Source organism: Nicotiana tabacum, chromosome 1 (genome assembly GCF_000715075.1).
Source record: "Nicotiana tabacum cultivar K326 chromosome 1, ASM71507v2, whole genome shotgun sequence".
Taxonomy (NCBI): domain Eukaryota; kingdom Viridiplantae; phylum Streptophyta; class Magnoliopsida; order Solanales; family Solanaceae; genus Nicotiana; species Nicotiana tabacum.
The window spans coordinates 87,283,420-87,355,508 of record NC_134080.1 but is presented as its reverse complement, the minus strand read 5'-3'; the positions used below and the strand labels follow the sequence as shown (position 1 = coordinate 87,355,508).

The following is a 72,089-nucleotide window of genomic DNA, read 5'->3' as shown; positions in this document are numbered from 1 at the left end:
GAAGAAGAAGGATAATGAGAGAAGAGAGCCCAAAGGGGAGAAGAACCTAGTCCTCAAGATAGACAACAACGACTCAAGTGGTGAGGATGCTGATATGGCCCATCTAACAAAGAGATTTTAGAAAATGGTTCACAGAAATGGGAGTATTCCAAAGAGGGGCAGTTCCAACAAGCCAAGATGGGTATGACATATGTCATAAATGCGGGAAGACAAGACATTTCATCAAGTATTGCCCTCCCCATAAGCAAGACCAGTACAAGCACAACCCAGACAAAGAAGGCAAAAGGAACCAGGTTCCTAACAAAAGATTCAAGAGAAAAGATGTCGCTGACAATGTTCTGAAACAAGATTTAGCTGCACGGGTAGACTCCTCTAAAGAATCCGGAGAAGATGATTATCAAGGTGACAGCTCTATGGTGGCAGTAGAAAATGAAGCAACTGAATATGATTCCATCTTTGCTCTAATGGCCAAATCAGATGAGGATGAGGAAGATGACGATGATGATGAGGTAAACTTTCTGGATGTTAAAAGAAATTTGAAGTCCTATTCTCAAAAGAAGCTTATATCCTTGGCTAATATTTTAATTGATGCATAGCACAGTCTCATTAATGATAAAATTGTGCTAACTGTGGAACTAGGAGAAATAGAACACGAGAGATATGATCTTGTAGTGGTTGTTGTTGATCTAAAAAATACCATTGAGAGTTTAAAAAGGGAAAAACATATCTTGACTAAGAGAGTTGCAAAAATAGAGCATGAGAGAGATGACCTATTGGTAGTAGTTGTAGACATAAAGGAAACAATTGAGGAACTAAGAAGGGAAAGTAGGCATAAAAATACCCAAAAGGAAAAGAAGTTGCAAGTGAGGCACACCTTAGGCTTGAAAATGAGCTAAAATAAGTGAAATATAGTATGTGTCCTGAACTTGAGATAAACAAACAACTTCAGGAAGATCTAGGTAAGGTGAAGAATGACCTAGAAAAATCTCTTAAGTGGACCTAGTCCTCTAATGCAATCACTGCTATGTATAAGAATAATGGGGGGGAACAATGCTATGTTCCAAAAAGAAAAAAACCTACAACCTGCATAGCAAGTACGTTACTGTACCTGATAACTGGCTCTGCACTCACTATGGTAACACTGAACATTTCAAAGAAACATGTAAATCCATATTCCAGTCCCAGTAGAAAAACAAAGTTTTTGCTGAAAAAGTAACTACCGCTAAAGAACCTGGTCCCTCATATAAAAAATGTATGGTGCCTGCTTGGACAAAAAGAACTTTGATTCACCTTTTTCCTCATTACAATGGACCAAAACTTGTTTGGGTTCCTAAGTCTAATCCTTGATTCTCTTGTGCAGGGAGTAGTGAAATGAAGTAGCCAAAGATGGCATATGGATAGTGGTTGCTCAAAGCATATGACTGAAAGCACTAATAACTTCCTTTCACTCAAGGCCCTACAAGGAGGGAGTATGCCCTTTGGCAATGGAAAAAAGGGATACATTCTGGGAGTAGGAAGAATTGGAAAGTCTCTCACTCACTCAATCGAGAATGTGTATTACGTGAATGGCTTGAAGTACAGCTTGCTAAGTGTTTTTCAGATCTGCAACAAAGGCAACAAGGTGAAATTTGTGTCAAAAATCTACACAGCCACAAACCTTGTGACTTGTGAAGTGATCCTGATGGCAAATGTCACTGATTTTAAGTCCCTACACAATGGAGATGTCACATGTTTGAGTGATGTGGATGATGACGAACTGTGGCATAGAAGGTTGGGCCATGCAAGTTTTACATTGCTGAACAAGTTGGTCAAGAAGGACCTGGTTCGTGGACTAGCTAAGTCAAGCTTCAAAGATGACAAGGTATGTGAGGCATGTGTAAAAGGAAAGCAGATCAGGTCCTTCTTCAAAACCAAAAAGGAAGTAAGCACATCAAGGCCACTTGATCTCCTCCATATGGATCTATGTGAACCTATGAGAGTGCCAAGTAAAGGAGGAAAGAAATACATTTTCGTCATTGTGGTTTACTCCAGATTCACATGGACCTTGTTCCTCAGAACCAAATATGAGACTTTTTTAGTGTTTGCTTCTTTTGTGAAGAAGATCCAAGTAAAGATGAGCCATAATGTTGTGAGTACAAGATCTGATCACGGAACAGAATTCGATAATGCAAATTTCGACGAGTTTTGTGCTGAAAATGGTATGTCACAATATTTCAACTCACACCTCAACAAACCGGTGTTGTAGAGAGGAAAGTAGGACTCTCGAAGACATGGCTAGGACAATTCTGATTGATAGTGGTGTTGCAAAAGGTTTCTATGTAGAGGTAGTCAACACTGCATGCTACTTGGTGAACAAGTGCATGATCAGGTCCCTCCTGAACAAAACCCAGTAGGAACTGGTAGTTCAAGGCTACAATCAGGAAGAAGGAATTGACTATAATGAAACTTTTGCTCCAGTTGCTCGAATGGAGGCCATCAGAATCCTCATTGCCTTTGTATATCATATAGAATTAAAATTGTTTCAAATGGATGTCAAAAGTGCATTTCTAAATGGCTTTCTGAAAGAAGAAATTTTCGTCAAGCAACCGCCTGGTTTCGAGCGTCATGAGTATCCTGAGCACGTGTTTTAGCTTGACAAAAATTATATGGATTGAAGTAGGATCCTTGTGTATGGTATAAAAGGCTATCCAAATTTCTTCTAGAAAATGGCTTTACAAGAGTAAAAATTGACAACACCTTATTTCTAAAGAAACAGGGGAGGAACCTACTCATTGTGCAAGTCTATGTTGATGACATCATCCTCGGAGCAACAAATGATTCTTTGTGTGAGGAGTTTGCAAAACTCAAGTGAATTTGAAATGATCATGATGGGGGGGGGGGGAATTGAATCTTCTTGGGTCTACAAGTCAACCAAACTCCTAAGGGCACAATGATAAGTCAGCAGAAGTATATCAAAGAGATTTGAGATGGAGAGCTCAAAAATCATTGATACTCCCATTGCCACTTCCACTCGCCTGGACATGGATGAACCTGGTTCTCTTGTAAACGAGACCATGTATAGAGGTATCATTGGGTCACGTCTGTATCGTACAGCAAGCAGACCAGATATCATTTTCAGTGTGGGACTTTATGCCAGGTTTCAATCTAATTCAAAGGAGTCTCCTTTGAAGGCGGCTAAGAGAATTCTGAGGTATCTCAAAGGAACGCAAAACCTGGTTCTCTACTATCCCTTAGGTGATAATTTTTATTTAATAGGGTATACTAACGCTAACTATGCTGGTTATCTGGTGGATAGGAAAATTACTTCTGGCATGGCACATTTTCTAGGTTCGTGTCTAATTTTATGGGGCACAAGAAAACAAAACTCAGTGGCTCTTTCAACTGCAAAAGATAAATACATGACATCTTGTTGTGCTCAACTGTTGTGGATCACCAGCAGCTAGAAGATTTTGGTGTGTTATCTAATTGTGTGCCCTTACTATATGACAACACCAGTGATCTCAACATGGCAAAGAATCCAGTTCAACATAAGAGAACAAATCATATTGATGTGTGACATCACTTCCTCAGAGACAATGTTGAAAAAGGGCTCATCTGCATGAAGTATTGCAGCACAGAAGATCAAATTGCAGATATCTTCACCAATGCACTGAGTAGAGAGAACTTTGGAAAGAATCGCTTGGCACTAGAGTTGATGAAATCAACATAAGGACCTGGTCCCTCGATGATTGGCTATGAAAGAAATGAACAAGTAAAATAGCTAAAAAGTGTTTGCTGGGAAAGTCTAACTCATATCTATACCATTGCAGGGAGACACGTATGACTATTACAGAGCAAACAAGTAGCTATTGGTATCACATTTTGGTCAAAGGATGAGGCTCACAATTACAAAATCTGTTAGGGAACCTGGTTCCCTTGACACAAGTTAGTAGTTCCTCTATACTCTCATGCACAACTTTTTAACGGCTAATACGATGCCACGTTATTAAAATGTTAGTTTCTATCTTTCCTGCTTCTTGAACCCACGCGTCCTACCCATTATGAAACATCTCATTTACCTAAAAATTGATAGTCCTAACTGGTCCCTCACCCTTTTTAAATAAATCCAAAAACGGTCACTTTCATAACTGCTCATATCACAAGCCAAAAATCCCTTTTTTCTTCAACAACCAAATACCCTATTCTTTCATAAACTCTCACTACATTCCACCATGTCTGAAAATCCCGAAGCCAAAATCGTTCCAAGCATCGTCCCCACTGCGTCCTCACCTGTTAAATCACTAGTGATAGAGTCTACGACCCCTATGTCATCCAGTCCAAACCCTAAGCTAGAGTCACAACCCCCCACTGCCTCGTCTCCAACCCAATCAAGTACTAGTTCTTCTAGGAGTTATAAAACTTCAACTCCCAAGAAGTGTATGGCTATGACCTCTCCTTCTGCCTCACCGAAAAAATGGTCGAAGAAGATACAGTGGAGGGAGAAGAAAATCAGGAAATTTCTAGTCTACTAGTGGAAGAAAGTTCTGAGATACAACAAGGTGTAGGTCTTAATAGTGATGAATAGGCAATGACTACCCAAGGACTTGATTTGAATGCTGTCCGATTCTACAGGTAATGCTCTTCCTATGCCTTTTGAGTTTACTTTAGAGTTACAAGAACAAGAGGCTATAGAAAATATGTTGTCAATAGCTGCATAGGGAAGTATGGTTGGAGGTTATGAGGGTGTGTCTAAAACCAATGGGTCTCAGGGGGAAGATAATGGTACACACATAGAGGGCAGGGAACTGGTGCCTATTGAAACTTTGTCACCTGACAGTACTACTAGGGAACCAACTGAGGGACATGATCCTTCCACCCAAGAGGAGCCCTCTGCTTCTACATGGGATAAAACCTATGGTTCTCCACAATAACCCCAGGTCAGTACAGATCCCGCTCCCTCTCATCATTTCTATGATGAGCCATTGTCAATTGTTGTACCTAAAATGAGATCTCTATCTGAGGAGGAGAATGAGGATAGTGAAGAAGACTATGAAAATGTGGCTCTTGCGAGCTTCATTAGTGCTAGGAGTAGAAAGAAAACTCCCTAGGAGTCAATTCCTAAGAGACCTACTACTAGGTTGTAGAAGAAGGAAGCTCTTGAGTCAAAGGAAAAACAAAGAAGAAAAGAAGAAGAGGAGATTGGTAAAGGATGGAAAGGTTGTAAATGAGAAGGTAGTGCCTCCAACACTAGGTGTTAATATTGATGATGAGGTGAATGAGGAACCTGGTTCCTTAGTTCGTAAGTCCTCAAAGAAACTTCCAGCTCCAAAGTCCAAGAAACAGTCATCTGTGAGTGAGATGGGTTTGAGCAATGTTGAGGGGGAAATCTTGTGAGAAAGTAGTTGAGAAATCTGGTGAGAGAGAGTTGAGGAGTCTGGTGAAAGAGTGGCTGAGGAGTCTACTGAGAAGGTGTCCAAGAAATCTACAAACATAGGGAAGAGTGTGAGAAAATCAATAAAGCGAAAGGCTGGGGCCAATGAGGAACATGGTTCCTCCAAGAAGGCCAAAGTGAATGTGGCCAAGGATGTGGGAAGGGAAAATTTGAGAAACCAGAAGGTTCTATAGGTACGCACATTTGCCCCTAATATTCTTGACATGTCAGGAATGCGCCAACTGGCTGACATCTGTGAATTCCAACAGTGGACACATTTGTTCACAAGTGACAGCCCCAAAGTGTATGAGGCAGAGGTGCGTAGATTCTATGTCGACTTCTTCATAGTTGAGGATGGTAACATCTGCATGAAAGTGAATTGTGTTGATTTTGTGATGGATACTACTGTATTAGGAACCATCTTGGTCATGCCTACTGGCGGAATGTCCTCCATTGAGGGAATTTGATCTTTAAACTTTAGAAATACCATCTTAAAGGATAAGGCAGTATAGCAAAGGGAACGGGTACACAAGAAGGCCCTCATTCCAGTATACCAACTACTGTTTGAAATGGTCAACAAAGTTCTACTCCCATGCGCAAAAAAGACGTTCCATCACGTCATGAGCAAACTTGGTGTTCATGGAAGCACTGGATGTCTACACCACTATAAACATGCCTGGTCTTATGATAGAGCGCATAAAGAAAGTGGGAGAGTTCAAGGATGGTAATCATGGGCTACCTTATGGGTTCCTCCTTACTAAAGTATTTGAATTCTTCAAAGTCCCTTTGGGAAAGGCTAATGTGGGTACTCGCAAGAAATCCTGCTCCAAGACCACCCTAGAAGAGTGTGAGTGCATTGATAGGAGTGGAGGGGTTGGTAGCAATTCTACTATTTCTCAGTTGATCAACGCTCAGAATAGTGCCACTGAAGAGATAAGGAAGCTGAAGGCACGGAATGCCATTCTCGAAGTTCAGCTCAGTTAGGCTCAGGAGGCACCTGGTTCCAATAGTTCCCAAAGCGCATTGGTTGCCCATCTAACAAAGAAAAATGCTGACCTCAGGAAATAGGTTGAGGACCTGAAGGAGAGGCTTCTCAATGAGTAGGTGTCAGCAAATGCTCGAATGGAAATCCTTCTTAGAACCCTTGCCTCTTCATCTGGGTCTTCCCCTTCCAGTGCTCCTTAAAAGTCATTCCCTTCCAAGTATCAAGTTCAAGTGTCTGTTATCTGTTTTGGTTCCCCTATGATAAATATGTTTTTTTAATGGATGGTACCTTTTTATTGTTTTATTTTGCGGATGATTATGTAACATCTGGAACATCTCCCTATTTTATTTCCAAAAATTAATGAATATTCCGTCCTTTTACTATACATGCCTTGCTCTTCTGCTCTATTTTTAGTCATGTTTGTGTGCACACATGTGACATGAGTCAACCAAGCTAGACTTATTTTTGCGTATTGCTTGCTACTAATCTTTTTATGATGCCAAAAGGGGGGAAATTAAGTGAGGGGGAACAAGATAGGGAATAGATTCAGGGGGAATACAGGTAATATGTATACCATTCTGGTTCTTAAGGGGAACTTTAATTATAAGTTTGTCATCATCAAAAGGGGGAAAACTGATAGGTTATATGCATCCTTGTTATGTTTTGATGATCTAATAAACTTAATGTTATGAACCAGATAAGGAACCTGTTACACATCCTCAAGTACTTAAGAACTACAAGTCTCAAGTTGGGGATGTGGTTTAACTCTTAAGAGTCAAAGGAACAACAAAGGGAACAGATGGCCACCAGTTCCCTTGCTGACTATACCAGTCAACCCCCCAACAGCTGTAAAGTTGTTGCCTACACACACAACAATGCAAACAGTACAGCAGTCAACTTTATGGGGAATGTCCTTGTACCAAACATGCTCGCATCATTCAAAATGATGTCATCTATGTAATGTTAACATTGAAGAAGGCAAAATACCAAACTTGCACATTCAAGAATCCATCAAGCATTCTCTCAAGTGTGTGTCAATCGTGCAAGTAATTCTCAAGGGCATCAAGAACAAAGAACAACATAACGAAGGACCAGTTCCATGTATTGAGTCATTATATGTCCTTAGTTGTATTACACCTTTATTAAAGTACTTTACTTTTAATTCCTACTTAGCTTAGTTAGAAGCATTATGTAGGAAACCTTTTTAAAATCATAAACCATGTGTTTGTGTCTTGGCTAGAGTTAGTCGAGTTGTAAGCTTTGTAAAAGAGTTATTACAAAGGGGCTTGTAATAGAGTTGTTACAAGTTAGTGAGGGATTAAGAGGTTAATTCCTAGGTTACATTAGGTTGTAATCTGAAGATTGCTCAGTAGTAAAGTTGAAATCCTACAAGGGTAGGTCGTGGTTTTTAATCTCGTGAGTTGGGATTTTTTCACGTAAAACTTCATTGTGTCATTTACTTACTGCAGTATACGTGTATTCTGTGGGAACTAATATAGAACTTGATTCTCTATATAGTTTGGTGGATCCTTAGTTTATATCAATCTAGAAAGAATATCATACTATACAAGACAATAACTATTGAAAGATACATAGAAGTTGGAACACATTTATGTTAAATATATGCAGTGAATGGATTCAGATACATTAATTCAAAAAATCTTCTTGATCAAGACAAAATGTGGGTCAGCCTTGAAAGCTTCCCCCGGAAAGGACACTAAAATAAAGGAGAAGTCCATGAAAATTAAAGTTATTTTTCGTTTTGAGCGCGAGGTATTTTCAGAAACCACTATTGTTTAGTGGCTATTAATTTTCTATAGCTACTATATATATAATTACTTCCTCTAACTATTATTTAATTGTTACGGTAGTGTATTCGTTGTATTCACGTTGTTGTATTAATACAACAGCAAAAAGTGCTAAAACATCAGGGTAGTCCAGTTGTACGCACATGTATCCGCGCCATGTATTCATGAATAAAGTAGCAAAAAACACCTAAAATCATGGCAGTCCAGCTGTACATGCATGTATTCAAATGTATTTGCGCTGTTGTATTCATGAATACAGCAGTAAAAAGCGCCAAAATCAGAGCAGTCCAGCTGTACGCGTATGTATTCACATATATTCGTGCTGCTGTATTCATGATTACAACAGTAAAAAGCGCCTAAAATCAGGGCAGTCCAATTGTATGCGCATGTATTCATGAATACAGTAATGCCAATCACCTTAAAAATAGGTATGTTCGGCTGTCTAAGAGAGAGGAAAATATAAATAGTGTATTTCATGCCTTATTTCATGCCTAAATGGTAGTATATATCATAAATATTTATTTTGCCATAAAAGATAAAAGGTAGCTATAGAAAATAATATTTTAAAATAATTTTGGTTTATAATAAATAGGGTGTATACCTTTGCTGCAGGAAGTAAAATTTCCAATTATAAACTTACATGGAACCAATACCAATTACAGCAAATTGAGAAGCCATGTACCATTCACTTCTCAAATTCACATAAAAAATAACATTACATTCACTTAGTATTGATCAAAACAACAATCAACATATGAAATGTTGTAAATCAGCAAACGAAATGAAGACGATAGTGCACGAAAATATTAGTGCTTGTGCATTTTTTAAGAATAGAAAGGAATGAGTCGGGTCAGGTATTGGGTCAATTTAGAATTGGGTTGGGTTCTAAATTGGTCCAGATTCTTAATTAGTGTTTTAACTATTTTTATCTTAGAATTAAACTTGTCATGTTATTAAATTTCAATGAAAAATATAAAATTCGGTGAAGATGACAATTAAACCTAATTACCTAAAGCAAAATAACTTTAATAACCAACTATTCCAAGTTGAATGACTATCTGAACAATCAATTTCTAGGAGTTTGTAGCCAGATGTATTTGCCTTGTATCGTTGTACATATAGCTTTTTGCCTCAGAGGACTTCAAGTGCACCGGATTTAAAGTTATGTGAGATAATAACATTAAGTCAACGTACAATAATAATTGGATCAATCAATAAGTATTAATTGATTTTCGATATATATATTTGAATAAATATAAAGAGAAAAAAGAAAAATTAATCTAAATACCGCTTAAATTAAAAATAGATATCAGATTTTAATATGCGTATAATTCATGTATAATAGTTTAATAAGTTAACCAAAAACACTTTAGGGCTACCGGAACAAAAAATGCATTAGATCGATATGTACAAAAATCAAGAATTAAAGGCAAACGACGTACCATATCATTTCTATTAGAGATTGGAGAATGTGAAGTGTGAAGCTGACGAGTCTCAAGTTGAAAGAACAGGAATAACTTACGCACAAGATATAAGGAGCAAGGAAGGGAACTTTTTTATATGTACTAACGAGGGAGACAAATCAACACAGGGCACTACTATCATTAACTGTGCTACTATTAATATGATTTGGCGTAAATATTTAATTGTGAACAAGTTATTACCACGCGTGGATTTGTTTGAGTACTTGCCAATCAAGGTGCCAACGAGACACCCCTTTATATGATGTATCGAGGAAATAATGTAACTTCGAGTACTTTCCTTTTGAGTTATTGTTATTTGTATAATTATAATTATTATAAGTTTCTACTTTAATTAGTCCAATTTGTATAAGATTTTCTTTTATGTGATTTTCATGTCTTTCCCATTTATTTGATCTTGTTTACCCTAAAAAATGAGTAACAATTAAATTTGTACGCGGTTTAAAGTATATGTGATTTAATTCAATACGAATGATCTAAGAACAGCAAGTAATTAAGTTAAAGATAAAATGAACGATCAAATCAATTGTAATGTGATAATCAAGCCTGATGTTAAGTTGAACACTGAAATTCGGCCTCGATTGAACCCTCGATATAAGCTCGGTTGCGATTAAAGAAAAGAATAACTGAAAGACACTTTGAATAATAACCAGAAGACAAAAATAAATTTTTTTGCTTTGATTTGCGTGTCAACAATATGTCAAAATAAAAGAAACTCCCCCCTTTATATAGTAGAGAAATTTCAGTCTTAATACAAGTCTAAACAAGGTAAAAAAAAATTGTAAATGTCGATCCGCACTTGATATCGGACGGGATTCGTGCCGTAATATCTAGTTGAGGGTGAATATTACGGCTTCCTACTTGTCACGCCTAATCGTTCCTCCTTTTCTCGTGGTCTTGAAACTCTACCTGGTCCGGGTCCGTTATTTTGCCGTGCCCGATCTGATACATCGTTCACTCCACTCGGGTTCCGATATGAGGGGTTTTCGGCCTTGCTTGTAGTGGTGTCAAACCGTGCTTCCCCCTTGTTTTCTTATCGGGGAACCAGGAAAAACTTTGTCCCCAATTTTTCTCGTATACAGATAGTCCCTTCACTTTTCGAAGAGCAGATTTATTGAAGCGATGCGTAGCGATTAATTTACCCAGGTTCCTTCTTCTGTATGCTATAACCGAGTTATCGAGTCAATAAAACGTCTCATCAATTGTGTCGTTCTAACTTTGGAGACGTGTCAGCCACCGGCTGAACATCCTCGAATGTGAAACATCATACATTGATTACCCCCTCTCTATAAAAGCTTCGGTCCTTTTTTTCACTTTTTTACTTTCTAACTCTAGAAATCCTTAATTTACCCCCGAACTTTTCGCTTGTTCTTAACCTCTTCAAACCTTCATACATTATTCTTTACACATTCATGTCTTCATTTTCCCTTTTTCAAATCTTCATACTCCATCTTCAAACCTTCAAGTTTGGCCTTCAAACCTTCATCCTCATCTTCAAATCTTCATCTTTCCTAGAATTTGATGGCAAAGACTTTGAAATATGTGCCTCAATAGACCACGTCCCTTCAACTTCCAACCGGGCCACAGATGCTGAGGTGGCCGTACTTGAAGTGGCCTCAAAACCTCCCCTCAAGAACATCATCCCCGGAGGCTGCTCTATTGAAAACGACTTCAAAGTCGAAAAATCCTCCAGTCAACAGGATCGGAGCGATGAGGTATGGAGGTACATATGTTCCATTACCGAGGATATGTTCTCTACCACCTGGGAGGACTGAAAATGGGAAGGCAAAGAGGTGGTCGTCCCCGGTCCTGATGAGGACATTACCAGATATGTGGAGGGATATCTAAGTATTTACACATACCCCTTCACACTTGCGGTTGTGGACCCTATAGTCCTCAACTTCAGCAGAAGGTACGAGGTCTGCCTTGGGCAGATTCATCCGTCCGTTTGGAGGATCTTGATCCTCCTCTACCACTTTGTTAATAATACTGAAGCACCATGGTTTACCCTCGACCATCTGCTTCAGCTCTACTATCCCCGGATCTTCCAAGAGGGATTAATCAAGATCGTTCATCGAGCAAAGAAAGCTCTATTCTTGAGCATCGACGAGGAGAGGAATCAAATATGGCATGGAAGAATCGTTCGAGTGAAAACTGAGGATCTCATTCCCCCCGAGTTCCTAACGTTCCTTGAAAAGTTGAACCTAGCTCGTAAATATTTCTTCTTTTTGAGTACTTAGAATTTCTTTTGGATTGTTTTTGTTTTCCTTCGTGATTGCTTGGATTTATCATCATGCAGTGGTTGCCCGAGTCCCGAACGCAGTTCCTCGCTTCAAAGAGTGGGTCAAATGGTGCAAGCTTTCGAAGGGCAAGTGGGAGGCCCGTTCCCATGGTGAGTGCTCTTCCCGACCAGACTTACTTATATATTCAACTATTTTTTTTCTAAATATCTTTCTTTCTTTCAGATGTTTTCCCAAGACCACTGAGCTCCGGTCATTGGACGAGGACGAGGCTTCGTCCTTATCCGATAAACCCTCTTCTTTGGGATAGCCTGAGGCTGCTGCAAGGAAAGAGGAGAAGAAGAGAAGAAAGAGAAAGCCTTCGGGCTCCCGGGATGCCGAAGCCAAAAAGAAGAGGGTAGCGGTCCGGGCCCTAAAGAGCAATAAGAAAAGTACCCCGGCAAGGGTACCGGACTCCGACTCCCTCTATCGGCTCACGAATTACCCTAAAGATAATGACCTAGAGTTTGTCTCTCATAGGCTGCCATTGATGAAGAAGAGCGGGCATCAACCAGGGGAAGTGATCGAGAGGCCGACCCCTCCTTAGCTCCGGTCAGAAAGAAAACCAGAGGCCACAGATTCTTGAGAAGCTATCCCTGTTCTGAGGTAAGCATTCAGTGTCATTGACATCATGAAATCACCGTCCTATACAGAGTCATTATTCGACGAGGCTTAGGCCATCAAAGATAAGCAAAATGAAATGGCACGGGCTGTAGACGAGGCTCTCAACATGTTCTTTGACGGTGTGGACATGGGCGCGTTGAAGGATTACTTCGGGTTTGGTAACTTGGAGATCCCTAAAAAAGGCGTGTTGTTGGGAGTAGGCGACCCGAGCTCGAGCTTGAAGCTAATGAAGCAGTTCCCTGCTCCGAGCGTGGATCTCCACCATAATAGGATGGTCGTGTTTACTATCACGGAGGACACCTGGATGTTGTCCATGCCGGTGGGCATGGCCAGCTATCATCGTTACTTGGTGACCGAAGAGGACCAAGCAAAAATGAACGAGGTGAGCACACCGAGACTCTTCAACAAGGCACAATAGGCACTGAACTGGGTAAGTTTCCCTTTCATTATGCCCTTCGTGCATCTTATTTAACTTCAGTGTATCCTCATGATCTTATCGGTTTGTTTTTCAGGCTTCGGTACTCCACCATGAAAGCTTTCATCGGTCTCGGATGGAAGTCATCCAGCTCGAGTTCGAGCTCAAGGAGCAAGTCCAATAGAAGGACATGTACAGGGTTCTTAGCGAGCAAAAAGACGAGGCCCTCAAGGATCTCCCTATTCTTCGAGCCGAGCTGGAAAAATCTCAAAGGGAGGCTTCATCCGTAAAACGGGAGCATGCCAAACTAGTCAAGAAGGTAAAGATATATGAGATTAAAAATGAGAGGTTACACATAGTGACTAACGACGCAACCTTGTAGGTATAATAGAAGATAGACCTGATTGACCGGCTCCAGGCCGAGATGAATGAGCTCAAGACTTTGGCCGAGACACTGAGGAGCAGGACCAACCTTCTAGCCTTGGAAAAGGAAGCTACAAAGGAGGAGTTGGCGTCGGTCAAGGACCAGCTCCAGGTGACGAAGTATAAGGCCGACAAATGCTCTCGGCTAAATGACGAGCTTCGGGCACAATTGGATTCAGCCGTCTTGGAACAAGACTACCTCAGCCCGCAATATACTACGCTGAAATTCAAATTAGAGGAAGCTTTGATCGATTCCTTTGAGGTCGAGGAGATGCTGGCCCAGTACAAAACTGACATGGAAATATCCAAGGCCCGCTTAATAACAAAAGTTGAGTATGTAAAGTGGATGTTTCGAAGGGAGATCCTCGAGGAGATTCATGTCCGGGGTTTTGATCTGCCCGCCGAGATTGATGAGGCCAAGAGGCTTGAGGCCGAGGCAAAATAGCTATATGAGCTCGAGGCTCGAGGGTTCTAGTGCTGAGTCGGGCTCTGGTGAAGATTAGGCGGAGATGCCTTAGCTTCTCTTTTTTTTTGTTTTCTTTTGTATATTTCAGTTTTTTTAATTTTGAGGCCATTTTATCGTGCTTTTGTAGATATTTTAGGAATATATAAAAAAATTCCCTTCGGCAACATTATGTCTTTTATTTTTCAGTATCTGTTTGCAACTTTTTATTTTAATATCGTTATTAATGCCTTAGCATAAAATTGGACATAATCTAGAGTACCCATTCTCCGGAAGCCCGAATGAGGCTCGGTTTCGATAATAACTCCGAGTTATTTAGGCTTCAAAATCACGATAAAAAATGAAGACCTTTAAAATATTAAAGGTCTTCATATTATTTAGTCATACCACGATGGTGTTTTGCTGAGGGTAACCTTTTAATAGGTTGTAATCATATGTATGGGCCTTACTTTCTAAGTACAGAATCGGATGTCTCTGAGCAGTTTTAAGTTAGTCGTAGCCTTTCATGTTTGGGCCCTGCCTAGGCTCGATGCCTCCGAGATTTGATAGCCCGAGCTATCCGATCTTTTTATCGGACGACAGTCCCCTAGTCAAGGTGGCACGTAGGCTCTATGATTTAGGATCCATTATTTGTTCTAAGTAACTTAACGAATGTATCGATGGTGCAAAATGCGTAGTGATAAAATATAGAGGAAAAATTTCTTTCATTGTTTTTCATGTAGAGTACATAATTGGAGGCGCATAAGCTTTTTTCCATGGCAAGAATGGGCTATATGGGTACAGTTCGTTTGACCGTTTGACCCTTACAACGAATCCTAATCATCAAGCCTCGACTTTTAATATTAAATAATAACACCTTCTAAGGATCCTAACTTAGGGGGTAATAGCCCCCAGTATTTGAGACTGAACTTGTGAGAGCTCGAATAATGTTGGTCAAGTACAGGTGATCAGCAATTATGGCTTTAGGCCGGCCTTCAAAACTAAGGTAGCACGTTTTACTGTTGCCTTTAAAAACCTTGCCGTAAAACCCACTTCAGGAAATACTGATTCAAGGGAAAGGAGTGCAATACGTGATTTTTTACCTAATTGTCACATTTGCCATCGGTCGAGTACCTGCATAAGTTAGTCCATAGTATAACAAATTTCAAAAGGGAATTGTGTTTTACCTTAACACTAGTACCGCTTTAAGTGTGCCACGTTCCAGTTGTTCGGTAGTTAGACACCGTTTCCCGACTCGAGTTTATATGAACCTTTCCTGGTTATTCTGGAAACTCTATAAGGTGCTTCCTAGTTCGGGCCTAATTTTCTGTCGTTTGGGTTCTTGGTGTGCAGAGTTACTTTCCTTAACACCAAGTCCCCGACTTGAAAATGTCGAAGGTTAGCTTTTTGGTTGTAGCACCTCCCCACTTGCTGCTTTTGGGCAGCCAATCGGACCAAGGCAGTTTCTCGCCTTTCGTCTAATAAGTCCAAACCCATGGTCATGGCCTCGATGTTTGATATTTCAATAGCATACTGGAAATTGAGGCTCGGTTCCCCCGCCTCGATCGGGATAAAGGCTTTCGTGTGGTAGACTAGAGAGAATGGAGTCGCTCCAGTACTTGAATTGGAAGTCAATTGGTATGCCCATAAGATTTCGGGCAAGATTTCTTTCCACTTTCTCTTTGAATCGTTCAGTCTCTTTTTCAGGTTTTGGAGTATAGTTTTGTTCGTTCACTCTGCTTGTCCTTTCCTAGTAGGATGGTAAAGTGTTGATAATATCTTTTTGATTTTCTGGTCTTCAAAAAACTTACTTACCTTGCTGTCGACGAATTTCTTTCTGTTGTCGCAAACGATCTTGGTTGGTGTCCCAAATTGACATATTATGTGATCCTAGATGAAGTCGATGACCTCTTTCTCCCAAACCTTCTTGAACGCCTGAGCTTCGACCCACTTGGAGAAATAATCGGTCATGAGTAGTATGTATTGGGCTTTACCTGGCGCCCATGGAAGGGGACCGATGATCTCCATCCTCCATTCATAAATGGCCATGGCAATAGGACCTGGTGAATCATCTCTCCCGGCTAATAAATCATTGGGGCGTGTCTTTGACACTCATTGCATTTTCGTACGAAGTCTTTCGCATCTTTCTCCATCTTGTTCCAATAGTAACCGGCTCTTATTAACTTCCAAACCAGGGATTGTGCTCCCGAATGGTTCGCATAAGTGCCCTCGTGGACCTCTCTCATAGCGTAGCAATCTCCCCCGAACCCAAAAACCTAGCTAGAGGTCCGAAAAAGGATCTTCTGAATAATTTCCCCTCGATCAAGTTGAAACTGGCGGCTTTGGCGCGCAAGGCTCTCGACTCCTTAAGATCCGATGGCAATTTTCCTGTCTTCAGGTAGTCTATGTATTTGTTTCTCCAATCCCAAGTCAAGCTTGTTGAGTTTACCTCGGTGTGACCTTCTTCTACCACTGAGTTCATCAGTTGTACCATTTCCCCCAAGTCGAATTCATCGAAGTCGACAGACGATCCCAAGTTAGCCAGTGCATCGGCCTCGCTATTTTGATCCTGAGGTATGTGCTGTAGAGTCCATTCCTTGAATTGGTGTAAGATCACCAGCAACTTATCCAGGCACCTCCGCATTTGTTCCTCTTTTACTTCGAACATCTTGTTGACTTGATTTATGACAAGGAGGGAGTCACATTTGGCCTTGATCACTTTGGCCCCCAGGCTATTAACCAGTTCTAGACCTGCAATCATAGCCTCATATTCGGCTTCGTTGTTAGTCAATTTTACAGTTCTAATAGACTGCCTAATTAAGTTACTTGTAGGTGGTTTCAATACAATACGGAGCTCAGACCTATTCATGTTGGAGGCACCATCCGGAATAGGATACAGATCCCTGAGCTAATCCCCAAAGTGAGCAGTAATTCCTTCTCGACCTCGAGTACCAAGGCCAGCATAAAGTTGTCCACAAAGTCCGCCAAAATCTGAGATTTTATGGCGGTCTGGGGTTTGTACTCGATATTGTACCCGCTAGTTTCTATGGCCCATTTGGCTAGCCGGCTCGAGAGCTTGGGTTTATGCATGACATTCCTTAGCGAGTATGAGGTCACGATACATATGAGGTGGCATTAAAAGTACGGTTTCAATTTCCTAGAAGCGCTTACTAAGGTGAGCGCTAATTTTTCTAAGTGTGGATACCTTGTTTCAAAATTTCCTAGGGTTCTACTAACATAATAAATAGGAAATTGCGTACCTTCTTCTTCTCAGACTAGGACACCACTTACCGCCACCTCGAAAACCGCCAAGTAGAGCTATAATTGTTCGTCCTCCTTCAGAGTGTGCAGTAAGGGAGGGTTCGATGGGTATCTCTTGAGTTCTTCTAAAGCTTCATGGCATTCCGGGGTCCAAGAGAAGTTGTTTATCTTTTTCAATAGTGAGAAAAATCGATGGCTCTTATCCGACGATCTTGAAATGAACGGGCTCAACGCAGCTATCTGCATGGTCAACCTTTGTAATGCCTTAACATTGTCAACTATGGTGGGCTTCTATGGCCTTTATTTTGTATGGGTTGTTCTCTATTCCCTGGTTTGATACCATGAACTTGAGAAACTTGCCCGAGCTGACCCTGAATGCTTACCTCTCCAGGTTTAGCTTCATGTTATACTTCCTCAATATGTTGAAGGTTTCCTGCAAATGTTTCAAATGGTCCTTTGCTCGTAGGGAATTAACCAACATATCGTCAATATAAACTTCCATTGATTTCCCTATTTGTTCTTCGAACATCCAGTTAACTAGGCATTGGTAAATAGCACCGGCGTTCTTTAGACTAAACGACACTACATTGTAACAGTAGGTGCCAAATTTGGTTATGAAAGAAGTTTTTTCTTGATCACCCGAGTCCATCCAAATTTGGTTGTATGCGGAATAAGCATAGAGAAAACTTAGTATCTCGAGTTCGACAGTCACATCGATCATTAGATCGATGTTAAGAAAAGGGAAAAGAGTCCTTCTGACATGCCTTATTTAGATCCTTATAATCTAAACACACCCTAAGTTTATTTTCTTTTTAGGTATGACTACTACATTACCTAACCAATCCGGGTATTTGACTTCCCGGATGGAACCTATTTTCAGATGTTTAGATACCTTGTCCTTGAATGTGTGTTTGATCTCGAACTATGGCCTTCTCTTTTGCTTAATCGGATGGAACTTTGGATCCAAGCTCAATTTGTGAGTTGTGACCTCTAGCGGGATTCTTGTCATGTCTAGATAGGACCAAGTGAAACCATTGACATTAGTTTTAAGAAAATCAATAAGTTTTCTCCTGAGCTGGGGAGTTAGTCATGTGCCCAGGTATACCTTTCGATCCGGTAGGTGCTCGATCAATATAACTTGCTCCAACTCCTCGATCTTCAATTTGGTGGCATCGGTGTCATCGGGTGCCATAAAAGATCTTAGGATGTCGTAATCATCCTCATCGTCCGCTCGGTACTCCTTCTATTTTTCCGGCTCGGTTGAGGCCGGTATCATTGATTGCGATTTAGTTTCTTTTTCTTTGGTCGGTTCCTTGCTTTCGGCTCACTTGAACGTTGACACTGAGTTAGGCCATCACGGCTAGAACAATAATGTGATACCTAGCAATTATGTACACCATGTTGATCCCAATGGTGTCCTAGCCGCCGATCCGATTGATGCTAACTCATAGGTTTCCAGCAACATCAATCTACCGACTGATCTTGAAAACAACATTCACAGGGGACCCCGACTAGCGGCTCGAGAGGTGCCCTAAGGTGAAGGTGATGGGATGAGCCTGCGGTTGATTTTCATAATGTTGTAGGCCAGCAAGCGGCGATAGCACAATTACAGAATCAGAGCCACGCGCCTAACGGGGTCTAGCCTAAGCAGTTCCGTGAAAATACTCAAAGGGATGAATAAGTTGTCGCAGAACCGGCTGAATTCGGGCTCGGGGAAACTTCCGATGTGATGAAGATGCTTGAAGCATTGACAAAAAGGGTGGAGTTTGGCAAGAAAAATATGGAGGCCAATGACAATAAGGTGAAAACTTATAACTCTAGGGTGTATCAGATCCCGAGAGCGCTGCCGATATTGAAGGGGTCGGACTCCAAAAAGTTCATTAAGAAACCTTTCCCCCCGAGCGCGGCACTGAAGCTGATCCCGAAGAAGTTTCGAATGCGCGACATTCCTAAGTATACTGGGACCATGGATACAAATAAGCATGTAACCTCCTATACATGTGCAATCAAAGGGAATGACCTGGAAGACGACGAAATCGAGTCGGTGTTGCTGAAAAAATTGGGGAAACCTTGTCCAAGGGAGCAATTATATGGTATCACAACTTACCTCCGAATTCTATTGACTCATTTGCTATGCTTGCAGATGCTCTCGTAAAGGCTCATGTCGGTGCCATCAAGGTCGAGATGAGGAAGTCATACCTTTTCAAGGTCATGTAGAGGGATAACAAGATTCTTAGGGAGTTCCTATCGAGGTTCCAGATGGAATGGATGGATCTACCCCTGGTCGCGGATGATTGGTCCATTTAGGAATTTACTCAAGGGCTCAATCCCCGAAGTTCCGTGGCTTCTCAGCAGCTAAAGCAAAACTTGGTGGAGTAACCAGGGTCACCTGGGCCTACGTCCACAATAGGTATTAATCGAAGATCAGAGTCAAGGACGAACAACTTGAGGCCCCTTCAGGTCTAGTTACAACATCAGAATCGATGACAGGTCTAAGAGTATAATCGATTAGGGGAAGAGGTCGGTCCGAGATCGATACTAGCCATATGGTGTGGATCGGAGGGGAAACGAATACGGGAGCCATCCGACAAGGAACGACAAGAGAAATGATCGAGGACCAAGCAACCGGGGCTTTATGAACAAGAGCGAGTTTGACAGGTCGCTCGGGAGTAGGGAAGCACTGATATTATTGGAGTATAATTTCAACGTAAATGCTGAAAGTATAGTGTCGATGTGACGACCCGACCCGTCGTCTCATGAGTTACTGTCTTGTTCATCCCATTTTCTACTTCCTCATGTTTCATTATCGGTATTGGGTGCATTAGAATTTATTTGGAGCGATTTTGATAAGAAATGAGACATTTAGTCTCTTTTAAGAAGGTTTAATTGGAAAAGTCAACTGGACGTTGACTTATAAGTTAGAGGGATCGGATGTGAATTTCGATGGTTCGGTTAGTTCCGGGAGGTGATTTGTGACTTAGGAGCAGGACCGGAAGTAATTTTGGAGGTCCGGTGTTGAATTAGGCTTGAATTAGCGAAGTTAGTATTTTGGTGAATTTCGGTTGATAGGTGAGATTTTGATCCGAGTGTCGGAATGAAATTCCGAGAGTTGTTGTAGCTTTATTGTGTCATTTGGGATATGTGTGCAAAATTTCAGGTCATTCGGACATCGTTTGGTCGGGTTTTTGATCGAATGTGTGTTTTAGAAGTTTTAAAAGAACTTAGGCTTGAATTCGATATAATTTGATGATTTTGGCGTTAGTTGAGGTGTTTTGACGATTGGAACAAGTTTGGATAATTTTTTAAGACATGTTGGTGCTTTTAGTTGAGGTCTCGGGGGCCTCGGGTGTATTTCGGAAGGTTAACGGATCGATTTAGGCACGAAAAAAATAAAGTTGCTGCATTTCTTTTACAGCACTGTGAACAGTAGTTATGAACAGTGACCATGACCAGTGTCCCGTAACAGTATCCGTGAATAGTGTCGTGAACATTACCCCATAATAGTATCCGTGAATAGTGCTGTGAATAGTACCCCGTAATAGTATTCGTGAATAGTGCCGTGAATATTACCTCGTAACAGTATCCATGAATAGTACCCCGTGAACAGTAACACGGGTGAATAGTAACACGGGGTGAACAGTAATTCCGAAAAATTCTGGGTAGAATGTTTACATTTCATTCGCGAAAAACACCCCATTTCTCCACCATTTTTAGTCATTTTGAGAGCTTTTGGACGGGGATTGAAGGGAGTATCAACTAAGATCGATTTGAGGTACGTTTTATGAGTTAAATACATGATTTTATTGAAGAATCATCCTAGAAATCCATGAAAACATAGCCAAATTATAAGAAATTAGGGCTTGAGATTGAAATTCTAAATTTGGGATTTGAGGGGCCAAATTGACTCCGATTCTTGTGAATTTGGTATGTATAGACTCATGGCGAGATAAGGAACATTTTGATTTAAAAATTTCTGGATTTCAAGACGTGGGCACGGGGCTCGAGTTTTGCAAATTTCGTGATTTTTTGATATTTTTCGAGTCTTTTCGGTTGGGTTATATTCCCTTAGCCTACTGTGATGTATTCGTTGTGGTTTTGGCCAGATTCGACGCGCGAGGAGGTCGATACGAAAGGAAAGGGCATCGCGGAGTAGTATTTGGCCGGCTAGAGGTGAGTAATAGATGTAAATGATGTCCTGAGGGTTTGAAACCCCGGAATTTCACATCGTAATGCTATATTGAGGTGACTTGCACGCCGGATAACGGGCGTGGGGTAGAGCACCGTTGGGGATTGTGACTTGGTCCGTCCCAAGAGATATTTTACTACATTTTTGGTTGAGATGTATACTTTATTATTGTGAATTGGGCTTGTTGCAATGCTTGGGGCCTTGTGCCGACCTGTAGAACCCTTAGGGGATTTTTGACTGGTTTTCCTCACTTATTTTGTTAAATAATTTATATCCTCAGTCATGTTTCCAATTGTAGGCTTCTTGCCAATTATTTGAATCCTTCAGGGATTGATATCACTGCTTTCGCATATTTTGCATATCATTTGACCTCAGTCCAAGGTTTTAAATACTATTTTGCAAACTCAGCCATCTTTCTAAGATTTGAAAACTTAAATGATATTTCTAAATGATATTTCGGGCTGAGAACTACTGTTTTACAAATGCCCAAGGGGCTTATGATGATTTCTGGACTGAGCATGGATCGGGATGCGCGCCGCAGCAGTGTTATATTGATATTGAGGCCGAGAGCCTAGTTGATTACATTGGTATTGAGGCCGAGAGCCTGGTTGACTACATTGATATTGAGACTGAGAGCCTGGGTGATTATACTGAGATTGATATGAGGCCGAGGGCCTAGATTTGATGCCACGAGATGGCTTGTTATTGCGCTTGGGCTGTAGGAGCCCCTCCGGAGTCTGTACACACCCCCAGTGAGCGCCGTCGATGATAAATAAATATGGATGGCTCGGGCTGCACGCCGCAGTGGGTACCAGAGGGTACCGTCATATGCATTGCATTGCACTCATGCATTTATTCTTTATCTGCATTATCTGCCATAATAGTTATGTGCTCTTATTTCATTGACTGGTTTTTTTATACTGTTCTGAGCCTGAGGGGCTGATACTGTTCAGAGATACTGAGCCCGAGGGGCAGATTTCTACTTATTATTTTGATACTGAGCTCGAGGGGTAGATTTCTAGTTATTATTTTGATACTGAGCCTGAGGGGCAGATTTCTAATTATTATTTTGATACTGAGCCCGAGGGGCAGATTTCTACTTGTTATTTTGATACTGAGCCCGAGGGGCAGATTTCTACTTGTTGTTTTGATATTGAGCCCGAGGGGCAGATTTCTACTCGTCATTTTACTGCCAAATTACCTGTTTTACTGGTTTAAAAGAAATTTCACATGATGTTTCACTGAATTGTTATTTTAAATGATTTCACTGCTTCTGTATAGAATGTTGTGTGCCTTAACGTGTTTTCTTACCTTCAGTCATTATTTATATTTATTACTCACTGGGTCGGAGTACTCACATTACTCCCTGCACCATGTGTGCAGGTACAGGTATTCCTGAGGCATAGAGCAATTTTCTGCTGTTCAGTTTTCATCAGAGTTATCGAGGTAGCTGCATGGTGTTCGCAGACCCGTTTTCTCCCTTATCTTCTGTTATTTATGATATCTTCAGACTTTGTTCCTAATTCCATACTTTGTAGAATTTTAGTAAACTCTGTAGTAGCTCATGACTTGTGACACCCCAGTTAGGGCTGAGTTGGGTTGGATTTCTGTATTTTATCTATACTTTCCGCTATTGGATATTATTAAACCATGTTTATACTATAATTGTGTTAATTAATTGTCTTAAAAGGATGAATTAGGTTGAATGGCTGGCCTTGTCTTCATGAGAGGCGCCATCACGACCAGGTTCAGGAATTGGGTCGTGACAGTCGACCATAGGACGCATCAAAGAGACTAAGTGGACAAGAACACTGCAGTCCAATCCCGCCTAGAGAGATCATAGCTTGGTGTGTAAATACCACGGTATTCACCATCATAGGACCAAAGATTGTCGACAAATAAGAGAAGAAGTAGCTCGATTGTTCAACAATGGACACCTTCGGGAATTCGTAAGCGAGCGAGCCAAAAAACCACTTTAGAAACAAGGACGCCAACAAACAGGTCAAACAAGAGGAGCCCCAACACGTGATCAACATGATCATAGGGGCAGTGGATGTCCCCCAAGGTCTAATGATAAAACGCACCAAAGTTTCTATCACGAGGGAAAAACACACTCGGTATTACGTCGCAAAAGGACTCATCTCGTTTTGCAACGAATATGCAAAGGGCATCGTTTAGCCTCACAATGATGCACTGACAATATATGTACTTATCAATAAATCTCGAGTTAAACGTGTTTTGATTGATCCATATAGCTCGGCCAACATCATCCAATTAAGAGTCGTAGAGCAATTAGGGTTGCAGGACCAAATCGTGTCGGCTGTTCAAGTATTAAACAGATTCAACTTGGCATGCGAGACCATGAAGGGTAAGATAACTTTACCGGTAAACACTACCAGGACCACCCAAGAAACAAAGTTCTACGTGATCGAGATCCACCTTTCTTCAAAATAAAGATATAGCAACTAAAAGAAAGCTAAATCGAATCAGAATAGGATAAAGAACGCACGAAGGATCAGAGAGAAAGAGGATTCTAAAAGGGAAAAGCCTAGAAGACTAGATTGTCAGACTCGGAGGGGATATGAGGTACAACACCTTGTTCGGAAGGCCATAGTTCATAGCATGAGAGCGGTGCCTTCGACCTTACATCAGGCATTAAAATTTCCTTCTCCGAGAGGAGTCAAAACAATCTACGGGGAACAACCGACCACAAAGGAAATGTTCACTGTCGAAGAAGTAATCCCAGTGCTTGTGGTTATTGAGAATTTGACATCCTTAAACTAACCTGGAATCAAAACTTCAAAGAACAAGTATAAAACAGGGTGTGTTATGGAGATTCGTATCAAATCACTACTATTATCCTTAGCCCCATGGTGGGGCGCCAAACTGTTTACCCTAAAAAAGAGTAACAATTAAGTTTATATGTGGTTTAAAGGATATGTGATTTAATTCAATACGAATGATCTAAGAACAACAAGTAATTAAATTAAAGATAAAATGAACGATCAAACCAATTGTAATGTGATGATCCAGCCTGATCTTAAGTTGAACACTGAAATTCGTCCTCGATTAGACCCTCGATATAAGCTCGGTTGCGATTAAAGAAGATAAGTGAAGAACACTTTGAATAATAGCTAGAAGACAAAATTAAACTTTTATTGCTTTGATTTGCATGTCAACAATATGTCAAAATAAAAGAAACTTTCCCCTTTATATAGTAGGAAAATTTTAGCCCTAGTACAAGTCTAAATAAGGTAAAAATCTTCTTTTTCAGGTAAATGCCAATCCGCAATGGATATCATATGGGATTCGCGCTGTAATATCCGGTCGAGGGAAAATATTACGGCTCCCTACTTTTCATGCCTAATCGTTCCTCTTTTTCCCGTGCTCTCGAAACTCTACCTGGTATGGGTCTGTTATTTTACCGTGCTCGATCTGATATATCGTGCACTCCTCCCAGGTTCCGATATGAGGGAACCTTCGGCCTCGCTTGTAGTGATGTCGAACCATGCTTCCCTCTTGTTTCTTTATAGGGGAATCGGGAAAAACTTTGTCCCCGATTTTTCACTTACACATGGGCAAAGATGACTTTTAGCCCGCGACAAAAACTATTTGTATTCGATAGCCGCAAAAGTGTATAAAATTATATATATATATATTGAGAACAGCTATACAATGTCATTTTTCCTATATTTATAGCCTATTTGGTCAAGCTTTTTTTGGGCCAAAAGTGCTTTTTCGGGGGCATTTGCATCTATACCCAGTTTGGGGGTCACCATTGAATTTATAATCGCTTTGCACAAAAAATTACAAGTCTACCCACTTTTCCGATAACTTCAAACATATTGGCCTGAAGTAGCAAAAATTTATGTCTGAAGTTTGAACGTCAGAATTTTTTGCCTGAAGTATGGCCTTATCAAAGCAAACTTTTGTATATTTTTGCCTAAAGTTTGGCCTGACTTGCAAAGGCAATAGGCAAACTTCAATTCATAGTGTAAGGCAAACTTCAATTCATAGTGCGAACTTCAGACTAATTAGCAAAGCTCTCACATCAATTCTCAACAAGGCCGAACCATTGGAAGTTTATTCAATACAACAAGTTTGAAGTTTGAACTTTTGAATTTTTTGCTTGAAGTGTGGCTTTATCAAAGTAAAACTTCAAATATTTTCGCCTGAAGTTTGGCCTGACTTGCAAAGACAATCGGAAAAACTTCACTTCATAGTGCAAACTTTAGACAAATTAGTGTGAAGTTCTTAAGTTTGTAGTATAAACTTCAAGACAAAATCATCTTGTTATATTTGAATTTCAGATAATTTTTTCTGAAGTTTGGCCTGATAGATGCAAACTTCAAACAAAGTTTAACCTGGTAATGTCTGAAGTTTGGTCCTGCAGTCCCAAACTTCAAACTCGTATCTTTGAAAACGTTCAATAATTGAGTCCCGGATGCTTCTTCGAGTTTCATGCTCCCGGACAATGTTCAGTCTCGTTTTCAACAAGGAATGCATGTCCAAGAATTTCAGTCAAATAATTTTGAATTAACAAACCTGAAATTGCAGTAGCAAAATCTTCGAAAATTTGAACTCGAGACTCGAACAGTTTTAATGGAGTTCCATGCTTTGTACTTCTAGTTCAAATCAATGTTAGTATACGTTCATTCAACTTCATATTTAAATAACTAGATGATTTTAAGATTGGATCTTCATCATCTCAATTATTGATTTGAGTTTTCAAGTTCCTTTAATAGTGATTTTAACTCAAAACTCATACCTAGTGCTAAATTGTTGTGTACTTTATATCCAATCAATAATACTTACAGAGTTTTATGTGTTTGAGAGAGAAAAGAAGAAGAGGAAAAGAAGAGGAGAAAGAAATGAGCGCATAGGTTGCAAGAGAAAGAAGAGGAGGCGACAACTGGTCTGAAGTTGTCAAAATTAGGGTATAGGTTAAATAATTTTAAAAATATGGGTATAGGTTAAATGGGGGAGACCAAATAGAGCGCCCAATGCAATTTGTACTTTTTTTAGTTAAGCTGTTCAAGCTTTTAGAAGGGAAAAAAATTACTTTTGAGTAGAAGTAGAAAAAAGTAGTTTTTCTCCAAAAGATTTTTTTTTTTAAAAAAAAAACATTTTTGAGAAAAATACAATTATAAGCACTTTTTAAAACCATGATCAAATATTAATTGCTGCTCAAAAGTATTTTTCACATTAAGTAATCAAACGCAGATTGCTTCTTACCAAAAGTAATTTGGTAAATAAGTTGATTTTAGAAGCTTGGCAAAATAGGCTATTATTGCACTAGCTTTTGCTTTCCAGATGATTTAACATTATTCTAAAATGTTTCTCAAAGTGAAAGGGTTCTTGTTTGTCCAACTGGGAAAAGGTTGAGGAGATCAATTGGAGTTTATTCTTTATTATCAACACGAACAGAAGTAACAAATTGGAAACAACATCCGTTAGTATTCTGTTGCAGATCCTGGTGGGGTGAGTATGTATTAAAGAAAGAGCTTAAGTAATATACACTGATAGTGTAACGATACATAATGATGCTCGTACCTTATTCCCTCTCCAATGGAATTCATAAAAAACCTTTCCATTTTTGTTAAAGTCCACATCATCAGTTTCAGATGGCCGCTATGAGGACTAGTAGAGGAACAGAAGGCAGACTATTAATGTACATCGATCATGCATTCTGAACAAGACAACTAGTTGCACAGCAACTTGATACACTGATTACAAAATTTCCTAACACATTCATTTTTTTCTTTTTTCTTCTTTTCCTGTACAGTTTGCATACATTTACAAGGAAAGATGTCATGGCAGATACTCTTGAAGACACTCTTTTAACTTTTGGAATGTAACTGGCTTTGATACAAAAGAGTCCATACCATTTGCATAACACTCTTCTGCACTTTCTGATAATGCATTGGCTGTCATCTGCAATAACGTAAACGAGTTTCATCAGTAAGCAGCAAAGAAAGGATTGCATGAAACGACGAAAAAACAAGGAGGCTAGCCACATAAATGTCCTAGTATTCGGAAGCTTCAATGTCTTAGCAACTTAGGAATAGCCTGATTTTTTTAGATGACTCCAGTTAGATCACAATGCTTCAATCGTTTGTGAAAGGGTAAGAAACTCTTCAGGGTGATAAGCAATAATTGTTACTGTTATGCTTTCTTATAAGGGTTCCCCTTCTCCGGATTTATCCCCGTGAGGGCGGCGCGTGTGAGTCAACGTTGACATTTTCAAGGTGTGGATCATACCTTTGGCATTATCGATCTTTTGCAAATATGGCAATGAAATCTCTCTGTTCACTCAAAATGAGGACAAATATTTATGAGTCAGGATCACATTTCCATTTGCAATTATAGGATTTGAATGCATTTATTTTTGAGGTTGGAGCCACCTTCGGAAAAGTTTAGCAACTATCTGATTTAAGGACCACCTAGATTTTGAGTATTTATGAGATTAAGATCTCGAAAGCTGGCAAAGATCCCAATTATTTTGGATACATAAAATTGTAGTCAATCCAACATACTCTTTGTGTATTTCATTAGTTTGGCTCTGCTCCTACTGACTTACCATTTTCAAGCTTCTTGCAGAACGCCCTAGACATCTCAATTCTTTTAATCGTATAGGCCAAAGAATACAATTTAATCTATATGAGAAGAATGTTCCAAACTATACTCTGGCAGGAAGATCACATCAGTGCCCAAAGATTCACTTCCTATGTTCATAAAGATTCAAGTTACTTTAGCATGATAAGTATTAAATTAGAACATTCAGTCCTACAATTTTTAGTTTGGTGCATATGTAAGGATGCTTATATCACAGAACAGCAAAATAATTGTCAAAGCACCAACAATAGAAAGAAAAAGGAACAAGAAGGAGATAAAATAGAGTGTGATATGGAGCTATGGAGGCAGTAAAGCATAAATACTTAGGCATTTAGAGTGTAAATTCTTACTGCAATGATAGGAATTCGCTTTGTGGAAGATTCATTGCTTCCTTGTGAGGAATTGGAAGGAGACAATTCTTCATCAATACCAGCATCCTTCGCAGCGTCCCAGTTACCAGATTCCTCAAATGATCGTATCAATCGTGTAGCTTGAAGACCATCCATGACTGGCATGCACACATCCTGCACAAAATAAAAAATTTACCCATGCAAGTTAGTATGATTCGAGAATGAAAACCTCCCTGGCTAATGTTTGATACGAAATGTAAGCCACTAATGTATGTAGAGCATGAGAATAAGTAATTTTCTGCTTATTTATAGGTATATCATCTGCTGCAAACATTGGACAAGACAGCACTTTGTCATCTGGTGCTACGTTTTTTGTTAACTGGATGTAAGCTATTACTGTATGCAGAGCCTGAAAACAAGTAAAGTTTCTGCTAATTTATTGGCATGTCATCTGCGGCAAATATTTGACCAAAAAGCGCATAGTCAGCTGGTGCTACATTTCTTATCTGGAGACTAGATTGATTAAGATCTAACCAATACTTATGGACTGAAACGTCGGAGATCCAAGTCTTAACCTTTTCTTATTTAGATGTTCAAGGACCCTCATTTTGACTGTGCAACAGATCGGATAGTAACATGACCAAGAAACATGGATATCTAGGACATTAAGTGAGGTACAAGCCACCGTGCTGCATACTAAAGTTTTCGGCAAAAGAAAATCAAGTTCCTAGTAAACATACCATTAAAATGAGGTCATAATTGTCGCGTTGAACAGCACGCACAGCTTCTACTCCATTATTCACTATATCTATGTCATGACCCAACTGCTTCATCATCGACCGTGTTACCATCACAAGTATTTTGTTGTCTTCTACTAGGAGGATCTTGGGTTTTGTGGAAGTTTTTAAAGTCTTTGCAGCATTGCTAGAAGAGCACTCAGAACTTCTATCAGGTTGTTCCTGCAGCTGACTTTTTTCTATTTTCTCTGTAATTTCATCTTGATCTCTGTTTGCATCAGTGGACGTTAAACAAGGGGTATGGAAGTGATGATCTACAACACCATTAGTCGTTTGCTCTCTACCGGACGTGCTTGGGTTGCCAGAATTTCGGGTGTGTCTCAACGAAGACTCAGGCTCAGAAGATGTCTCAACAGCATCAGCTACTGAATATGCATCTTCTACTGAACCTGTCTCTTTTGATGTATTGCTATGGGAAGGGAAAGAGTAGGAGTTCACTGGCGACCCGTTACTCTTATTCGAAGTGTTAAACCCAAAACTGTTTGCTGATAGTTTTATGCCTCTTCCAGAACTGTGTGAAGAAAACAAAAACCCTAAAGTGCGCGGTTGGAATTGGAAAAAGCCAGAATTTATATCATCATCATTTTCTTCGGAAGCAGTATCATGATTGTCTATTTCGGAGAGTTCTTCATTGTCATCCGAATTATCACACACAGGCGAAACCTTGTAAGGTAGAATAAATGTAAAGGTAGATCCATGGTGCTCTTTGCTGGATACAGTCATATGACCTCCCATAAGCTCAGCCTGTTCAATTAAAACATGAGGGGTCAAGGTAAGTACTAATATCATAGACACTTCTGCTAAAGTCATGTCGCCATAAGTGAAAATTGTTATGCACTAAAATGTAGCCATTTTTATGGGATCATAAAATGATGCTTTCTAAGAAAAAGCAGCTTATTAACCCAGATGAACCAAGAAAACATAAAAGATTACGCATTGTAATATAAAAGGCCCCATGACTCGATGTGAGGGATGTAACTTCACAATTTGCCACTATATCGGGAAATTTAAGGATATTATCATAGATAATGTTATGACTAAAAATTCAAGAAAGCTAAATTATCAAAGAATATCGACTTGAGTACTGGTTTATTTGTCCGATCATTAGGCTCTTTCTTCAGTACTTTTTAATATTATTGAGCAAACACTTCAATTACCAGTTGTTTGCAGATTGCCAATCCTAGTCCTGTCCCACCATACTTCCGAGCAGTATCTGCTCCAACTTGCATATATTTTTTGAATAGAGTGGGTATTGCATTTTCTGTTAATCAAGGTAAAACTGGCTTAGCAACACGAGAACCATAATTTTTAAAAATGAAATAAAATAAAGAGCCAAGTTATGGCATCATGAATATGCCAATGAACTTAACCAAGAAATGCAGAGTTTATAGGTACCTGGTATTCCAATCCCAGTGTCGTAAACATCACAACGTATCCACACAGTTGCTTCCTGCTGGTTAGAATCAACCACTTCATCTTCAGTTGAAGCTCCATTTTGTTCTGAATACTTGTACCCCCCATTGGTCCGACTTTCATTCGCACCATCAGCATCTTTGCATCCACCAGAGCCTTTTCGAACAAGGGCGTTGTGAGATGGTGATGTACAGTTATCCTCCTTCCATATCTTTGCTGAAACCTTTGAATTATCAGAAGCCATCCTCTTGTGGGATCCTTGTTTCACAAGAGGAGATGGCTCGGCAACCACATATAGCTTTATACCAACCTTTCCTTCATGAGTAAATTTTACAGCATTGCTGCATAACATAAAAGCTACTTTAGTGCACCTAAGATAACTGCGCATAACGCAGTGTAAAGCACATGTCAAAACTCAGTAGTTGTGTCTCGGTACATGAAAAGGAGTTCCAAGATGATGAATCAGATGAATGAAGCAAAGGTGGCTGTTAGCGATAAATTTCATCATTAAATAAAAGACATATATCAAGTCTTTACAACAACAACAAAAAACCCAGTGTAATCCGACAAAGTAGGATCTGGGGAAGGTTGAGTGTACGCAGACCTTACCCCCACCTTTGTAAAGGTAGAGAGGTTGTTTCCGATAGACCCCGGCTCCTACATATGTCAAGTCTGTATGAACAGAAAACAATTTCTGCTTGTACCGTACTATGATATCAGGATGCCAGTTGGCATGCTCAAGTAAGGGTGTGCACATTTCATTCCTTTCCAATGTTGAGATCTCTCATTTTCAGGAAATGGAAGAGCAAGACTAAAAGAGAAACCAAAAAATGCAGCAGATGTTTCTACTAATGAGCACTATAGTCTATAGCGCTGATGATAAAGCACCGTGGAGGCTCCAGTCACTGAAAGAATTTCATACCTGATCAAGTTCGTGAGAATCTGGCGAATTCTTAGCACATCCCCGATAACCTGATATAAGGAGAACTCTTCAGTAGGAAGCCCATAAAAATGAACTAGGGGGAAAAACAAGCTGTTAGACATGCTTTTAGTGGTCAAATTTCTGAATCATAACTGCGAAGAGTCAAGGTCAACACACATGTACAAAAATTTCCAAAACTCTCAACCGCTTCCGTAGCACTCATCTCACCCAAATAATTGCAAGAACAATACAAGGTTATAAAAAGTTAGCCTTTCAATTGGATGCTCATCATTGAGTGAAAGCAAGGTTGGTCCGGTATGGGCAAAAGCCAAAAAGAACACATGTGCTGCCTCTTTTCAAATTTGTCTTGAAATATTAAGTACACCTGCTAGTCATAATGTTCTACATATTGCAGAAAATTTGAAAGCTCGTATTCATGTTTGTATATAGTAGATTGCAGGTAAAGGTATTTCCAACTTTATGTAAAGAAATAAGTAATATGTCAACAGATTTCTTTTCTGAGAATTTTTAGTGTCATATTCTTATAATTGGGATCGAACAACGGGGAGAAGCTACCATCAATATAAATAATTCATGGTAGAGCTCTTACCTCAATAGGAACATCTTCAGCGACGTGTCCTTCCAAAGTTAACATTTTCTGTAGTGATGCTGCTGCAGTTTGCAAGACATGCTTTACAACCTCCCTTGGACGGAATTTTGTGGCTTCCAACTTCATTACTCCTGAAGAAGAATTATACAATATTTTTCTTTCAGTACGAACAAATTACTCACGTATATATAGTCATTTATTGATAAGAGAAGAAACAAAATCACTCAGCCACTGACAAATGTTGTTCACGGATAATTCCAGAGTTAATTAGCATATCACTCAGACACTTGTGTTATCCAAATACTTACACATAGAAAAGACAATATGCTTTTAGCAAGGTCATTTTGCGATTGAACTATATTCTTAAGCTTTTATCTAGGAGATAGCATCAAATATTTTAGCAATTACTGCAACATAAAAGAGAAGAGGAAATGAAATTGAACCTGATTCAACTTTGGAAAGATCAAGGATATCATTTATTAGTTGAAGAACCAAGTCTCCTGAAGATAACATTACATTCACAAGCTGACGTTGTTCTTTGTCCAGTTTTGTGTTAGAAAGAATCTCGGTCATGCTGACTACTCCTGACAAAGGAGATCTAATCTCATGAGACATGGTAGCAAGCATTTGTTTTGCTCGCATCGTCTCCTCTACAACAAATAAAGAAGATAACATTAGTAATGATTGCATCTGAGTCCATAATATATACATAAAAGCATATAATATGTAAATGAACCTGTTATGTGAATAGTTTTGTTAAGTTCTGTCTCCTTAGCCTTCTGCACAGCTATCTCTTCTCGTAGCTTTGCCATTCTTTCTCTTTTCCTTACCTGCAATTTGATCATTAACATTGCTACTGAGCTTTCATATATCATTCACCATCAATTAGCAAAGAGATGTAGAGAATCTCGTATTGAACAGACAGATTTTGATGATAAAGCTGAAGTTTTGAACAAAAGAATTCAAAATTTCCTCGGAAACATTATAGCCAGATACCAACAAGAGCTACTGGTAAAGAATTTAACTCACCTGATCAGTTATCTCCATTCCCATATAATTTACACCAATGGTCTCTCCTGCCTTACTGAACACAGGTTCAACATATATTAGAAAGGTTTTTGACCCAAATAATCCTGTATCGAATGTAATTTCCCTCTTTGCCGGTATTCCTCGCTCCAAAACCTCTCTTTTGAAGTCTTGAGATTCCTTTACACCAGCACCAGTAAAAATCTCTACATCTGTTTTCCCTATGATGTCCTGAAAGATAAGTATGATTCAGGAAAGCATATACCAGATTGTAAGAAATGCCAAAGAAATTTCATCAAAGTGAACTGATGAGTTATAAGAAGATACTAATTCCGCTCCAGAGAGAATGAGCAACCTCACATTTTTTAAGGAGAAGTTCTAAAGCATATTATTTAAGGTTGAAATACCTCTTCGCGCAGACTTGGGAAATGATTGTAGATAAAACGATAGCGCAACTCTTTATCCTGCATCAAAGAATATTGGAAAATTTAGTTTCTTCCAAACATATGATATCAAACAATTAATATGCCTTCGAAATAGTAGAAGGAAAATGATAAAGAGGTTAAAGAAGATTTGGAAATGGTCCAACTACTGGTGACAAATGAGGACAATTATATCTAGGAAGTGGGGATAGGGGGAATGAGTACAAGAAAAAATTCATCACACGCAACTTTTAATATCTAGCTAAAAAACTGCTCATATCACTGAAGTATGCAGAGATATTCAGTCAAAACCTTGTTTCTTACAACAATTGAGGAAAATGAATTAGACTACTCTTCGATGCTAGCTATGTGTAGCTTGCATTTTCAAGTACCACCAATTGGGCTATGCTGGAAGTCAGGACTTTCTCATACTTGCGACTGATGCAAACAAACACTAAAAGACATTTTGAGTAGGATTTTTCATGGCTAACAAGAAAGAATAATTTCTATTTGAAATATATGCAAAAGTGATTCCTCCATTATCTAGCTCTAAGTTAAATCAGAAAGGCCATTTTGAAGAAGTCTACCACACAAGCATCAATTGTCAAAACTTCTTTCCTATTTCTGATAGTTGAATTCATGGTTTTAATAACTAAGGTAACCAGTATTTAAATCATTAAGACGATGGGAGAGATTTTTATTTCCCCGGGATGACAGATGGTAGTTGTCAGTAGTGTAGCATATGTGTTTGTACAATGACTTTGTGCTGCAGCTCCTGTACTTGACTTATCCATTGTTCGAGTAGTGTCTGAGGCTCAGGCAAAGCTTTAGAAATGACAAAACTAGAAAGTATGTTACTAGACTTTGGCACCTGCCATTCAAATGATTTGCTTAACTCATTTACTCTCCAGCCTGTTCTCTATCAACTGTTTAGCCAGGCTTGTAGATTAATTAATCAGGTAATTGACTTGCTTATTATGGTGGGGAAGAAAATATCAAATTTATTCACAGAGCATGACTTAGTTTGATGGTAAAAAACATCATATCATGATTTGATTTTGAAAATCATTGAGGAAGATACAACATATGTGAAGCTAATACTAGGCAAGAGCAAATGAAGCTGATGTCCCATTAACTCAGAGAACTGTAATAACATACATGATAATGTTGGAGCAGCCAAATTTAAGACATAGCTGTCTATTCTCTTCATCTGAAAAAGAATTCCATTTTGCTCGGTAGCAGCTTTAACCACTACAAGTAGGAAAGGTACAGAAATTTACATATGAAAAAATGGAAAGAACTAGACTGGAGAAACAAAATTAAGAAGAGAAAATAAATCGGTTAGAAGTTTGTAAAACAAAAGGATACAACAAGGTAACATCTACAGAACTATATAACAAGAGATTGGGAGAAATATTAGGCAAGGTCAGCTAATCATTCTTAGAGAAAACTGACCTGGTGGCCTATGACAACCGGCGCATTTTGGAGGACAAAGTGTAAGAAATTATCTGCTCTTTTCAGAACCTGAGAAAATTCTTCCACTGGAGAGGACTGACTTTCAAGTTTTTCTATGCTTTCCTGTAATTTCTCAATTAGTGTCTGCTCCCTTTGGACGCTCGCTTCCAACAACTTCCCCAAACGTTCAGCTCTCTGCTTCCAGTATTTTATGCTGTCATACTCAGCATCTATTTCTAGTTTGTCTTGAACTCTCACATCATTCCTTTTCTTAGGAACCTCATGGAATATGTATCTCTTCAATTCTTCATCCAATATAGAGATTGGACGCTTATCACCCCCATATCTTTCCTCCTCGAATTGATACTTCTCCAATATCTCCAATTTCTTGAGCTCTGATTCTTGTTGTTGCTTGCTAAGACTGTCAAGCTCTTCTCTGAGTAGCCTTACAGCATTTTCCTGCTTATATTCCCAGTTCTTTACCAAGTAGGCCAACTGAGATGACCCTTTTTCGCTATAATTAGTAAGTTCCGAAAGGCGCATGAAATCAACTATTGTGGAATCCTCATTGATAGTAACCTCCTCCAACATATCTTGATCTAGGCCTGGATTATCTATATTGAATTGTTTTCCAGCTTCATTCATATCTTCAGGCCACATCGACGAAAGTACTTCCACTTCCATGTCCATGTCCTCTGCTTGATCACTTTCCATCTCGCAAACCATTTTAGACTGATTCTATGTTACATACAACCAGAAAGTCAAACTATCGCTGAACTTTACTCAGAGGATGCAATTCTCGCTTCTGAGCTTAATTGAATTGAATTTTCAATTAAGATCCTCAATACGGAGAGCTATAAGGAGAATGCAAAACTGTTCAGGTGCATGTGACCATTCGAGATCCTTCCACTGAACTGCTTAACAAAGTCTGCATACAAAATGGATAAGAAAGATGAGTGTATTTATTCGTAAATGGAAACCATGTTTAGACTTATGTATCAGTTGAGAGACAAGTGCAACAAAGAGCAAATAGATGAATATACACATAATCAATAGGATACACACAACAGATAAAACCAAACTGCAGGCCAAAAGCCACTACACCTTTCTTCAATAGAACAACTATGAAAGCTGAATCTCTCTGAGAAATTTCAACAAGCAATAAGAAGGCTTCTTCTTTTAAGATCCAAATATAGGATGTGAAAAGTGATATCATAATCAGAAAGAACTTTTTCCCATTTGCTTCATCACAAGTCACCAATGAAAACCTTCACTTTTTCAAGTTTTTTGTTATTACAACAGAAGCTAGTCAAATTGTTGGTATATCATTGATTTGAAGTAAAAAATTCTTCTGCAATCAAAAGCTAATGTTAATTGTTGAAGAAACTGTCAACAACTTAAATTATGCATCAACATGAGCAAATGATATGGGGTGGCAAAAGAAAAAAAAATTTAATCAACCCTTTATTGCAACCTCCAACAAGAATATAAAGAATACTACAATTCAAGAACATAATTGGGGTGGGACATATACTTCATGCCTCAAAGATTAATAATTCAGAAGAGAAAACAATTGAAAAATTAGCCAACTTAGATTCATGAAGCAATAATCAACTAACTCATAATACAATGAGCAACTCAAATTGTATATTCCAATGAAAAATGGGTTAATAAGCAATGCAAACTGAGATCAAATTTCACGTAACACAGATACCAAAGTCAACTAAATGACTTAAAAGTTGTCACCTTTCTTTGTTTTCAAGAATTCTTGAAACTTTCTATTGAATCAGAACAACAAGAAGAAGAAAGTTGGTTGAAAATTTTCTGAGTTCCCCACCTTCTACTTTTCACTGTAGATCTGAAAGAATCTCTTGAAAGTGCTCAGTCAATGATAAAAATAATACTCCCTGCCTTTGGACCTTTATGAAGAATGCTAAAGGAGACCATGTGAATGCTAAAAGAAAAAACCTCCAAAAACCCAAAAATATATTTTTTTTTAAAACAAAAAATATGTGGAGACCAAACTCAAGAAGCCATGTGCGTTTTGTAAGTCTACTTATTTTCTTATGTTTGTTCCTTTCAATATTTTATAAACAACCCCTCATCACATTTCTCCAAATCCTTCCTTTTATAATTATATGTCTAATTTTTTCGGGTTAGATTCATAGTACTCTTTCGATTCATCTCAAATATGAAAATTGGACAACATTCAGTTTTATGAAAACTCTCTTAGTTTTCTTTCTCTCTCTCTCTCTCTTGTTGTACTATTGTTTAAACAAGAAATGAATCAGCTGCTAGTGACTATAATATAGTTGTAGGAGTCGTATTTTTTTTTTGTGGTGGCAACTAACTAGACAAAGAGGGGTCTGTGTATTCTGTTTCTTGTTTTTTAAATTTGGAGAAGACGGAGGTTGCTCCCCGCCTTTTACGAGGTGACGTACTTTCAAGGCGCGTGTATCTTACTCTCCATCTCTTTGGATGAGTCAGTTTTCCCTCTGTTGTTGACTTGTTGTACTTGTACTCCTTATGTAAATGTATTGTATATATGCGTTATCCAATGATTAACATGAATTTACACCAAACACCTTGTAGTTTAGGTCTTTTGACACTTCACCCCTCTCATTTGCTTTTTGTGATTTACATTTCTTTTTGTCAAGTACTAATAAAATATGGAGTATTACAATATCAAAAGATGAAAGATTCTCCTCTAAATATTGAAAATTACTTTAAGAATTAGTCTAAATTTATTATACTCTCGTCATCCCAATTTATGTGGCACCATTTGACTTGGTATGACGTTTAAGAAAGAAATAATGATTTATAAAACTTTCAGTGCCCTAAAATAAACCTTAGATATCTGTGTAGCTATAAATTATCTCGTTAAGAATAAAATGAGAGTTTAAAAATTAAATTACTTTTTAATAAAAAAATATTTTTTTGGAATAAACTAAAAAGAAAAAAATATGTCACATAAATTTGGACAGATAAAGTACTTAATTTTCTCATCGTTACATATTGCGGTTCTTAGTTTCGCTATTGTTATTGTAGTCTTTTGCATGTGCACACATGGTGACAAATCATAAAGAGCAATTATGTTAAAACTCCCCTTTGATATTTGTTAATATAACCCTTTGACACCCTTCATTCATAATTTTATATATAACACTTCAAACCCGTTGGTTAATTTTGATATTTAAAATATTGTTGAAACGATTGATCCAGCATTAGTTTTGAAACTTTATGACTTGTTGAACCTATTTCACTTTTTGTAGAATAAGTAGGATATGTTATATAGTATGTTAAACATTCTTGTCTTACCAGTAGTTAGAAGATCGACGTGCCTTAAAATTAGAGAATTTACTTTTTACACATTTTTTCATCGTACTTGAAGAAAAAATGAATATTAGGACTTTATTCTGTGCTTATTTGTGAGTACGTAGTTAAAATTAGAGAATTTACTTTTTACATAAGGGCAAAATAAATATACGCACGTGTTGAAATACATATTAGCATCTGGCCCTTTAATTTTTGGCTTGTCTTTAAATAGGGATAAAGTGTGTAAATTATTTTCAAAATCGGGGATATACAAAATAAATTTTTTTTGGTAACTTACTAAAAAAAGTTACGAAAAAAGTCTTTAATTTCCTCTGCGACCACTACAAACTTTTGTATTACGCCATTTAATTTATATATCCTTTTTCCTCCTTCTATCGTTATTCAATGAAGAAGAATTTAATGTCAAGTTCACTAATACTTTTTTTTTCCTTTCCTTCTCTACAGATGGAGAATTCGTGCAACTTTGAATGAGTTTCGAATTACCAGGGTCCTAGTATAATTATATTGCCAAGTAACTATACATGATTTTTAAAACAGACCCTAAAAGTTATGTGATTTAAAGACTATTCAGCAATGTTATTTTTTTAGTTCTTTCAAATTAAGCTGTCTTATGTTTTTTTTTTAAAGAACCTTTCTATTATTTTCACGTTTATTCCAAAAGTATTTTGAACTTTAGTTTCTATCATTTTCACTTTTTATTCCAAAAGTATTTTGAACTTTACAGATTGATCTCTATTTATTGTAATGATGAAAGAGTCCAAGTAGACCAATTGTTTACCCTAAAATTCGAGTAACAAATTAAACTTATACTGTGGTTTTAAGGATATGTGATTTAATCTAGTATCAATTGATAAACAACGATATATATATATATATATATATATATTAAAGCAAGAAAGTTTGCATTGTGGTTAAGCCAAGTGGCAAGCTACTATAAAGCCACTTGGCAATCTTAAAGAGTTTGTGGGAGATTGTCAAATAAGAAAATCACTTAAGAACTATATATGAAATTCCATTTATTGAAATTAAATTGAAATAAGAATTCTTTTTTTAAAAATAAAGTTCAATCATTGTACTAATATTTTCGAACAGAAATTTTTTATTTGGAAAGAAAAGAATTTTGATATCAATAGTATTTGGATTCCTTTTCTAATATCAAGTGAGAAGAATATATCCTACCGTAATCTAATGTGCAATTTTAATTTATTTTAAAAATTCAATACTTTTTAATGAGTTGAGGAATATATTTTAAGGTTTTAACCTAAAGTTCAGAATGTAGATATATTTAATAATTTATTTATTTCATAATGGATAATCCAAAGTATCTGTTTAGACTAAGTTTTCTGAATTTTAAACAAGTATACAATAAAAATAATTTTTTTAAAGGCTAAAAGCTTCAACAAAAATAATAATTACTAGAAGTTTAATAACATAATATTGTGTCAAGTGTCAAAACAGAAAATGAACATGTGTCCAATTTTAGGACAAACCTCCAACTAATTTGGAGGTTCAAATTTATTTTTAAAAAAAAAACGTTAAGGACACTTTTTTTCCAAAATTCAAAATATCAAAATTTTTAGAATTTTAAAATAATAACTTATTTGCACAATTAAATGACACGTTTTTCTCCCTAAAAGAAAATTAATTTTATATTATTATTTATATGATACAAAATTTAAAAAAATAAAAATAAAAAACTACCAATTCAATTTGGGGAGTACTTTCAAGTTGGAGTTTCAAAAATAGTTTAAAATATAAAATAGGTTAAAAAGTTAAAACCTGCCAATTCAATTAACGTCAAGAGTCTAGGTTCAAAAAATTGAAACCTGCTAATTCAATTAACACATTAATATCAAATCGTTATATTACTTTTCAGGGCAGTTTTTTTAATTTATTAAGCCTGAGAATTTAAAATTTAAAATAATTCAAAACAGAAAACAAGTTCATAAATGTGAACCTATCGATTCAGTTAACATGAAAAGTTCCTCCCACGTTTTTCCGGGTAGGTTTTTTTAATTATTCAAACTAAGAACAAATTAGTACATTATTTCAAAGGAGGGAACAGTTACATGTTTTGGGATTGAAAAGAAAAATCCAACTTTTATTGTATGATTAAAGCTTTTGAAAAAAAAAATCTTATCCAAGCTCTAGATAACTCCGAATTTTTAAACTTGTGGTTAAAATTCTGAATCTAAAATAAAACTCCTATATACAGTTGGTCTCCTATATATACAGTTTTTCCAACTTTTACACTTTCCAACTTGAAAATTATAGTAGAAAAATTCAAATATTAGTTATGTTGTAGGATGAAATAGTGTCATCCATGATGGAATCGTCCTGAATATTCCCTAAAGAAAACCGCAAGAGATGGACCGAATCATTGTTGCAAAGTGAAATTCAAATCGAGGATGCACACAAGAAACATGAAAAGGTATAATTTAATTAGATATAGTTCTACATGAGTTTATGTTACTTTAGTTTTTCTGGAGTGTATTTTTATTTAAGTTTTCTGCCCGTGTTGATAGAAGTAAGAACAGTCCAATATGTTGAATGACCTATTCTAAGAATTCAAGGAGCCAACAAATAAGGTACGGGATGGATCTCTCACTTCTAAGAGAAAGACTACATTCAAATCTATCTCTCCTAAAAGAGTTGCTAGAGGATTACAAATACAGAATAAAAATGAAATATTGAATGCAATTTATCATATACATATATCAATAGAATAGGGGTATATTTTTGTAATTTAATTTAAGAGACCATATTTACTCAAATTATTGTAGTAATCAATCAAAATATTTTAATCTTATATAGTAATTAGTTATGAAAGAGTCTCATAAGTTGAGTTAAGAGCTAAGCTAATAATTAGCATTTTATAAAATCAATATGATTTAATGTACTCAAATAAACTAAATTGCATTTTGACATGATATTAAAAATCAATTTAAAAATAAAAATGTTGGACTTATTTGAATTTGAGATGAGAAATCTTTTTATATTAGGATGAGAAAAGTTTAAATTAAGGATTTTCAAGTAACTTATTAAGATTTTAGAAATATAATAAATTTTTAGTTATAGGTAATTTTAATAACGATTGAATTATTACATTAAAAATAACATAGGGAGAAAATCTAATTTTTAATTGTAGTACAACTAAATAATCATTAAAATAACTTTACCCGTAATTATTAATATAGGTCATGTTAATAAGAATTCAAATTATTATCAAAATATTACATTAAAAAAAATCTAATTGTACGAACTATTACAATAATTATTAAAAATAATGCTAAAAATTTCATGAAAGGCTTTATTGATAATAATTATTAGTATACTATAACACGGAAAAATTATTAACTGTAAGTTATATATATTTATATTTATAAAGGTATGGACTGTTATTTTATTCCCTAGGAAAAATGCAAATATTGAAAAGAAGAAAGGATGATTTTTTTTTAAATATAAGTTATTTGCTAATAATAAAAAAAAACAAAAAAATATAATAGTCTACTTAATAAGATATGATTTTAGTTATAAAAATGTTGGACAAAAAAAAGATCATCCTTATAATAATGCTAACTTCATCTGAGTTAAATATCTTCTAACTTCAAATGAAGATTATTTCCTATCATATTATTATTTTATCATTATTATAAGTCAAAACGAATCATTATTCCATATTGGACTATTTCTAAATAAATATATTTTACAAATAAACTACTTTATTTGTTTTATCACAAGTTACAGGTAGAAAGGAAATGATGATGAACAAATAACAAATGAGTTAGAAAAATAATAAATAAAACTTTAATTATTCGCTCAGTAAAAAAAGTAGTTGTATTGAGGTTAAGTCAAGTGGTAACCTAATAAATAAAACATAAGTTAATAGAAAGCCACTGAGCAATTTTGACAATATCTATAAGGTTATGTAATAAAAATTAATTTGAATTGAAGGATAAATTTTTGAATCTATTTATATAGTTTTTGAATTTGATTGACATACAAATTTTTTTTTAATAAAAATATGTATAGTAATTTTCTACCGCATTATTCTTTTATCATCATTTAAGTTAAGATTATTATAATCTCATATGGGACTATTTCTAAGTAAACATGTATTTACAAATGAATCACTTTATGATTTTCATCATGAGTTACGTAAGAAGGGATTAAATATTGTAATGACAATGAAGGATAAATAACAAATGAAGCTAGATAATTAGTAAATAAAGATTTTTTTTTTGATTCATTTACTTATAACGTATTCTTATTCGTTTCGGATCATGCTATATTTTCATATTATTTGTAGCACAACGTATATAATTACGATATTTGAGTAACATTCAAAAGTTATTTCATAATTATATAATTCGTTTAATTTAATTACATTGAACTTTTACTATTGAATAAATAAGACGATAAAAATAATTTAGTTAAAACGCATAATCTAACGTTCTCAAATATATTAGATTATACTCTAATCTATCTAATATTCTTTGATAATATCTGCGCATCGTGCGGGTACTAATACTAGTTAAATAGAGAAATTAGAGAATGAAATAAGTCAAACCAGTATACAAGCTGAATCTCGACCTCGACCTATGATAGTCTGGAGGTGGGATAGTAAGAACAACAAATTATAAGGTAACTCTAATGAACAGTAAACAAAAAAGTGATGAACATATATTTTCTTATCAGTGAACAGTGGTCTACAAATGAATAGGATCCCCCTTTATATAATAGGGGACTTCTAAATAAGGTATACTTCTAATTATAGTAGAAAAATATATTTGAGAGTTGTCTAACCGCCGAAGACCAATCCATCCTGAAATTTACGCCATGATCCCCGGGTCGTTGCGGATATCTTGCTCTTTTCGTTACTGAATCATAATGGTACCATTTCAAAGCATGCCTTCTTCCGACCTTGAAAAATGATATCGACCTCGATATCGGAAAGGAGCTTCGACCCTAAGCTCGGCGTCCTGGCCTTCCAACGTGGTATCACTTTCTCCATCGAAGAACGAAATTGAGTAGCCCCGATTTCTACCGTATACAGATAGTCCCCTCGTTTCTTAGATTGAAATGATAAGAAACGACTTGAACCTCGATTTTCTGGAGACCCCAAAATTAACATCATCCCCGTGACGTAAACGTTCGGGGTGACCGAAACGTCCCATCGGTTTGGTTCTACAAAACATTAAATGCTTGCCAGTGACAGCCGGCCAATAGCACCGCCGAACCGTCGTCGTGCGCCTATAAATATAGATTTTCTATTTGAATCAAAACCTTTGCTTCCACCTTCAGATTTTCTTGATCTCTTCCTCTCTTCATCTTTTCTCTTTCACTACCTGTTGATTCGCCCTTTTTAGCACCAAAAATATCAAACTCCACCTCTTTCCGCTTCCTCCTACCTGAACTAATGGCGAAAACCTCCAAAACCGTTCCTCAAAAGGAGAAAGCTTCCTCCTCTTTTTCCCGGTCGGCCGGTGATAGAGCACCGGTGGAACTGGCTCTTCACGAGATTGTTCCCGACCCCTGTGTAACAAAGAATGACTTTAAAGTTGAGAATCCCCTATCGATCCCTGGCTGATATGAGCACATGTCGAGATATATTTGCTCGATAACGGAGAAACACCTTGAGGCTATGAAGAAATATTGTGGCTGGGGAGACAAGGTCGTGGTACAGATCCCCGCTTCCGATGAAAGTATCACCATTCATGTGGAGGGGTTCTTAAGTGTCTCCACTTACCCCTTCACACTGGGTCCCATCAATCCAGTCATCATCGATTTCTGCAACAGGTACCAAGTCACCCTCGGCCAGATTCACTCCTCGTTTTGGTGCATAGTAATCATGCTCCGTTTCTTTTCCAGCAAGGCCAAGGGGCTGATGTTCATCCTCAACCATCTCATTTGATTATATTGACCTCGGCTTTTTCGAGGGTTGATCAAGCTCCAACGCTAGGTGACCAAGGCCTTTTTTACGAGCAACGATGAGGATAAAGATCGGGGTTAGATGAGCCGGTTCATGCAGGTGAGGACCTGCAACATCATCCCAGAGGAGAAATTGCCGTTCCCAAAGAAGTGGAACCCCGAACGTAAGTGACGTTTTTACCCATTAGCCCTTGTACTTCGTTTCTGCTTTATGTAATGCCTTCCTCTATTTCGCAGTTGTCGCTTGGATGTCTCATGCGGTCACTGACCCGAAGACTGGATCCAGAGATTAGCCTCGATTTCCTCTTATGCCGAGCGTTGCTGGCGTGACTTGGTGAGGGGCAGATGGGAAGCCAAACATCATGGTAAGTTCATCTTGTAAGCTTTTGATGCCTTCCCCTTTATCGAAGATTTCTCTTCACTCATACTTGATTCTCCTTCATGCAGGCATTGAAGATGTCTACGAAATGAGGCCGGCCCCGCTTGGGGAAGAGACCGAGTCCCCGATTCCAAAATCGAGGAAAGATAATAAGAGGAAGAGGGTCTCGGAGCCCGAGGACCCCCAAGCTAAAAAGTCTCCAGCTCGAAGACGCGGGAGAAATCTCATTCCTGTGGATATAGAATGTCACGCGCCAAAATCAAGGAGCGCGACCGACGCTCAACCGAGTAAACCCGACTGAGCAAGCCTGTTAGATTTCATTCTACCCAAATTAATTCATGAATAAAGAGGAGATGAACTCCGTTAATCAAATTCTGAAAATATTTCATTAACGACTTCCATTTCATTTTCATTAGCGACTTCATTCATAATTTCCAAAATATTACAAGTTTATAGATTTGTAAAAAAAACAACATTTCTAGTCCCACTCCCACATCAAGCACCACCCACAAGCTGTCTACGGAGCCTCTAAATACAATAAAAGAGTAATAGGGAAATGCCGGCAACAAGGCTCCGGCTATACCTCAAAACATGATAAGAAAATGAACAAAAGATACATGACATGACCCCGGGGATGGAGTGAGTCTCACCAAGTCTGCTGGGAAGAGAATACCGCTATCATTGGACGATGTCTCCTGCTGTGGAACCACCTATATCCATTTAAAGATGCAGCGCCCCCGGAAAAAGGGACGTTAGTACCGTCGAATAGCACTAGTATGTAAGGCAAACACAAATCTTAATAGAATGAATAGTGAAAATAAATAGAAGGTAGTTAAAATAATCAATAAGTACTTCATAGGATTACAAGGAAACACCAAATAAGGTCCATAAAGCTCCGGTTAAGTCTTTCCATTCCTTTAGGTTAATATTCGTTAGTGCCAAGTGCCAAGTGCCATAACCCATAATGCCACCGTGATTTCACACGGAGTCCGGTCTTGGCCCGACCGGCTAAGCCATCCCAAGTGAGATGTAACCATATTCACAATTTCATCCACAATGCCACCGTGTTCTTACACGGAATCCAGTCTCGGCCCGATCGACTAAGCTATCACTTGGGACATAACCTCTTTCAATTATCCATTTAATTCACATTTCTTTCCATCTTCTATTACATGGCACAAACATCCCCATTTATTAAATAGTTCTTGGCACTTGGACACATTTTATAATTCTACTTTTTCCCTTTTTATTTGTTTGAATAACAATATCATTCATGTCAATAAATTCTATCACATAAGACATTGCACACATAAGGAAAAGAGCTTGGAAATCATAAACACGTTCTCAAATAGCATGATTATATGGTAAACATTTAGAACAATTACGGAACATAAATCTTTCTACCCAACACATTAAGGCAACCAATTCTAGTATGATCAAGTAAAACTTACATCAATTATTCGGACACCAAGAGTTCAATTATAAGAAGAAGAGGGTTAGTCATACATACCTCAATAGAGCTTTTAAGCAAAGTCTACTTTTTGAAGTCATCTTAAAACGGTTGAGTCGAGGCTCATTTCATAATCTATTCACATTTTCTCATGTCATAGGCATCACCGGGCACAATTATAACTCAAGTTCTCGGTACGTTGGCCACACTCTATTTTCCGAATTCATTTAATTCATTTCAAACATCTTTACAGATTATCAACAACTAGACACAATCAATCAAATACATTTAGGACACATGAGAGCATTTAGGAGTATCAACCATATCGATTTTTCTCATACAATTTGGCATTCTTACATAATTTGGCATACTAGCCTTTATTTGAATCACGACTCAAAACCATAACGTTTTAATATGCAACTCATACTTAGAATATATATATCTTTATTCATAAGGCTCATTTTGGAATAGTCATGTTTATGGGTAATAACCCGGAATATAAGATTTATGAACTTTGAGCCAACCATGCTTGAACTTATGAAAACATTTATGGAATTCGATTCCAAGAGAGAAAGTTTAGCCAACATACCTTGTTGAGCTTTCCTTAAGTTACAACAATGCCCCAATACTTCTAGCGATAATAATCTATAGGAAGATAGCAAAAATTGATTAATAATTAGAAAGACCCTCATGGTGCAACTCTCTTAGGGATTTCATCGAACACCTAACATGTGAAATAGACTTCAAGGTCCTATACTTAAAACCCTTCTTTCCTCAACTAATTTCAAGAAGAAACTATCCAAAAATAGTTGAAAATTCCACATACTACCACCTAGTGCACATGCATGGCTTATTTCTAAACCTACCATATATTTGAACTCTTAACCTCTTGCATGAAAGCTCTAGAAGTAGGACTTACCCAGATGGATGATAATCTAGTGGCTAGCTTCCTTGATTCTTGAAGATTTGAATAAGATTAGGTGATTTGGAGTGTTAGGTTCCCTCTTTCTCTCTCTATGTTGTTCTTACCTCTCTCTAAAATGGTCAGAATATCGTCCCAAATGAAGCTCTTAATGCTATTTATCAAAATGGGGTCGGGTTATGAAAATAGAAAACTTAACCTTCCGAACTCGGGTCTGCGGTTGCATAATTGGTATGCGGGTCGCATAATGCACCGCAAAACTAGTGCCTAGAACTGGCTACACCGGTCCATTTTGCGACCATTTTTGCTGTCACAGATCATTTATACGGATAGCATAATGATTCTGCGATCGCAGAATCTGCCACAGGATCGCATTTTGCCAGCCTTTGGTAATTTGATCATAACTTTGTGTAGGAATGTCCAAATAACAAATGGTTTGAAGCGTTGGAAACTAGACTCAAAGAGCTTTCATTTGATAGGTTGTTCATCATATAAAACCTTATATATATTTAGATATGCTCGTCAAAAGTGTAGACTTGTGCGAACTTATTGGAATTTTAGCCTATTATGAAATTTTTCAATTTGACTTAAACTTAGGCCTTTCCTTGGACCCCAAATTACTTATTATATGACTTATACACTTATTTACCAAATTCAATTGATTTCCATCATGTTAATAGCACGTAAAATATTATAATCAGCCTACCTGGCACCACAAAATCCTAAATTACTTAGCGAAATTTTTCGGGGCCTTACATTCTCCCCCCTAGGATCATTCGTCCTCGAATGAGGAGTAGGGTCCGCCCCAAACACTTAACATAATATATCTCTTTTCTAACCTACCTCAGGTCTCTTAATTTTGACTAACTCCAAAAAAATTCAGAAATTTCGACAGCATCTCCTTTGTAACTAGGCCTATCCACCTGTTAGAGAATCACCAAAACCATTCTAACAACACATCCACAACTCGACAAAGCACCACAATGTATATATCTATAACACTAATCTCAGCATTACAAGTGCTACATTATCATAATGATACCTGAACATGGACTGCACATTTTTAAATCATAACACCTATAAGGTACCTTTCAAATCAAAACCAATTGCTATACAATCAAGCTAAAATATTTTCTTTCCACGACACTTTCGGCCTTTAAGGTGGCCTCCTCGACTTACAGGCTTTGCCATAACACATTCACGGAAACAACCCTAACCTCCAAGCTTATCTAAGAAGGATGACAACTAGATACCTCGCATAAGCTAGCTATCCATTAACTTTACCTTCAATAAATTCCACCAGAATGATATACAAAGGATCTCCAACTACCTTCTTAGACATAGACATGTTAAAACACAAAATATATGGGAAACAACTATGGGGAAACTTCCTAGTGCGGCCTTGTAGATATGTGATTTTTGACTCTCCCCAAGATTTTTTATATTTTAGCATATAAATATTTAATTTAGGCCTAATATATCTATTTCAACTAATTTTTACTTTGTTGCTTTATTTATTATAAGAAAATGAAAATTACAAAAAAATAGTTTCATTAATGTTTTGTAGTCATTTTTAATCTTGAAAAATACCAAAAAAAAATAGTTTATTTTAATGGTCAGTCTTATTTTAATAGCTATTTTACTTAAGTAGGATTGATTAATAAATGAGATTGTATCTTTAGTCTCATTTACCGAGAAAAAATAAACTTGGGCTCGAGCAATCCATTTTTAGGCCTAATTTTGGACATAACCCATAATTACCAAGCCCATAATTCCTAGGCCTATACCCTTAAGCTAATCCCTATCCCTATATAATAGTACTTAATCCCTAAATAGACCTACGCCCAAAAAATCAGCAATCAGCCGCAAAACAAAAAGGCTGACCAAAAGGCAGCGCCGCTTTCTCTGAAAAGACCGAAGGAAAAACAAACAAAAATGAAGGACCCCAAGATCTACATAGAGATCGGCCATTTTCATTTGGGAGCCTAAGGTAGCTATGAGCTAAAAACACAAAAACAAATACTCAAAAAGAGAAGAAACAAACGCCAGAAAGCTAACAGAACACCACCCCGTCTGACTCCATCTTCTTCTTCATTAGAAAAGGAAATCAACGCCTGCGACACAGATACGATCACCCCCCCTCCCTCTCATTCCGAACAACAAACAGCGACCACCGGCTACTATTTTCAATCCAAAACGAAAGCCCTTTTGCACTCGAAATGATTGCTTGTATAGATTGCGCCCGGGTTTTGTTTCGAGCTCGTCATTGAGGTTTTGGCCGTTTGGTTCTATTCCGTTGGAAGGTCCCTGTTTTGCTTTTGGTTGGGTCAAAATTGTAGTTGCCGATTTCCTTGTATTTTTGGCTTCACCGAAGGTTCTTCAATATAAAAGGAAGTTCTCAGCTGTAAGGTCCACTCTTTGCACTTATATTATCTCAATTTGACTTTGCTAACATAGTGAATGATATTGGCTATTGTCGCTCTTCGATGTTATTTTATCTTTGTTCGTCGTCTTCGTTCATTTGTCTGTTTTGTAAAGATAGGTACTTCCTTTTTGAAATCTTTTGGATGAATTCATGCTAATTTTTGCTGCTCTGAATCAAGTCATATGCTTGATATATTTATTAGATTGATCTATTGGTTTGTTACTTTTTTAATATAAAACATGGCAGTAAGTTTATTTGGCCATTTGTATTTTAAGAGTTAATTGATCATGTTTGGAATTGTTTGAAGCTGATAAGGCTCAAGATTGAATTTAACTTTGGACTTGTTCATTTAATTACGTAGGTAGAAGTAGAGTAATTATTAATGAGAGGCCTGGGTCGCGATGTTAATAATAAATTACCGTGGCCATGGGTACGTTTCCCGTGGCATGGTTACGATACGTGAATCTCAATTCGGGGGTGCATTTCATGCGACCTGATTATAACAACTTCAAATAATAAAATCCTTTGAAAAGGTTCGAGGTGTGCCACAAATTAAATGAGGTAACCGGTGGCCCTCGCTTAATTAACTTATATCCTTTAGAATTCGAGGTGTGCCATTAGCAAATTTCCATGGCCCTCGAGAAGTTGAAAATGCATAGTTACTTTAGGCACGCTATTTTAAAAATTACCTTCCTAAACTCGGGTGTGCATTTATGTGACCCAAATCCAAATCTTAACAATGTTAGATAAAATATGTCGAGGACCGCATGTGCATTTATGTGACGTGGTTCAAGACGTGTTTTAATAACGTTGAAATCTTCCTAAAAAAATAATTCAATAAAAGCGGTTATAAAGTTAAAATTGCACCATGGGCTAAAACATGTATTAAAATCAGATAATAGGCCAATTATAACAGTTGAGCGACCGTGCTAGAACCACGGAACTCGGGAATGCCTAACACCTTCTCCCGGGTTAACAGAATTCCTTACCCGGATTTCTGTGTTCGCGGACTGTAATACAGAGTCAATCTTTTCCTCGATTCGGGATTTGAACCGGTGACTTGGGACACCATAAACTATCCCAAGTGGCGACTCTGAATTTGATAAATAAATAATCCCGTTTCGATTGTCACTTTAAGTTGGAAAAAACTCCCTTATACCCTTCCGGGGTGTAGGAAAAAAGGAGGTGTGACAGCTCTGGCGACTCTGCTGGGAACAAGAACCTAGAACTTTTGGTTCAGGGTTCAAGAATTCGAGCTTAGAATAAGTGTTATAATTGGCTTTATTTATTATCTGATTTTATTGCATGTTTGAGCCTAATGTGCTAAATGCCGCTTTTTACCGCTTTGATATTATTTGAACTGTATATAAACTGTTACGAAACCCTTTTCTTCTCATCTTCGGGGATGTGCACGTTGGCGTGACTCCTCCTTCTGTTAGTGTCATACCTTGAAATAAGAAAGAGGCTCGGTCAAGTTACAAAGCCGGATGACCTTTTGGTTCCCGGTATGTAGCCCCCTCCTCGGCTCAAGTTGTCCGCTCAGGTAAGCCAGATCTAGAACAATACACCCAGGTTTTAAACCTAGAATAACATAGCCTCATGCCGGATCCCTAGTAGGAACGCTTGTTTGTATCACATGCATTTGACTTTGGGGACTCAACATAGGGGTTGGGTCCGTCTAGGACAGGTCTACCCAAATAAAAAGACCATCCTGATGCATCTTACGTGCTACTTGCGTATCTGTCTGTTTTGGCCTGCATGTTGACTGGCTTCTAGAATAGGGAAAGAAAATGAAAAAAATAAAAATCGAAAAAAAAAAGAGAAAAGAAAAGAGAGTGAGAGGTAGGTATTTGAATTACCCTAAAATTCTGTTGAAATATTGAGAAAAAGAAAAGAAAAGTCATTTCAAAATAAGTCATATTTTCTTTTGTTCCGTCAAAACGGACGAACTACGCGAGTCTGATTCTTACCGGATGTGAGATACGTAGGCAAACCTCTTCGGTTCTGGCCCACCATATTCAAAAAAAAATTCAAAAATATTTTCCATTACTCGCTTCTTTAGAAAGTCTTTCTTTTAGACCTCAATTTTAAAAAAAATACAAAATTATTTCCTTTTAATCTCTCTCAAAATCCAAAAATATTTGTTTAAAAATTCAAAAGAAAATTCAAGATTCAAAAAATATTTTCTCTTTTCTTTTGTAGCATTTCTTTCATAAATTCAGAGTAAAGGTCCAAAAATATTTTCTTTCTTCTTTAGAAGTTTTTCTTTCGAAATTTCCAAAAAAAAAAAGAAAAAAGAAAAAGAAGTTAAAATTCAAAAAATATTTCTTTAGATGTCTTTCTTTTAAAAAATTCTTTTTAAAAAAAAACAAATCGAAATCCAAAAATATTTTCTTTCTTCTTTGTAAGTATTTCATTCGAAAAGAAAGAGTTCGTTTATTTTCTTTATTCCTGATCTTCCCGAACTACGCAAGATCCGATTCATGCGGCGTCATGATACGTAGGCAACCCATATCAGGTTTGATCGACCATTTTTTTTAAAAATGAAAAATGAAAAAAAAGAAAAAAAGAAAAAAAATGATGATAATAATAAGGACTGGCTGAGTCCATTCTAATATGTTTTGTTTTGAATTGTGAAGAAAGTTGAGGTGGTCGGTTTGTGGTAAGCGGACAACACAAGATCCAAGGAAAAATGATAACTGACACCGAAGCTGTTACAAGTGCTCAAGAGACTCAGGGTCAGAGAGTTCGACAAGAGTCTACTGTGTTTGAGGAAAATAGAATACTGAAACAGAAAATGATCAAAATGTGTCAAGCATGGGCCAATGGCCAAGGACAGCCAAGTCATGAGTCACAATTTGCTACCCAGCAAGAGCAGTACCACTCTCCTGAGCACCACTCGTACTCGTTTGATCTTCCTTCAAACATTGAGAAGCCTACCCGAAAGATGGTACAGGAAGAAATGACCCAAAAAGTGAAAAGCTTAGAACAACGGTTGAAAAACATGCAAGGGTTGGCAGGTCAAAAAAGTGTTGCCTTGAAAGATCTATGTATGTTCCCCGATGTCCACTTGCCGCCTGGTTTCAAGACTCCCAAATTTGAAAAGTATGATAGACATGGAGATCCCATAGCCCACCTGAAAAGGTATTGCAATCAATTGAGAGGTGCGGGAAGAAATGAAGAATTGTTGATGGCTTATTTTGGGGAAAGCCTTAAGGGAGTAGCCTCCGAATGGTTTATGGATCAAGACATGTCTCGCTGGTATGTCTGGAATGACATGGCACAGCTTTTGTCAAATAGTTCCAATACAACATTGACATTACCCCAGACCGCAATTCCCTTTCAAACTTGAAGAAGAAACCAACTAAAAGTTTCAGGGAATATGCTATTAAACGGAGAGAGCAAGCGGCCAGAGTTAAGCCACCCATGGATGAGCACGAGTTAATCATTGTCTTCCTTCATGCTCAAGAGCCAGATTATTTTCAAAACATGATGTCCGCAGTGGGTAAATCCTTCTCGGAAGCAATCAAAATGGGGGAAATGATTGAGAATGGTCTTAAGACAGGCAAAATTATAAGTCAAGCAATTCTCAAAGCCACAACTCAGGCTGTCCCGATTGAATCCGATAATTTTAGTGACACGAATGAGAAGCACGAAGAAATCATGATGACATCAGGGTCGAGAAGAGGTCCTAGGAGAGCATCTCGAAGGTATGAGCAACCTCATCAGGTTTCCCATGATTCCCCTGAATACTATTATCCACTTCAGGACCCTCAATACTCTGTTGCTACACCTCAGTATGTTGCCCGGCCACCAAGACACCCTAGAAGGCGAGCACCAGCACCGCAAAATCTCCACTAGCCTCCACAAAATTTTCAAATGTCCTATAACCCACATTCAAGCCAGGGGTATAGAAGGGAACAAAGGCTGAAAGATAATTTTACACCAATAAGAGAGTCCTATGCAAGCTTGTTTGAGAAATTAAAGCAGCATGACATGATTGCACCTATTCCTCCAAATCATGTGGACCCCCGTGCAAGAAGCTTTGACCCTTATAAAAGGTGTGAATACCATTCCAATGCCCAGGGGCACAATGTTGAAAGCTGTCGGGATTTGAAAAGAGAAATAGAAAGGATGATCCAGGAAAACCTGATTGTGATCCAAGACAGTGACACCCAGAATATCGCGCAGAATCCTTTACCTGCACATCATGATGCACACTTTGTGGGGATGATGCCTGGTGACATGGAGTATGAGAATCCTCTCGGGAACTTGCTAACTGAAGTTAATGATGTTGAAATTGGAGAAGGCTCTGCTGATTCTGATGAGCAAATTTGTGGCTAAATGCCAAGCCTAGCAATTGAAAAGTCATTCTCTCCTCACTAGGAAGGAATCTTGGTAGTTTATTTTGTTGTTTTTTCTATTATCTGGGTTATTTCAGGGTTGTGATCCAGATTTTATTTGTTTTATTGAGTCAAACTCTTCTATCCCTCCATTCTGTTTGTGTGAGTCTTGTCTGTTTGTTCTGTTGATGTTTTCATTATTCGGGTTATTTTAGGGTTGTAACTCGTATTTTGGGTTGCTTGTTTAGTTGTAAAACCCTTTCATCCTTTATTCAATAAAATATAGTTTGTCTTTTTGTGTCATTCTGTTTCTAGTTCTTTTGTCGCTAGTTCTAATGACATGACATGCATGCGGAAATTTTGGCCAGATCTTAGGAACTGATTTAATCTGGAATTGGATAACTAAAAAAATATAAAAAAATACGTTTGAGGATGAATAAAGAGTTGAAATACTTTGGAACTAAGGTCGAGTAAAATTCAACTTCAAATCATAGTAAAGTTCGGGCTTGAGGATGTTTAATCAATTGAAGTTTGTTGGAAAGTTTGTCACTAAGGGATGAAAAAATGTCTTGTGACCACGGCACACCAAGAAGACAGACATGTTCGTCAATGCTGTGATCGCGAAAAGATACCATGTTTTGACATTCTCGAGGTTGGGAGGCCCTTTTTTTGCTACCCAAACACTTTATATCCTTCGCTACCCCTTTTGAGCCTGTGTTATTTTCTTTGACTACCCTCTTTTGAAATCAAGTTTAGAGTAAAAAAAAAAGGAAAAAGAAAAAGAAAAAAAATTCATGTCCCAAGAATACAAACTGGGGCAATTCTTAGAAAGTTCAAAAAAAAAAGATTTGTTAAAGGTACATGCCCTAAAAAATAGGAGCTGGGGCAACTTGTTTTGAAAACAAAAGAAAAAGAAAAAAAAAAGAGAAAAGAAAAGAAAAGAAAAAAGAACAGAAAGAAAAATGAAAAAAATTAGTTAGGTCAGATGTTTGAACTACGTACGACCTGATTCCTTAAAAAAATGATACGTAGGCAGCCTCACGGTTCGGTCCAACCAAATAAGAATTTAAAAGAAAAAACAAATTCAAAAAAAAATCCCCAATAGCTGAAACTGGGGCAAAGATTTTATTTCATTTTTAAAAGAGTCGATTCCAAAAGTTGTAAGTATACAACCTCGTCTTCTTTAGTTTGTTTTGAGCCTCATGTCGGCCTTTCGTCCAACCCTATCCAAAAATATTCCAAATAAAGACCTCCTGATATGCCTTCAAGAATGCCAAGAGAAGCATGTAATGAGCAATGATTGTCACACGACATATAACACTGTCAAGTTACTCACAAAAATTAAGAAAAAGAAAAAGAAAAATGAGAGAGTCTTACTAGTGAAAACCCTCACGGGTACAGTAAGGCGACGGTAAGTAGAGATGAATAAATGAGAGAGGCTTGTTGGTGAAAATTCCTCGGGGCACCATTAGTCGAAAGTGAGTTGTGAAGCTGATGCAAAAGATTGGCACGGATAGGCCCGACTTCAAAGATCATACGAATGGTAAAAGGGAAGATTGGATTAGTTTGATTGATCAGACCGTTGAGTCCAAAATGCATGTCATGATCATTAAGGCTAGTTATTAAAAAAAACAAATTCTTCCTTTTGTCCTTCCGACAGGAGCATTTCTTGTTAATATTTGTTTCTTTGCGTCATTGTGTCCTTCACCCTGAGTCAGTCCTTCTCAAAACAAGCAAGAAAAGATTTCAAAGTCTGCTACCAACTTTTCAGTTGTACAAAGTAAATTTGGCCAGCAAACTCAGTTGTTATTGTCAACATGCCTTGAGGATTCATACAAAGGCTCCCCCAAAAGACTCTTTTCAGCCTACTTGGCGCAAACAAAGATAACTTGTGATTCTCTCTGACAGACAAATTGCTCAAAGTAGGAAGTCATTCAAGATATCAGAAAAGATCATCTAAGAAAAGATCTCCATTTGGGATAATATTGATTGAGCCAGAAATACAAATGGTACCGGGTGTGAAACAGTCAGAGTTGGTGCAGAACAAAAGTTTCTTGAGACCGACTCAAGATAATCGAGCAAAAGTCAAGCTGCTCAAGACTCAAGGCCACAAACCGACCACCATTTTCAAAACTAACCAATTTTTCTTTGTGTGAAACAGGAACAAGTGCATGGAAAGTGGTTCAAAAAAAAGAAAAAAAAAAGAAGAAAAAGAAAAGAAAAAAAACAAAAAAAGAGAAGGAAAAGAAAAGAAGATAAGAGACTACAAAGGGAAGTTTCTCAAATTTTTGCCTTTGTTTGTCTTGCTATTGTGCATAAAATCTTGCCATTGATCTTTACATTTTTCCTCCTAGGATAAAAAGTCCTAGTCTAATAAACTTTCTCCTAGGATAGATGTCTTAGTCTGATGAATCTTTCTCCTAAGATTAAAACCTAGTCTGATGAATTTTCTCCTAGGATAAATGTCTTAGTCTGATGAATCTTTCTCCTAAGATAAGAAAACCTAGTCTGATGAACTTTCTCCTAGGATAAACATCTTAGTCTGATAAATCTTTCTCCTAAGATACAAAAAAAAAGAGTCTTAGTCTGATGAATTTTTCTCCTAAGATAGAAGACCTAGTCTGATGAACTTTCTCCTAAGATAAAAATCTTAGTTTGATGAATCTTTCTCTTAAGATACCAAAAAAAAGACCTAGTCTGATGAATTTTCTCCTAGGATCAAAATCTTAGTCTGATGAATCTTTCTCCTAAGATAGAAGACCTAGTCTGATGAACTTTCTCCTAGGATAGAAATCTTAGTCCGATGAACCTTTCTCCTAAGATACCAAAAAAGAAGTAGAAAAGAGACCTAGTCTGATGAACTTTCTCCTAGGATCAAAATCTTAGTCTGATGAATCTTTCTCCTAAGATAGAAAACCTAGTCTGATAAATTTTCTCCTAGGATACTAATTTTTTTTTTTTAAAAAAAAAGGGTAGTCTGAATTTGAAAAAAAAAGGGGAGTCATCTTTTTTAGTTTTTTTAAGATTATCAATGTTTAGTTTTCCTGAAATCAGGGGAGCCCGCCTGGAGAATAGGGTCAACTTTTACTTTAGTCAATCTTAGTTTATAGTTTTCCGCAAGCTCAATCACGTTTAGGAGACGCACATCCTAGTCATTAATTTTACTCTCATCGTTGCATCCTTCATCAGCAACGCAGGTGATTTATAGTTTTGTTAACACTCACAGATGTTCCCAATATCAAACTGGGGCAGGAAAATTTCTTTTGTTTTGTTTGTTTTGTTGTAATCAGGCGCCCACCTGGAGAACAAGGGAAGACAACTCAAGTTTCAAGGGAAAACAGTTTCGAAGGAAGACAACTCAAGTTTCAAGGGAAAGCAGTTTCGAGGGAAGACAACTCAAGTTTCAAGGGAAAGCAGTTTCGAAGGAAGACAACTCAAGTTTCAAGGGAAAGCAGTTTCGAAGGAAGACAGTTCAAGTTTCAAGGGAAAATGGTTCAAGGTGCAAGGGAAAACAGTGTCAAGTAACAAGAGAAGACGGTTCAAGTTCAGCAATCAGGCGCCCACCTGGAAAAAAAGGGAATTCAATTCAGAATGCAATTCAGGTCAGCAACAAAAGAAGCTCACGTCAAGAATGCGAGTCAGCAGTCCAAGATGATCAACAGAAGTTAGTCACAATCCAGAATAAAAACAAAAAAGAAAGACAAGAAGTGAATCCAAATGCAGAAGTTAATGAAAGATGTGAGCTGCTCAAGACAGGGCTGAGGTCACAAGCTCTGCATGTCCCGTCTTGGTTTGAAAACCTGAAGAAGATATAACCAACACCTGCAGCTAACAAGCATCAAGATTCAGATCAGGGTCCGTATGAAGAACCAACCAAGACTCAAGATCAAGCTTCAGAAGACTCATAGATAGGAGTCTTGTAACTCGTAGCTGATAGGTTTTGAAATATTCTTGCATAAATGATTTTTGTTTGAATTATTTTTGGGACAAATGTAAAATTTTGAATTAAGCTTCACTTTGTGCTTTGTATACAGATAAAACCGGGCCCACCCGATTTTACTATTTGATCGAAACTAGGGAGTTGCATCGAAGGTCGGTCCCGCAGTAGATCAGACCAAAGTACGAGGACAAGGTTTCGAGTTCGGGAATAGAGGTACCTGTCGAGATCGAAGCCAATAGATATCGAGACCAAATGAGACAGACATCGAACAATACGAAAATAGCACAATAACATAAAGGCGAGATATTCGTGAATGGTCGAAGATCATGGTGTCAATTTCGGAACGGATCAAATCAGGAACATTTAATTAGCTAATCATGGGATTTCCTTATGTAACTAAAATTATACCATAAGTAGAATTCCTCTACTATATAAAGGGGGTTCTAATCATTTGTAGGAGAAATTGTTCACACATATCAAAGCAATATAACACTTTCTCTTTCGTTTATATTCTTGTTCATTAGCTTGTTATATTTTTAACTATTTTTGCACCAATCAGTTCGAGGGTATTCTAGGTCGAGGGCTAAATTCCATTCAAACACTGGATTGCTTTACTTTATCATTAGTTTCTATTATTAACCTTCACGTTTATCAATTGGTATTAGGTGAAATCACATGTCCTTAAAACTATATTATAAGTTTAATTGTTATCCAATTTTTAGGGTAAACAGTTTGGCGCCCACCGTGGGGCTAAGGATAATAGTGATTGCTTGGTATTAATTCTCATAACACACACTACTTTATGCTTGTTCTTGTGAGTGTTTTTGATATCAAGATCAACATGTCAAACTCTCATAGCAATACCTACTCACGCCGACGACCGCCTCGGTTTTCATGGAGAAAACGACAATGTAGCTGCTCCAGGGATCGAAGTGCCTCAGGCTGGCCTCGAGGGAGTACCAATTGCAAATCCGATCAATGTCAGTTCACATGTCACCATAAATGCAAATCTGGGCATTGATCTCGAAGGTAGTGTATGCAGGGAAGTTCGATCAGGTGGTCAAGGTACGCAGGGCGGATAAGACAGTGGAGTCAGCCTCCAATTAATATTTGAAATGCTACAGGCTTAACAAGCCGCTATAGCACAACTACAAAATCAGCATCGAGCACCAAGTGGGAACGAACAAGAAGTTGTTCGTATGGTCGAACCTATACTGGAGAGATCGAATGCCAATGACTCGGGGACTGACCCTACCATTATGAAAATGCTCGAGGAGCTCACTAAACGGATTGAATCAGGAGAAAAGAAAATCGAGGCAAATGACAAAAAGGTAGAAACATACAACTCCCGGGTTGACCAAATACCGGGGGCACCACCGATTCTAAAGGGTTTGGATTCAAAGAAGTTCGTGAAGAAGCCTTTCCCTCCTAGTGCGGCTCAGAAGCTCATCCAGAAAACATTCCGCATGCCAGAAATTCCTAAATACAATGGGACCACCGACCCTATTGAGCATGTTACTTCTTATACATGCGCAACAAAGGGGAATGACTTAGAAGACGATGAGATTGAATCCGTTCTATTGAAAAAGTTTGGAGAAACTTTATCAAGAGGGGCGGTGATATGGTACCACAATTTTCCGCCCAATCCCATTGATTCCTTCGTCGTGCTTGCAGATTCTTTCATAAAGGCACACGTAGAGTAATAAAGGTTGCAACTAGGAAGTCGGACCTCTTCAAAGTGATACAAAAGGACAATGTAATATTAAGGGAACTCGTATCTTGATTCCAGATGGAATGCATGGACCTACCCCCGGTCACAGATGATTGGGTTGTTCAAGCTTTTACTCTAGGTTTGAATGAACGATGTTCGATAGCGTCACAAAACTAAAGCAGTATTTAATTGAATATCCAGTTGTGACCTGGGCTGATGTACATAATCGATACCAGTCGAAGATCAGGGTCGAGAATGATCAATAGGGAACCCCTTCCGGTTTTGTTTACCCAAATAGGCCTATTGACAGAATTCAAAGGGACATCGACAGAGAACCTGATCAAACAGAGATCGGTACCAACCATACAGCGTATATCATAGAAACAGCGGCCCGGGATGTAATCCCGTTCGAAATGATTGAAGGAATGATCGAGGATAGAGCTCTCGAGGGCTCCTGAGTAAAAGTGGCTTCGATAAACATGTCGAGCCCATAGAAGCACCACGACTATCAAAATACAACTTCAGCATCGATGCATCGGGTATTGTATCAGCCATTGGACAGATCAAGGATAGTAGATGGCCCAGACCCCTACAGACCGATCCAGCTCAAAGGAACCCTAATCAAATATGCAAATACTATGGTACCCAGAGTTACAAACCGAAGACTGCAGACAGTTGAGGGAGGAGGTAGCTTGTTTATCCAACGAGGGTCACCTTCGAGAATTCTTGAGTGACCGAGCTAAAAATCACTTCAGAGATAGGGATGCAAACAGGAAAAATGAACAGGAAGAACCATAGCACGTGATTCATATGATCATAGGTAGGTTCTATATTCCTCAAGGACCGGTATTTAAATGCACCAAGGTGACAATCACGAGGGAAAATCGAACTCGAGACTACTTATCAGAAGAAACCATCTTTCAAAAACGATGACGTAGAAGGGATCGAACAACCTCACAATTACGCACTAGTAATATCTATCCTTATGAATAAAATTCAAGTTACACGTTTATTGATTGATCCAGGTAGCTTGGCAAATATTATTTGATCAAGGGTCGTAGAGAAACTTGTCCTCCAAGATCAAATCGTGCCCGCAGCTCGAGTACTTAACGGCTTCAATGAGGCAAGTGAAACCACCAAAGGAGAAATCATTTTGCCAGTAAATGTGCCCGGGACCATCCAAGAAACGAATTTCCATGTGATCAAAGGTGACATGAGGTACAACGCGCTGCTCGGAAGGCCTTGGATCCATAATATGAGGGCAGTGCCCTCGACACTTCATCAAGTCCTAAAGTTCCCAACATCAGAAGGAATCAAAATGGTGTACAATGTACGGTGAACAACCCACCACCAAAGAAATATTTGCAATCCATGAAGTAGAACCGGTATCAGTGCTTTCATCAACAAAGGGATCAGAGTCAAAAGGAAAACAAGAAGTCAAATAGCAACCACAAACATCAACCTTGGCCCGATTGAAGGAGCAGGAAATTTTTGAGGATGATGATTATATGATACCTCGAACCTTCATAATCCCCGATGATTCTGATGTAACGAAGTCAATGGTCGAAGATCTAGAATAAATCATACCGATCGAACATCTGCCTGATCAAAAGGTATACCTGGGTACGGGGTTAACCCCGAGCTCAGGGAAAAACTCATTAAATTCTTTATCGATAATATGAATTGTTTTGCTTGGTCCCACCTTGATATGACATTGGATCCAACCGAAGATCACTACCCATCGATTGAGCTTGGACCTAAAGTCCCGACCGGTAAAGCAAAACATAAGGCCCTAGTCCCAAGTAAAGCACGCATGCACCAAGGACGAGGTAACCAAACATTTCAAAATAGGGTCCATTCGGGAGGAAAAATATCCCGAATGGCTAGCAAATGTAGTCGTAGTTCCTAAAAGGGGGAATAAACTTAGAATGTGCGTAGACTATAAGGATTTAAACAAAGTATGTCCTAAAGATTCCTTTCCTTTGCCGAATATCGATCGTATGATTGATGCCACAGCCGTTCACGAGATCCTTTGCTTTCTCGATGCCTACTCCTGGTACAATAAAATACAAATGAAACCGGAGGATCAGAAAAAGACTTTGTTCATCACTAAGTACGACACCTATTGTTATAACGTAATGCCGTTTTGACTAAAAATTGCCGGTGCTACTTATCAACGCCTAGTAAATCGAATGTTCAAAGAACTAATAGGTAAATTAATGGAAGTTTATATTGATGATATGTTGGTCAAGTCCCTACGAGCAGAGGACCATTTAAAACATTTGCAGGAGACCTTCGACATACTAAAGAAATACAACATGAAGCTAAACCCAGAGAAGTACGCATTCGGGGTCGGATCGGGCTAATTCCTCGGGTTCATGGTATCCAATCCGGGCCTAAGTGGGCCCAACAGATACTTTTTATTTTTTAACAATTATTGATAATGTCAAGGTTGTACAGAGGTTAACAAGGCGCATAGCCGCTCTAGGTCGATTTATTTTGAGGTCATCGAATAGGAGCCACCGGTTCTTCTTACTGCTTAAGAAGAAGAGAAATTTTGCATGGACCCCCGAATGTGAATAAGCCTTGGATGAACTCAAATGATACCTATCGAGCCCGCCATTGCTTCACACCCCGAAAGTGGACGAGCAACTCTACTTATACTTAGCGGTCTCGAAGATAGCGATAAGTGAGTTCGTAGTTCGAGAAGAGCAAGGTACGCAATTTCATATCTGCTATATTAGTCGAACCTTAGGTGAGGCCGAGACCCGGTACCCACACTTAGAAAAATTAGTGCTTGCTTTAATAAGCGCCTCTCGGAAATTAAAATCATATTTTCAATGTCACCCAATTTGTATGGTGACTACCTATCCCCTTTGCAATATTTTGCATAAGTCCGAACTCTTGGGTCGATTGGACTAATAGGTTGTCGATATCAGCAGGTACGATATCGAGTATCAACCCCGAACGGCCATCAAGTCTCAAATCTTGACAGACTTCGTGGCCGACTTTACGCCAACCCTCGTACCCGAGGTCAAAAAGGAGCTATTATTAAAATCGGGTACATCATCGAGGGTGTAAACCTCTTAATAGACAGCACTTCGAATGTGAAGGGGTCCGGGCTAGGTATCATTTTGAATCCTCCCACAGGTAATATAATTAGATGATATATCAAAACTTCCAAGTTAACTAACAATGAGACCGAGTATGAGGCCATGATTGCAGGTCTCGAGCTAGCTAATAGTTTGGGAGCAGAGGTCATCAATGCCAAATGTGACTCCTTGCTTGTGGTAAACCAAGTCAACAGAACTTTTGAGGTTTGAGAAAATCGAATGCAGAGGTACTTGGACAAACTACAGGTTGCCTTACATTGATTCAAAGAATGGACCCTGCAGCACGTACCTCGAGAGAAAAACAGCGAGACCCACTGTTAAAAACTATGCATCCACCAGACTGTATAGAGAACCAGGTTCTCTAAGAGTTTCCACTAAATATACTAATAAACCGAACTGTATAGCTATCTCTTCCTATATCAGTTCCCACAGTGCTACCTACTGAACCAGTATGAAATGAGACACTGGATAAGTTCCCACTATATAGAGAACCAGATTCTCTATACGTTCCCACTGTAAGCAACAGACTGTAAAACCAACCAGTATAGGGAATCATGTTCTCTAATTGTTCCTACAGTAGCTCAGCAGTAAGTAAAGAACACAGAGGATTTTTACGTGGAAAAATCCCAACTCAACGGGACAAAAACCACGACCTACACTTGTAGGCTTTCAACTTCACTAACTTGTAAATCCCTATTACAAGCCACTTTGTAATGACTCTATTACAAAGGATTCAACTCAACTAACTTGTGGTACTCTCACCACAAGCCACTTTGTGACTCTCTAGTTACAAAGACTTTGACTAACTTGTGATACTCTTACCACAAGCCACTTTGTAATAACTCTATTACAAAGACTTCAATCACTCTAACTTGTAATAACACTATTACAAGTCACTTTATAACTCTCTAGTTACAAAGACTTTAACTTATGACTAAACCTAGTCACAACATAAACTGGAGAGTTTACGGATTTTGGGTTTCCTAAAAACAGCTTCTAAAAATCAAGATAGGAGTTATAATGAAGAACAAATAACAAAGGCTAAAAAAAACTAAGAACTTAAGATATCTTCGATCTTGGATCGGGTCCTTGAGGTTGCAGCAGCATTGTTCTTGAGAGAGGTTGTTCTTGGACTTGAGAGAGTATATTCGTTTCTATTTTGCAAGTCTTGAACCTGAATCTTGTGCCTTGCATAAGGTTTATACTACAAAAGACATCACCTTAGTGATGTCAAATCTTGGTTAGTACATGCCTCCTCTTAATGGGAAGTGACTGATGCATTGTCTGTTGCACTGTTGCAGGCAGTCACTTTCTGTAGTTGCTTTCTAGCTATACTGTTGACTTATACTTATGTCAGGGGAACACAAAGGTATCAGGTCCCTAATCTGGTTCCTATGATTCTGAAGGCACACCACCCAGATTATCTTGAGACGATTAACTTGAATGATTGTATCAGGCATTATCTGGTTCTCTCATGATGTAAGTTGTTTTATCCTCCTTGATGGTATTCATACATGTGTGACATCACTTACAACGATGTAAGTAAGGTAGGTAAAAAGCCTTCCATAGAAAGTTGACTATTGCACTGTTCTTGTGCAGTAGCGTGTGCAGGCAACAACTTTCCTGTTGGAGAGTTGACGTCATACAGTCTCCTCGGGAACTGGTAGGGATATGTTCCCTAAGCTGTTCTTTCTACTCTTCCTCATTTGAGTCATTGCTATCAGCTTTGAGTACCAGGTTCTTTTCTTTCTTTGGTTTTTTCTTTCACTGTCTATCTTCCTCTTCATCTCGTAGGTCTTCAGATTTCCAACCAGCTTTTCTATGGTCAGCTCCTGCAAGTCCTTTGATTCAGTAATAACATTCACCTTGCTTTCCCAAGGACTGATCCCAACTTGGAACTTTGTGATCTCAAGGTCTTGTAAATGTGTAACAGGTTCCTTATCTAGTTCTGAATGGTAAGTTTGTTAGATCATCAATACATAAAATAAAGTACTTGTGCCGAAGGTACTTGTAACCTATCAATTTCTCCCTTTTTTGATGACGATAAACTTAGAATTGATATTCCCCTTGAGAACCAAATCTCCACATTGTCCCCCCTACGAATCAGCCATATTCCCCATGAGAACCGAATTTAAGGAGCTGATCACAACCGGTTCCTGAAGACTGTTTGGAAAATCATCAAAACTCAAAGTACCATAACTTATCAATTTCCCCATTTTTGATGAATGACAAACCCAGAATTATTCCCCCTGAGAATCAGGTTCCTTATCTGCACTAATGTTGTATTGTGGTCTGGGACCGGCCTAGGACTGCGGGCCAAACAGGCCGGTTCAAGCGGGCCCGGTCTCTAGTGGTGCATAAGCCCATAGCGGGCCGGTCCAACCCAAATAGCCCGTGAGCTAGGGACTGTTAAGCCCGGGACCGGCAGGCGGGCCTGGGCCGGTTCAATCGGGCCCCAACGGCTATTTTTTAAAAATGTTTTTTTTTAAAATGATCAACGGTTAGATTTTTAAAATCTAGCCGTTGGCCATCAAAATTCAACCGTTTAGCACTTTAAAAAATAGCCATTTGGCCCCCAAACTTTGTTTTAACCCCATACTTTTTATAGTTACACTTTTTACACTTTTTCTCAATTCTCAACTATAAATACCCCTTCATTCTTTCATTTTTACTCACAAATTCATCAATATCTCTCTAATTTTCTTCTATAATTGCTTACTTTATTATTGCAATTTCGTGAAAAATTGTGAAGTTGGTGAATTGAAGTATTCAAGTCTTTAACGATATTCAATTTTCAAGAAGTTGTTCGTCAATTCGGTAAACTCGTTCCAACTCTTAAGTTTTAATATTATAGTTTTGTTAGTTTTATTTAGTATAATTATAATTAATATGGCATTTTCTTTGAAAAACATTTTTGGTGGTAAGGGTAAGGGAAAATCTAAAATTGGTGAATCTAGTAGCCAAGCTACTACTCTTCCCCCGGCTCCCCGACCCAGACCTGTTACCCGTCCTCCTCCATCTATTATTCTTGATAGTAATAACCCTTGTTTTCAATTTTTCGATAGTCAATTTTGCCATGATGTTGCACCAGGTCAACAATTAAATGAAGAAATTATGAATGCTCTTTATCCTAATGAAACTATCTTTGAAAATGATGAGGAAAATGATGATTTAGATGAAACACAACCGGATTTAGATGATACACCTACTAGTCCTGTTAATAACCCAAATGATGCCCCGCCTGACCTCCTGTAGTAACCCCTACTTTTAATAGACAACCTGCTAAATGGCCTAAAACATCTCTTGTTTGGCACCTTTTTACTCAACTAAGAGAACAAAATAAGGCTAAGTGTAAAACTTGTGAGTCTCAACTAGTTCATAAATTTACTGGAGACTGTAGCAATACGGGTAGTTTGACTAGACACATAAAGACACACCCTAGAGATAAAGCTAGATTTTTACAAATGAAAGCTGCGCAAGAGGGGACAAGTGTAGATACTACGGTTAACCCTAGTACAAGTTCAAATCTAGTTCAACCGGGAATTAACACTGTTACCGGTGACATTTTATATTATGATCCAAATAAAGATCGTGAAGAATTGGCAAAAATGGTTACTGTTATGTGCTTACCCTATAGTTTTCCTTCTAACCCTCATTTTGTGCATTATATTAGAAGAGTTTTTAATTCTACTTATAAAGGATGGCCTCGCGCAACCGTAAAGAGCGATATTTATAAATATAAACATGAATATAAATAATATTTGCACTGTTTATTTATTCATATAGATTGTCGCATTACTATTACTACTGATATTGGTAGAAGTGGTAATGACTGTGATTATCTAACTGTTACAAGTCATTGGATAGATGAGGAGTGGATAATCAAAAGCGCATTATTGCTTATAGAATAATTAATATACGCCACACAGGTAAGTTTATTGCTAACACAGTTGCAGATATTTGTAGATATTTTTGCATTAGAGATAAAATTATGTCGTTTTCAATGGATAATGCTTCTAGTAACACTAACGCTATAGGCTTGCTTACCACTACACTAAATCCTGCATTTAGTAATATTTTTCATGTTAGATGTATTTGTCATATTTACCATTTAATCGTCGGTGCTGGTGTGAAAGTTTTAGATGTAGAAATTGAAAAGGTTAAAATGGCTCTTAATTGGCTTTTTTATTCAAACCGTAGAAGTAGACTTAGAGACTATTTTAAAAAATGTGATGAATTTGGCCTTAGAGAAATAAAGGTCCCTAAAGCTTATCCAACTAGATGGAATTACATATATAAAACTTTAGTTGTTGCATATGAATATAGGAACCCAATAAGCGCAACGTATAATGCTCGTGTAGGTGATAGTGATGATGATGATGATGAGCAACTTACAAATCAAGATTGGAGTAATGTTAAAGTGCTTGTAGACTTTTTAGAACAATTTCATATTGCTACAAATAAACTATCTGGCCAATATTATCCTACTATTTCTAACTGTTTAGTTTATATTGCAACACTTGTAGATTTATTTACTCAATTTTCAGAGGGTGGAGTAATTTATCAAGAAGCTATTAATTCTATGAATGCTAAGTTTAAAATATATTTTTTCCCTATCCCCCCTATTTTTGGTGTTGCTGCATTGTTAAATCCTACAATGAAATTAGGAGGTCCTCACTTTTGGTATTCAAAAATTTATAACGCTTTATCACTTTCAGCTGAGGAATTTGCTACACTTGGAGATGCAAAAGCCTCAATTAAAATAAATGCTCAAACAATTTATAATGCTTATCAACTTGCCTTAGATCAAGCTAGACCAAATGTTCCAATCCTACTTTGTCGAGTTCGCAAGCATCTAAAAGAACTGCGGGCCTAAAAGCCCTTAGTTCTTGGACGGAGTTCAGGGGTTCTCAAGGTGATAGTTTACAACTAAATAAGCTTCAAGTTTATTTGTTGCAGGGACTTGAATAAGAGAATCCCGACGGCTCCTTCGATGTTTTGGAATGGTGGAAGGACAAACAAAAACACTATCCGGTTCTTTCAAGGATGGCTGGAGATATTTTAAGTGTTCAAACTTCAACAGTGGCATCGGAGAGCGCATTTAGTCAAGCAAGACTTCAAATCGGTGATCATATAGCATCTATGAGGGAGAGCTTGGAAAAATTAGTACGCTTCAGAGATTGGATCCATTCGGAAAGAAGAAATTTTGGACTTGCAGAATCACAACCGGAGATAGATGAAGCTTATGAAGAAATGCTAGCGGAACTTGCGCAGGATGATGCTTCACCCGGAAGCGGTGATGAACAAGCTTCTTTTCCACCACCACTAACGGAAATTCCTCCGGACCTTGAAGTATCTATGAGATTTGTTAGAGATAATACATAGACTAACATGTAACTTGTATTTTGGCACATCTTCCTTAGTTTGTTTTCCTTTTAATGGTGGTATTAGTACCTTGTTATGCTCATTCCATTGGGGGGAGGAAGACTAAGAAAGATATTGTCATTCTTTGTTAATGTCGTAATAGTAAAATATATAAGACATTCCCTTGAATATTTCTTTGCAATTTATTTTGTGTTTAAATTTGATATAGTATATATATTATATATCTAATACATATAAACTATATATATATATCTAATACATATAAACTACATATATATCTACATACACACATATATAAGGCACTATATATATCTCTAATACATATAAACTATATATATATATATATATATATATATATATATATATATATATATATATATATATATATATATATATATATATATATACATATATATAAGGCAATACATTCTATACATATTATATATATTTATATAGCTATATATAAGCAATTTATACTAGTATATACATATATAGTTTACAAGAAAGTGCCTTAGATAAAAAAAAATTAAAAAAAAATAGCCCGAAACGAAAAAAGCCCGTTAGGCCCGCGGGCCCGGCCCATTTAGCCCGGGACCATGTGGGCTTAGGACCACCGTGGGCCGGTTCCACACATTGGGACCGTTTGGCCTGGGACCGACATATATATAAGGCAATATATATTACATAAGGCAATATATAATTATATATACACATAATACACCCTTATATATACATACTATACATACTATATATACTATATATATTTATATAGCTATATATAAGCAATTTATACTAGTATATACATATATAGTTTACAAGAAAGTGCCTTAGATAAAAAAAATAAAAAGATAGCCCGAAACAAAAAAGCCCGTTAGGCCCGCGGGCCCGACCCATTTAGCCCAGGACCATGTGGGCTTAGGACCACCGTGGGCCGGTTCCACACATTGGGACCGTGAAGCCCGGGACCGCCTCAGCCTGGCCTGCCTAAAACCCAGGCCCATTTGGCACGATCCGTTTAGGCCCGGGCCTGGACCACAATAAAGCCTTAATTTGCACTTGATCACATTTGGTCCGTACCCAGTATGTTGAGAACGTTTTTCATCATCAAAACATGGCATAGAGTAACTTAGATCAATTTCCCCCTTTTTGATGATGACAAACCCAAAATTATTATTCCTCTTGAGAACCAGATTCCTCACATGTTTCCCTGCGGATCAGACCTAGAATTAACATATTATCAGAGAATCAACATATTATCAGCACGTTCCCCCTGCGAAGCAGAGCCATCTTACATATCAATTCGATTCAATTCCTCCCCCATGTTGACACCTATATTACTTCCCCCTTTTGGCATCATCGAAAAGAATAACAGAAGAAGCACAACCAAAAAGAAGTTCAGCAACATTAACTTAGACCGCTTGGGCAACACAGCATAAATAATAACAAGAACAGTAAGTGAATGTCAGTGCACAAAATTGAGTGATTGCCCATAGTGTGTAATTATAATAAAAGCACGGTAGCTTCAACAATACATAATATGACAATTTAAACAACTAAAGTACCAATATCATCAAATATAGGGATCAAAAGAAGGTAAGAATTCAAGAAAATTTGGAAGAAGTAAAAGACATGGATCACTGGGCAGGAAGAAAAGTAAGGGGCTAAGGCTTTGATGAGCTTGTCCATTCGTTCATTTACTCTCCTTTGATCAATGATCATCTGCTTTCTCAGTTCCTTCACCTGTTTTCTCAATCTTTTATTCTCACCCTTCAACTTAGCATTCTATTCTGCCGAGGGTCCTCGTGGACCAGGTTTTCAACCTATCTGAGTATATTGAGCCATCAATTAGCTCACTAAGAATCTCCCCAAGCTTCGTCTCATCAAGAACAGACTCAGTCCCATGCACATATAGCATCATAGTATCACATAAAATATAAAGTTTTTACTTCTTCTTCAGAAACATTGGGACTTGTAGGAACAAAGAGGTGATTCCAATTTTTAGAACTCAACAATGTCGAGAAGTTCCTCCATTTTTCAGCAATATCAGAGTCAACACTCTGCCTTACAGCACCTTTTGAGACTTCAACGTCTTCTCCCTCCAAATCTAATGGCTCATCCTTTTGATTCTGTAAGGAATCAGGTTCCTCACTTACACTACCCTTTCTATCCCTGAGCAACCATGTCTCCCTCTTCTTCTTCTCAATCTGTTTACCCTTACATCTGTTGCATCTTTCTCAACCAACTTATTTTTCTCTATCTTTTTTTTTTAATTTTTTTAATTTTTTATATTTTTTTTAATTCTTTCTCACAAATGGAGATTTTTTTCACTTCATTCTCTCTTCCACAGTCACCACATCAGCAGGTCACACCACTTCATCATCAATAAGCCTACTTTTCTCAATCCTCTTTATTGGATCGGAAGTTCGTTTAAACACAGAACTCAAAGAAAAAAAAGATCATCATTAAAATTGATTTCATGAGAAGGACTTGAGGCATCAGGTCCCTCATTCAGTCCTCACATTTACCAATTTCTCCATCTTCAAGACTTCCACAAATCCAACCACAACTTCAGCCTCACACTCTAGAATATTAGATCTACCTTGTTCTCTTTCAGTTAAACTTCCATCAAAATATACCAAAGACTTCTTGGGGTTTTGAATCTGATGAAGTTAGGCTTTTTGGAAAGTGAGAGAGTTGAGTTCACTTCTGGCATATTTGGAATGAAGGATTATTTTGACAAGGTTGATTTTGGTTTTGAAGAAAAGAATACGTTTTATTTGGGTGTAAGATAGAGAAGTGCCTTTTTGGGGTAACAGGTCAGTTCAGAAAAGGTTTAACATTTTGGACTTCAAAAGGTAGGAGGAGAGGCAGGAGAAAGGCAGAAACAAATTAATGACATGACACTTCAGCATCTTAAAAAGGCATATAAGTAATGAAGAGACTACTAACCTGAGTCATAGGAACCAGGTTCCATGACGGTTTTTGAAAATTTTGAGCAAAGACTCCTAGAGGTTCAATGTCATTCTTACTTATTTTTGTCCTGAAACTGCCATATGTGTATACCTATAACAGTATAGATTTGAGTTAGGTGTCGCCGAAAAACACCTTTTAGCATTGTACCTTTCCTTCTTAACATAGCCAATCATCGAGGGACCAGATCCTCAGTTGAGCTTGATCAACCCCAACTCCAGACAATTTCTTTCAAAATGTTCCCTGATCAATGCCTTGGTGAAGATGTCTACTACCTGATCCTTCGTCTTCCAAAACTTCATACAAATTAGAACCTTTTCAACATTGTCCCTGAGAAAGGCAGCTGCAACACATTCTGCTTCAGCTATTGAGAGAGCTGCTGAGTTTTGTTTCCTTGTACCCCATAAGATAAAACATGATCCAAGGAAATGATCCATTCCATATGTTCTTTTCCTGTTCACCAGATAGCCTGCATAATCAACGTCAGCATAAACAATCAAGTCAAAGTTAACAACCGAGGATAGTAAAGAACCAGGTCCTGCATCCCTCTGAGATATCTTAGGATTCTCTTGGCAGCTTTCAAATGAGATTCCTTTGAATTGGATTGAAACCTTGCACATAATCCCACACTAAATACAATGTCTGACCTGTTGATAGTAAGATAGAGTAGAAATCCAATGATTTCCCTTTGATGCTTCTATATCAAACTTTTTTAAGAGTTCTTTGATGCATTTCTGCTGACTGATACACATTCCCTTTATGGACTGCTTCACTTGAAGACCAAGAAGACATTCAGTTCCTCCATCATACTTATTTCAAACTCACTTCCCATGAGTTTAGCAAATTCTTAACATAATGAGTTAGTTGTAGCTCCAAATACGATGTCATCCATATAAATCTGAACAATGAGTAGGTTCCTTACTGGTTTCTTCAGAAAACGTGTGTTATCAATTATTCCTCTTGTAAAGCCATTTTCTAGAAGGAATTTTGACAACCTTTCACACCAAGCACCGGGAGCCTGACTCCTATAACAGTTCTATCAGCAAGTCGTGGAACCAGGTTCCACACACTGTTCCTTTCAAGTTGACGGAGCTCTTCTTGCATAGCTGCTTAGAATGAGGTTGAATACCAGAGTCTAAGGATATGATTACATTTTGAAAGGATATGAACTCTTTTGCTTCTAGTTGGATACTTGAACTTCAGAATTTGACAGACCAGGTTCTTCCATGTGTGAATCATCATTGACATCAACAGAATTAT

At 37.8% G+C, this 72,089-nt stretch overlaps 1 protein-coding gene across 2 annotated transcripts; it reads right to left on the bottom strand.

The window, feature by feature from the left end:
- Positions 1 to 26,822: 26,822 nt before the first annotated feature.
- Positions 26,823 to 37,206, bottom strand: LOC107769298 (histidine kinase 5-like). Of its 2 annotated transcripts, none has more exons than XM_016588502.2 (13): positions 36,671 to 37,206; positions 34,925 to 35,852; positions 33,455 to 33,511; positions 33,051 to 33,278; positions 32,758 to 32,851; positions 32,465 to 32,671; positions 32,022 to 32,152; positions 31,412 to 31,461; positions 30,472 to 30,830; positions 30,234 to 30,337; positions 29,020 to 29,820; positions 28,280 to 28,453; positions 26,823 to 27,248 (listed from the first exon to the last, which is right to left on the bottom strand). In XM_016588502.2, exons 2-13 carry the CDS (start codon positions 35,648 to 35,650, stop codon positions 27,126 to 27,128), a joined length of 3,054 nt encoding a protein of 1,017 aa, XP_016443988.1. In that variant the 5' UTR covers positions 35,651 to 35,852; positions 36,671 to 37,206; the 3' UTR covers positions 26,823 to 27,125. The 2 variants fall into 2 exon arrangements, with proteins under 2 accessions (XP_016443988.1, XP_016443989.1); XM_016588503.2 differs by having other exon boundaries at positions 36,762 to 37,206.
- Between the last annotated feature and the right edge of the window lie 34,883 nt (positions 37,207 to 72,089).

Bases quoted from the DNA above. Each gene is read 5' to 3' on its own strand.
- LOC107769298 (XM_016588502.2), bottom strand. From the start codon at position 35,650: ATGGTTTGCGAGATGGAAAGTGATCAAGCAGAGGACATGGACATGGAA. The intron at 32,672-32,757 runs GTTCATTTACAT...TATTTGTTGTAG, and splicing joins CAAAACTATTCACATAACAG to AGGAGACGATGCGAGCAAAA. The intron at 32,153-32,464 runs GTTCAATTTCAT...ATTCTTCTTCAG, and splicing joins TCTTTCCAAAGTTGAATCAG to GAGTAATGAAGTTGGAAGCC.